The sequence below is a fragment of the Marmota marmota genome, unplaced genomic scaffold (genome assembly GCF_001458135.2).
Source record: "Marmota marmota marmota unplaced genomic scaffold, marMar, whole genome shotgun sequence".
Lineage (NCBI taxonomy): Eukaryota > Metazoa > Chordata > Mammalia > Rodentia > Sciuridae > Marmota > Marmota marmota.
The window spans coordinates 7269231-7339782 of NW_026000108.1; the positions used below are offsets into that span (position 1 = coordinate 7269231).

At 43.5% G+C, this 70552-nt stretch overlaps 1 protein-coding gene across 2 annotated transcripts; it reads right to left on the minus strand.

Moving 5' to 3' along the window:
- Positions 1–30528: 30528 nt before the first annotated feature.
- Positions 30529–60536, minus strand: Hs3st1 (heparan sulfate-glucosamine 3-sulfotransferase 1). Of its 2 annotated transcripts, none has more exons than XM_015481964.2 (2): positions 60335–60536; positions 30529–31901 (listed from the first exon to the last, which is right to left on the minus strand). In XM_015481964.2, exon 2 carries the CDS (start codon positions 31791–31793, stop codon positions 30858–30860), a length of 936 nt encoding a protein of 311 aa, XP_015337450.1. In that variant the 5' UTR covers positions 31794–31901; positions 60335–60536; the 3' UTR covers positions 30529–30857. The 2 variants fall into 2 exon arrangements, with proteins under 2 accessions (XP_015337450.1, XP_048640153.1); XM_048784196.1 differs by lacking the exon at positions 60335–60536 and adding an exon at positions 59779–60310.
- Between the last annotated feature and the right edge of the window lie 10016 nt (positions 60537–70552).

Here is a 70552-nt window from a genome sequence, read left to right on the forward strand (position 1 = left end):
TGCTTCCCTTCTCTCTTTCCTTTCACAGTTCCCTTCCTCTACTCTACTGTTTCCCATCTGTTTTCATGAGGGCTTTTTTTCCAAGTTTATCCCCAACTTTCATATATGAAATAAAACATAGGACCCTAAACTTTCTAAGTTCAAATTATTTTATGTAACATAATAGTCTCCAGATCCATCCATTTCCTTGTAAATGACATAATTTTATTCTTCTTTATGACTAAGTAAACTCCATTGGGGATCTATATGATCTTTATTCATTCATCCACTGACAGACACCTAGGCTTCTTCTAAAATCTGGCTATTTGTGAATTGTGCTGTTATAAACATGGGTATGCATGTATCTCTATGGTATGATGACTTCAATTATTTTGGATAAATACCAAGGAGTGATATAGCTGGGTCATATGGTTGTTCCATTTATAGTCTTTTGAGGAAACTCCATATTGATTTTCATAGTTATTGTACTAATTTACCATCCCACTACAGTTCAAAGTGATCCTTTTTTCCCACACCCTTACCAGTGTTTATTATTATTTGCCTCATGATTGTCATTCTAACTGGAGTAAGATGAAATATGTATAGTTTTGATTCGTGTTTCCCCGATTGCTAAAGATGTTGACAATATATATACATATATATATATATATATATATATATGTATATATATATATTGTTGACTNTGATCTCCCCTCTATTTTCATCGGATATATATATATATATATATATATATATATATATATATATATTTGTTGGCCACTTTTTTTATGTCTGTGTGGTTTATTGCCCATTTATTAATTAGGTTATTTGTTGTTTTTGATGTTAAGCCTTTTGAGTTCTTTATATGCTGGGTATTAATCAAAGGTAAGGTCTTAATTACCTAAAATCATGCTCAGGGAACCACTTCATTGTAGCACAGCATCCCCCAAGACATCATGAAAATGAAAGTGATTTTCTAAATGCCCTGTCTTAGAACACAGGAAAATGTGCTTTGTCATTATGAAAAGAATTCCAGCAAGTATATTTGTAATTCAAAATATAAAGATTTTTTTAATGAGCCAACTTGTACCAATTACCAAAAATGTAGTCACTCTAGAAAATGTAATTTGCTGAGACTCAGGGAGCTAACTTGTCTGAGTGAATCCTAACAAGTTCTCTCCTATGCTGTTACACCAGGCACAGCCACTAGAGAATGGGGAAGAGGACACAAGTCACAGGGATTTAAGCAGTGCCCCAGATAGGTCTCATCCTCCCAGGTCTTTGGATCCCAGAAAGGTATCTGATTCCGTCCACCCTCCTGCTGGGAACTGATGTGGTTATATATCCTGTAATCATCTTTTATATACCTGTCCTACTTGATGAGTCTTCAGGAACCACAGTCAATGACAATTAAGACAGTGAAGTCTGCGCTAAACATTTTCCCAGAGTTGATTCTCAATATTGATTTAGGGTGCAGAGTGACCTCTTTTATGCCTTGTTCAGTAAAGGCATCATTTGAAGTGTGACCTAGGTGGGATCAGTAGGTATTTCAGTGAGTTTCTGGAAAATGTCTAGTTCTGGTCTGAGCTTCATAAGGTCAGATCCATTCTACATCTATTTATGAAGAGTTTGCTTCAGGGCCGTCGCAGGGCTGGGCGACTGTCAGGTGGAGGTGGAAGACAAGGAGGACAGTGGGACGAAGCTGGTGTTCTGCAGCAGAGGAGAAAGAGATGAGGTAGAACAGTATGGGTGGCCTCTGACAAGACCCCAGCAAGCTGAGTGGCTGAAGCAGCAGAAGTGTGTCCTCCAACAGTTCTGCAGTTGGAAGTCCAAGGTGAAGGGTGGAGTGCAGTTGGTTCATTCTGAGGGCATTGAGGGAGTGGCTGTGCCAGGTCTCTCTCCTTGGCCTGTAAATAGATGACCCTCCCAGTGTCTCTCCACACTGTCTTCCCTTCATATGTGTCCCTGTGTCAAAGTCCCCTTTTATAAGAAATCATACGGGGTCATGACCCACCCTGATAACCTCATTTTAACTTGGGTATCTGTATAGACCTTGTCCCCAAATAAGTTCACACTCTAAGGCACTGGGAGTGAAAGCTTTAAACATTTATTTGGGGGAGACATGATTCAACTCATAACACTTTCATTTCAGCCTAAATACTGTTATTTTTTTTCTTGAGCTATGCCAGTCGCCAATAGAAATCATAAGAGTCAGTTTTCTCACTTCTGAGGAAGAGAGAGGAGCACATATGTGACGTGCCCAGCTCTGAATGTCTGAGCCTGGGTCCTCTACCTCCCTTAAATGTGCACATTCTTTCTCTTCAAGAAAATGAACTTGACTGATTCCAGCTGGTGTTAAGGAAAACGGCCTCGGGGCTTCCCTTAAATTTAACTGAAAGGCATTCCAGTGTGATAAAGCCCTGTTCTTAATCAGTGCTTTGCTGAGGGCGATGAACAGTAGTTTTGCTTGTGAAATGAGGACAGTAAACTTGCTGAGAACGACACCACGACACCACCTGGAGCAGGTTGGGCAGCAAGTGTGTAAACTTAGCCAGCACGGAAGGAAGAATTTGTCTTTAAAACTCAGTTATCATCTAGCAGTTGCCATTGTTACCCAGGTTGACATTGCTGCTGGCCAGGGTGCAAGGGAACAAAACAGAATTATGAATGAGACAATCTTTCGTCCATCAAGTTCCTGCTCTGAGATCAAACTGTGGTAAGCAACCTGCTGAAGCCCAAGAAACCTCTCTGAAATGCCCTGGGGTCACCTGTACAATAAGCTAATGATCACTACTTTTTTTTTATGGTAGTGATGCAGGCACATCAATGTTTATAGCAGCTTAATTCACAGTAGCTAAACTATGGAACCAATCTAGGTGCCCTTCAACAAATGAATGGATAAAAATTTTATTGAGTACATTTTGTAGCTTTGTATGCTAACTCCTTTAATCCCCATAATAATTCAATGAATGAGTAATGTTATCACCAACATTTAATAAAATACTGAAGTCCTCAGTGATCCCCAAATTCAGATGTTGTGGCAGGAATTTCTATCCATCAGTTTAAAAAAAAGAAAAAAATAAGAAAAAAAAAAAAAAGAACAGAGGTGGGGCTGCCCGCCTGAGGCCTGTCTTTAAAGGAAACCGTCCTCTGACCTCAAAACAGAACCAGAAGAACCCACAACGAATTGTAAACTACAAAACAAAACAAAAGCAATGTTAGAGAAAGAACTGCTAGTCAGCCTTTTGTTTCTGTGAACAAATTACCCAACAAGAACAAGGAGAAGAAGTTTATTTTGGCTCATGGTCCCAGTCCGTGCTTGGCTGCCTCCATTGCTCTGGGCTGGGGTGAGGCAGAACACTACAGCAGAAGGGGATGGTGGAGGAGGAAAGCTGCTAAGTTATGTCAGCCATGGAGCAGGGAGAGACAGGAAGGGGTAAGGTAGATGTAAGCCCAAAGGCCACAACCCCAGTGGCCTACATCTCCTAACTACACCCCCACCTGCCAATAGTTTTCATCACCTCCCAGGAAGGATACTCAAATTACTAATCCATCAAGTGGATTAATCCATTGGTGAGGTCAGAACCCACATAATGATCCAACTATTTCATCCCTGAACATTACAGAATTGCCTACTACATGAACTTTTAGGGGAACGTTTCAGCTCGAAGCCAAAAGGAGAATGAAAGTTGTGTATTTTGAATGAATACACTTACAATGAATGTAAGTTGACTGCTAAAGGAATGAAGGGACGAGCATCAGCAGGTGGACACAATGTTGGGATTCTTAACTGAGCAGGCTCCGTGTGCTGTGTTTCAAAACGTTTTTGTTTATGTCCTCAGTTTTGTATACATTTTGGTAGATGCTCAGAGATTTTATTAAATATATACTATAGATTAACTCATGTCTTCCTTTCAACACCCCTAATGATGCTCGGATCCTCCTTTTACAGATAGGAGAAGAAGGCTGCAAATGAAATAAGTTTCTGTAGCCACTGAGAAGTTGTGGGGCTATAGCAGGAACATGTGCAGCCTGACCAGGATCTGTTGGAAAGCTCAGTGTGACATTAGGAGCAGCCTTGAGCCAAAGCAGTGAGCTTCTACTCAGGAATCATAATAGATTAGAGTTATGGAGGGCTTGCTAGGCATGGGCACTAGGTATGAGACTCTAGTTAGTCCCCACAAAAGACTATCAAGTCGATTCCATGAACCTTATTTTAAGGATGAGGAAGCACAGACCTACAAGTCATCTTAGTTTTTTCTGGCTCCTATAACAAAATGCCATAGACTGGGTAGCTTATACAACAGAAATGTATTCTTGTTGTTCTGGAGGATGGGAAGTTCAAGATCAAGGTGTCAGCAGGTGTCTGGGGAGAGCTTGCATTCATCCAGAGAGAACTGCTGCCTTCTTGTGTCCTCACATGGCAAAAGGGGTGAGGCAGCTCTCTGGGGTCTCCTTTATGAAAAACACTAACCACCATCAGGAGGGCTCCACCCTCATGACCTAATCGCCTCCCTCCCATTCCAGACCCACCGCACTGAGGATTACTTTTCAGCATGAATTTGGGGAGGAAACCTCTGTAGTAGAGTTAAGTAACTTGCCCAAATTCAGAGGGTCACAAGTGAGGAGCAGGAATTTTGATCACTTGCGCTTGGCTGCCCTCCCCCTGGGGTTGCTGCTGAGGCTTCAGACGTGGTCCCTGCTCTGGGCAGAATCAGCTCCACCACGAGGCCATGTCTTATTCTAAAGAGGACACTCTGAGGTCCAATCAGAGTGTGGTGTCAGAATGTCACAGGTTCTGGATTCTTCTCAGGATCCTAAATTTAATGTCTGATTAATGTTTTAGTTTATTTTTCAGTGAAGACACATATGGAAAGGCAACATAAAATGGCATATGATAACACGTAGACAAGCCACAGTCACGGACTTGTGGTTCATCAATTGCAACAGCAAGGGGCCAACTCAACGTTGACACAGTCACCTCATCCAGGGCCACACAAACCTGGAAGCTTAACATTATGAAGGAATCATGGTCCATTATATTCCTTATATGTCAGCATCAGGACTTGTAATTCCCAGAGACATATTAAGAAATGATCTGGAGAAAAAAAACGAAGAAAGACTTTTTAGAAATGAATTAATACTCAATAAAAACCACTTCAAGAAGGCAACTAAATAAGACTCATTGTTCTTAACAGAATGGAATAGTTCTTCCAGAACTTAGAGCAACTGCAAATGCCACCTGCTGCATATTCCTCAAAATTCAGGTATTACCCAATGAACAATTCAATGGGACTGTCCACATGTACAGTATAGTCCAAGAAGGCCATTTAAATACCAGATAGGCAATAAAAAATTCCTGGCCAAAGGAGTATTATATGTGGCCTGAAATTTTATTTTTACAAAAGGTATATTTGATGTAGAAAATTAAAACACTCCAGTTAAAACAAAACCAAAGAGAAAACAAAGCAAAACAAAATATTAATCGTGAGTGGGACGGCCAAACCCCAGCAGGCCATCCTACACATTCTTGGAAATAAATAATGGGAGTTCTCTTCTAGAAGATTTTGAAAACCCTGAAGAGCCTTGAAGACTTATCATTTGTAGGAGAGTAAAGGTGTTGTGAGTACCAACTTAATTAAAATATCAGGCTTATATATGTACAATATCAGTGCTGATTTATTTAGGTAATTATGCACATCAGCATTTAATTCTCAAAAGAAATCCTGAGATAGATAAAATAATTCTCATTTTCCTACTGCAGAGATTAAACACAAAGATGTTAAAAACCATCTAGGTAACAGCTCATTAGCAGCAGATCCACATTAATACCCATTTTAACCTAATGCCATTATCCTTTGAATATAGCACCCCATATCTAGCACTACTGGAGAGATGGTTACACACACACACACACACACACTTCAACTTTCTAAGATGAAAACCCTTTCAAAGCAGGAGAAAGCAGCACGTTTCATTGAAGACCACATTTTAGTGAGAAAGAATGACCTCCCCTATTTCTTTCCCCTTAGAAAAAGCAGCTTTTGACATAGGCTGTGACAATAACTCAGTCTATTCAGTACTTGATGATGGAGTTCATGAGACATTCTGGGAATGAAATAACCAGGCTAGAAAACAAATATGTTTTCTCCTGGTCCATAGGAACATATGGGGAAATGTCAAAGCCAGGCAAAGTTTCTGAATGGAATTTTCCAAAATCTGTCCATTGGATATGGCACAGTAGACATGGGCAGAGGAGTAAAGGCCATGATCACAAGGGAGAATACTTTGTTGACTTCTGAGCAACAGATTTATGACTAACCAGTTCAAATACATCAGAAGATCATCCAACCAGGGATGGCATGTGTTATTTGTGTATCTTTATGTAGCAGCTGACGGCCTTAGTTTATAAATATTAGCTCAATTTGTCCTCTAAGTGACCCAGGAGTCAGGAATGGATATTCTCACTTTTTCACATAATTCAGCGAGTACTCACGGCAGTCAATGTGTCTGAAGCCTCATAGCTAGTTAACGCTGGAACCCATTTACTTTCATTCTGTATAACTTACCAGTCCAAGAGAGTAATAATAACACTAACAATAATAATAATAATAATAATAATAATAATAATAATAATAACAACAGCAACAAAAATATGAGATGTTTTTTGCTGCAATAGAGAAGTTTTCAAAACAACAAAAAGGCAGCCAAACAAGATAGTAGCAAACATTTTTTGGTTAAAGGAGGATAGCAATGTGCTCCAGATCATGTTTATAGCAAGCTAAGCTGCTCAGAAATGCAGGAGGTCATGCATACAGCTCTGTGGGCAAGCAAGGAGACTCCTGTGCCTGACTGCCTGGCTTTGCCCCCGAGCCTTGGTCCTCCCTAGGTCCACAAACTTAAGGAGCCCCCAGAACTTCTGATGCCACTAGTTTGGGCCCACTGAGAACCTGTGCTAAGATGGGGTCAGACGTGTGAGATGATTACTGGGTGGTGTGTTAGTCAACTCAGGCAGATGTAACAATATCCCTAGACAGGTTGGCTTAAATAACAGCTATTTACTTTCTCACAGTTCTGGAGTCTGGGCAATCCAAGATCAAGATCCCATTCAATTCAGTAGACAGTAAGGACTCTTCTGGGCTTACAGTGCCTTCTCACTGTGTCCTCTTGTGGAAGGAAGAGAGGCAGATCTTTCATACACACGCGCGCGCACACACACACACACACACACACACACGTCCTGTTATATAAGGTCACAGTACTATAGGATCAAAACCTTATTCTTATGACCTAGTTTAATTACCTCCTGGTCTTAGTTCTGTTGCTCTAACAAAACACTTGAGATGGAGTAATTTATGAAGAACAGAAGTTAATTTAGCTCATGGTTCTGGAGGCTATCGCATAGTGAGGCAGAGCAAGTGTGCTGGCTCTGATGGATCTTCCTCTTCTTATTCAGGTATCAATGCCATCACGGTGGCCCCACCTCATGACCTCACTTAGCCCCTAATTACCTTCTCGAGCCCCTATCTCCGAATATGAATTGGGAATTGATTTTATAACAAAGGAACTTTGAATTACACCTCCAAGCTCTAGAACTGCTTAAGACTCTACCTCCAGACATTTTCACAAGGGGGATGAATCTGGTGAACAGGGGACACCATTCAGTCTATAGCAAGGAGTGGGCAGGAGAAGATGGGAGAGCTATGAAAGACACGAGGGTTGAGGATTAGGAAGGATTTTTGCAGTACAATTTCAAGAGAGTTCTGGGCAGGCCTACAGGTGTTCTTGAGCCAGTGTCACCCCTTAGAGGACTCGTGTTTCTCACTGGCATGGAGTGGAGGGCCCTGCTGCCGTCAGTCATTGAGCAGGGTGGGCAGCTCTTGGGAATGCAGTGTCAGTAAGCAGGGGTATGGATTCAGAGGGCCCGAGCTAGAATCAGGGACCAATTATGATTTCTGCAGCAGAAACCTGAGCAGCACAGCTCCCTCTCTCTGTCCCCTTCACAGAGAAGTAGGACGTGGCTACAAAGGGCAAGGTTCACACTGCTCCTGGAAGGATTAAAGGAGTTAGATCAAAGTGACAGCTCAGTGCCTGGCCCAGGTGGGGAACATAATATGGGTCGGCTCTCATTGTTAAAATGAGCCTCTCCTACACACGCATCTCCAGGGGACAGAAGAAAATCGCGCTCATTCTATATTCATCCCAGACTGTGCTTGTTGGTCGTCAACACTCATACCTCAATTAAATATACCATTGGTTTTATTGCTCTGTAAAAGTCTTCCAGAGATGATCAGTGTGGGTGCCAGAAAATGTTACTGCTGAATTAAAGGGACAAAGAGTTCTGTTTCCCGACTTGAAGGAGGTGACCATAAAGCACAGCCGTTATTTGTTTCTCTGTAATTCAGGTGAGGTTCCTTGGAGCCATAAGGCCTCAGGATTAAATGGAAGATTCCAAGTCATCTGCTTGAACACCGTTCCTTCTTAGCTTTCCCATGGTCCTCAGCCTCTCTACATCAACACCAAGCATGAAAAGAACACTGTTTGATACGGTTGACTCTTCTGCTTGTGAACTGTGTTTAGGCTGTCCTCTGTCTGTCCCTCTGAGTCCAATATTTTTTCCAGTGACCGGATTGCTATGGACTCCATTCTCACTTCTGGTTGGATGGACCAATGGATTTAAGCAGCATCCAGTAGGCCACTGACATCTGGGAGGAGAGCCATCGGTTACTTATTTCCATGGGTCCCAGGTGGATCAGAGATTGAAGTCACTCTCCTCTGCAGCCAAAGGTGGCTGGTAACTGTCTTTCCCACCTTCTTCCTCTTATTAGGAAGGTTTTCCCATTAACTTCTGTGGTTCCCCCTACAGCCCTCTCAACCTTTTATAATTAACCCCATTGATAAACTTATCTCAGATTATCTCAATTTTTTCTTATGGACATCTTCATTGCCACAGGTTATTTGAAACTAATAATTAGTTTTTCCTCAGAGAAGTGACAGAGACCCTTGAAATCAAACAGAATCTGTCTCAGCCATCTGCACAAAGAAAAGTTCCAAGTTCACAAGGCTTAATTTAATAGAAACCTTAAAATCTGGACACTGCCACTATTAAGTCTAACAATCTGTGACAGATTTTGAGAAGCATTTTATTTAAAAAAAATGAATTCAAAAGCTAGGTATAAAATGTGTTTTCCCTAAATATTCCACTAAGCCCCCAAATATTTTGTAAATCTTCCATTTAAAAATGTTCTCAAGTCTTTTAATAATTGACTTAAACATCAGTCCTCAGCATCTCTTAGGAGAACACCTCCCTGTGATGGTGGTGGATATTCCCTGTGACTTAGTTGAATAAAGTGTGGATAAAACACTGATAACCCTTACTTTGTCCTCAACTGATGGCTTGTTTCCTCTGAAGAAGCACTGTGCATCTTAATGTTACTATGTTTTCATTTTAAATGACTGACAAAAAGTTGTAGGGGGAAAAGGAGAAAGCAAGAGGAAGAAAGGAAGAAAAGGAGGGAGAGAGAGAGAGAATGATGACCAGTCCACAGTCGCACCACACAAACCCACCTTGTTTTCTGAGTCAATTTTTGTCTTCTTCCTGTAGAGACGAATATGTTTGTATATTAAAAGGCTCTGCTCATTTTTAACTTGCATTTCCATGTAACATTATAAACATTTTCCTTCATTTTCATGTAACCTTCTAAAAATTGTGACATAAAGACTCCATAATACACCACTGTGTTTCCAGGCTGCAAATAACTTAACCTTGTCTTACCGTTTGACATGTAGGTTTTGCTACTTGATTTGTTTATAAGCTGTCATGATTATAAATGTTCTAATGGATGTCTTTGGAAGTAAGGCTTCCTGTTGTTCCTCTTTGTTTTTATTTTTCTCCTCTAGGCACAGTTCTCAGAATTAACCCTAGGTGCCAAATCATGAGATTAACAGCCTCTAACACCATGAAATGCAAGACAATGGATATGAAATGACAAGAAATATATAAGATGTTGTCACCAATACAAGCCTTGTTAATGTTACACTTCCAATCTTTCTGGCATTGTCTGGCCAATGCTCAATCAGTCACATGAATGATTGAGGAAGTTATATTCCAGAGACTCAGAATATTAACCCTAGACATTATGTCAGATGGGCCTGGTGCATATAAGATATTCAAGCAAGCTGTGTCTCTCATATAGATATATGAGTGATATTGAAAGCAGATGATGTGTCTATTAAAAACACATATGTATACATATATACCATTATATATGTGTATATGTATCAGTTTTACAACTCTATCACGATTACAGTATCACTTATGAAGACTTTGTTCATGTGTCTTTACTTTAGATATTGTTATTTCTTTATAAGATGTTTCCTGAAGCACAATTAATCACACTTGTTGTTAAGTTGCTACACATGCCCAGTTGCTTTCTGGAATGCTTTTGACATCTGAGCTTGAGATTGTTGTAGTAACATGTTTTAATTAGTAGTACTTTATCAATGTTTAATGTTACATATTTATAAATTATTTATATATATCTAACATTTTGATAGTTGGGACATATTTACTTTTATTACAATTGCCTTTAAAATATTGTTGGAATGTTTGATCAATTTTCTCTGTTTCTGCTTATTTTACCATTGGAAAGTGCACATTTTCCCCTCTGATCCTCACACAACAGGCCTGAGGGGAAGTCTGCTCACTCTCCTCATACATTTCTTAAAGAGACTAGATAGCTTCTTGGTTTTCCACTTTCCAAACTGAAAAGAGTAAACAGCATAAGAGACACTGGAGAGATAGCAGCTTGCTGCTGCTTATCAAATTATATTCCAGAGACTCAGAATGGTGGTTATTAAAGTGCATTCCACCAGCTTTCCAAATCCACCTCTCTGGCTTGGCTTGGGCTGAATTAGTTACACAAATGACCAGTGACCCAGAGGCTCAGTGTAGCAATGGCTGTGAAGCGTAGTTCATGTGTCAGACATGCAGATAGGCTTGATGCTTGCAAAATATCAAACAAACTAGCATGTAATCTATTGGGGTCCTTGTAATCTATTAGTGCCTACATAAATGGGACTGTATATTTTGAAAGACAGAAGCATCTAGAGAGAAAGTGAGTTGCAAAAAGGAAAAAGAGATCCTCCTTTTGAAAACCTCTACTAAGAACCTCTTCATTAGGCTTGTCCACCTCAATTTCTTTTCTCTATGTGAAAAGTCTCCACACCTTCAGCATGTTGAAAGAAGGGTAAGCCATATTAATAGCTTAGGCACTGCCATTGAATAGCTGTGTGACCCCAAGTAAGTAATTCAGCCTTTCTGAGATTCAGTTGCTTTATTTGTTGAATTAATGTGCTGGATGAGATGAGCCATGTATGAGTCAGCTCTCCATTGCTATAATGAAATAGCTGAGGCAAGCTAACTTTATAAACAACTTTATTTAGCATACAGTTTTGGATCTTCAAGGGTATAGAACTGGCATTGGCTCAGCTCTGGTAGAATGACCTTCTTGGTAGGACAGTCCTAAATGAGACATCAGACACAGAGCTTACACACATATAAGACGCCCCTGTCTGATATTGCTCCCGCTTCTTACAGAGCCACCAGGATTCAATACAGGGGCTCCACCTGGATGGAATTTACTAATCTCTTTCCAAAGTCCCCACCTCCACACACCATTATTGGATTAAATTGTTAGCCCCTTAATACCATTAACATATGACAGGGGAGACTAACTCCTTCCTCAGTTCAGAGACACAAAATGTATTCTGATCATTGCAGACAACTCCGGGGGGACTCAATACAGAAGAGGGAGAAGGAAAGGGAGTGAAGCCACGTCCACGCACAGCTGGATGGTGTGATGGGGAGCGAGAGATGAGGGCGGAGAGGGAGACGCTGAGGCTCTGTTCAAATGTGCAGTGCTGCCACCTTGAGAGTCAGCCATGGAGCGATGGCTTGGGGACAGAGCACGCTCTGTGTCTTTGCCAACCTCTGCCCTGTGTCTGGATATCAAATCTGGAGTGTGTGCAGAGCACAGCTGTCCTGAAGAGATAGGCCTGTGCGTGCAATTGAAAAGACGGCCGAAGCGGAGGCTGGTGACCCTCACTGGGCACATCACATGGCTGTCCTCCTGCATCTTCCCACCTCGGGCTTCACCCACGCCCTCTCTCTGCTGAGCACCTTCCTGCTTTGCCTGTCTTTGACTTCTCATTATGGGGACCTCAGATCACCTTATTATGCCAACTTGTCACTGTCACTACACCCATGTGAAGGCCTCCCTCCTCCATCATGATGGGGAAACCATCCTGTGACGTGTGTGTGTGAATGTTGTGTGCACATATTCATCGCATTTTTCCATCTCTCCCAAGTAGATCTGAGCTCCAAGATCTCGGGATGATCCTGTTAGTCACTGGATATAACGCCTGTATTAGTTACTCTATGAATAGTTGTCAAACACGTGAAGGTACATGAACCCTAGGAGAGAGCACAATAAAAACAGGGCACTGGATAGAACTCTGCAACAGGCAGGAAATCCTGACCCATCCTGACCCTGAGCGTGGCCTGTCAAGGAGGGGTGAAAAGCAAGAATGGCCGGAGGGAGGGCGTATCTCCTCACTGGCATTGTTTGGAATTGCTAGTGCACGGTAGTAACAGGAAATAGGCCTACTTTAAATTGTGTTCATTGCTCATTTTAAACTCTATACAGACAATTATGTCCTTCGTTGCCTGCACCCAAGGCTGCCTGTTCCTACTGCCCTGACCGATGCTAATACTCTTCTCAATGTGGAGAGAGGAAGTCATTAATTAAGGGAGGTAAAGGGGCTTCTGTAGCTTTTTATCAACTATTTAAATATTATTCCAGAATTTTTATTGAATATCTACTATGAGACAGTACCACATGATCTGCACAGGAGACACGGTAACAAAGGCAAGCTCTGGGCCTTGGGCCTGGTTGGGGACACAGGTCTGTGTTGAATTAGGTCTTGGGGGAGCATTTCACTGAATGCCAATCTTTTTTTTTTTTTTTTTTGGAGGGGTTGCCACAGAGGTGCTGAGTCCTTTTACCCATGAACACTGGGTAAGTTACTTCCAAGAGCTAATGAGTCAGCGGGACTCTGAAAGTCACAGAGGCCACTGCCAGGTGGAAATGGGAAGAAGATGTTTTGAGAAGGCATGGAGACATGGAAACACATGGCCTGTCTGGAAATTCAGGCTATCATGTCTGGTGCTTTTGTGGCTTAAACAGTCACGCACATCAAGTAGCAGAGAAAGAAGATTGAAAGGTGAAGTCGGGCCAGGACTTGACCTTGAATGCTATGTTGTAGGAGGAAAAATGAAACAAAATCATCTTCTTTTGATGGGCAGCCATCAAGGTGTCTGGGTGGAAAAAGGCAGCATTTGTCCCATGATTTCAAAAACCTCCCCTGCTTCCCTTGAACGTCACAGCCAGCCCCCGTGGCCAACCTTGACTTTATAAATGTCGGCCAGGAGAGGACGGGGGCTCCCCACACTGTGCACCTGCTTTCTTCATCCATGTTCTCATCCCTTTATTTACTGCCATTTCCCTGAACCTCAAAAATCCATTCATGTTTATTAATGACTATCTATAGCACATTGCAAGTGTGAAATTTAAAAACTTGAAGTTGTTTGAATTAGGAGATTGCCAAGGAAACAAAAATCCCTCCACATTTGAAACCCTTTTAATCGTACCAGCTTCCACAGCTGTGGAACAAGAGCTCACGGGGGTTCAAACTCCAAAGTATTTGTCACAGGAAGGGGAGCCAATCACAAAGTATTTCAAACATTAGTTTTTTGTTGTTTTTTTCTCAGCTTATGAATATGTCAAGGACTTTAGTAGGAAAAGTCCATTGTCTCTAGTGCAATGATAATAAAATAAAATATGCGCCATGGTGTGAGAATACCTAGGTGACAGTGACACTCGTGCAAGCAGAGAGCAGAGCAGAGAAAAGGCAGTGTGGGGTCCGTGTTGCCTGTGGGGCTGAACTCGACTTTGGTTTGAGACAGTCAGGCGGAAGCCACCCCAGCTTCCTGTCCTAAGGAGTCATTGTCAAGGGCCAAGGTGGTAAAACACACAAAAGACGTTCACTGTCTCTCCAAGCAAGTTCACGTTTACAGTTATCCCCAAGGGGATGCCACTGAATCCTCCCAGCTCCTCCCATTCCATGTCTTCCCATGTTTTCTTCCAGCCCCAAAGCAGTGCAGATGCACCCACAGCGAGGGGGTCATTCTAGTCCTGTGGGCGGTACTAGTCTGCTTAAGCTTTGTTTGCCTTACAGTAGCAGCACCCCTAAATCTCACAGAGTTTATACTCTAAAGCATATTTCTAGCTCACTTTAAGTCCACTGAGAGTCCAGGTGGCTTCAGCACAGTTGTCCCCTCTGCCATTTGTTCCTGTTGACTGTGTGGCTCAGGAGGAAAGGGATTGGGATGCGAGTGTTACTTTCTTACTGGACCCCAATGAAGTCATTCTCTGGAATGGCACAATATCTTAGAGAAAGCAGCTTCTTCAGTCCCTCATCTTTGTACTCTCTCCTGTATGCCGAGAAACACCCTCCAGAACCCACTTCTATCTGTGTAATGATAAGATGTCATTATCTTAGTTTGCAGAGCACTCCAAGTCAGTGTCCTTTCTCCTGTCTTTGCCAGGTCCCAGCTCTAGACAATATGGACCTGCTGACCTAACCGCTCCTTCCCCAGAAAGAGCTGGCCAGCAAAACTGGAGACCGGGAAAATAGGTGCACACATCCAAGTCCACAGCCAGACCCCGTATCTAAAAGATCAGGATGCAAGAGGTGACTTTCCAAGAAATGGGGATTGTGTGTTGATAATTCTTAGAATAAAGGAAAAGATGGCTGCAAGGGAGTCCTCAAATCCATCTAAGGAACACAACAAAATATTTACAGCTCTAATAAATTATTTACTGACTTCTTAGTGGTACAGTTTNGGGGGGGGGGGGGAGAGAGAGAGAGACTGCCTAAGAAGAAAGGAGGAAGAGAAGGAAGTAAAACCAGATGAAAGAAAAAAATCGCCCTCTTTTTCTTACCTAGGAGAATTTACAACATTTTAGGACGTGCAAAGACCTTCTAAGTTATCTAGTTCAATGTCACTTTTTACAGAAGAAAATCTGAGGCTCAGAGAGGTAAAGAGCCTCTTCTAAAATCACAGAGCTAGTGAACAGATGAACTGAATCTTCCTGCAGCACTTTCTCCAGCCCACTGTCCTATCATCTACACACACACATGAACAGCAGCTCTGAGGACTGGGGGACCTCCCTGGGCAACCCCCTCTGTGTCTGGAGAATCCAGTCCTGTGTTGGCACACAGGCACTTGTCTCTGTGCTGGGAGGGCAGGGCTTGATTGAGCCCCTGGTCCCTGGCCAGAGCAGCAGAGCTGGGGAAGTATCCAGGAGACAGCCCTGAATAGGAGGGAGGCTTCTGGCTGGGAGGGGCCTCCTGGCTCTCCACTGAAGACTGTGTAGGAATGCTTTACAAGAAGATTGGGAAATCTCTCCAGGACAGTAAACAACTTCCACTGTTCAGTGGGTGGCCAAGGATAAACTACTCATGCAAATAAAATCTGATTAAATGTCTCCCTGCTACTTTCCCCCCTTCTCTCCTCCTCCTCTTTTTTTTTTTTTTTCATAAACCACTAAGGTGATTTATTTTTTTCACATATCCAAACCTTGGCTATTTAGAAACCCTGCACATCTATTTCAGATGGAGTTAGTGGTGACATCCAGGCATGATGATGTCCTCAAGTACCTGCAATCTTTGCAGATCCACCACTATTTCCTGCCACTGAGCAGCAAGTCCATGCACTTCTGCACACACAACAGTGGGTAGAGTATGGAGCTATGGTGGATTCAAATTCTCTGTCCCTCTCTAGCTGTATGTCCATGAGGAAATTACTTGATGTTGCTGAGCCTCACCTTCCACAGTGAGAAGAGATTTTGGCACATGAAATCATGAGGCAAATTCTGAGATGCATTCTATCACACAGATCTGTCTGGTGACAATGTCTGTATCAGATAAAAATCATTTATTCATTCATTTACCATGCATTGACTTTATGGTTGAGGCACTGTTCTAGGTTCTGAGGGTCCAAGAGGAAACTGAAAATATAAATTCCCTATCCTTATGGAGACAGGCTTCTTCTAGGGAAGCTGCATGGTGCCTGGCACATAATAAGCACTCAGTTAATACGTAGAGAATGATGGCATAAGAAAAGTGAAACAGGGAGAAAATTTCCAATATTATTCAATATATAACATATCTAATAATCAGTTTGATGAAGAAACATAAATGGCAATTTTAAATAAGTCGTTACAAGTTACATGGTGGTAAGTGGTATTCCACAAACTTTACTAATGGAGGTGATATTTGAGTTGAGAGTTAAATACATGTGAGATAGCAATCAGTGGATATTTATTAATCATTTATCCACCAAGAGCATATTTAGATTATTTAGATCTCATACAAGCAGCAAAGAGGTCCCATTACTATCAAACAAGCAAGTTACATGGAAAAGGGGCCCATGTCCCCACCCCCACTGCACTCCCTTCTCCCCCTGACCCATACCTGTGGCCTGCTGGGAGGTCCTCTGTGATCAAACCGCAGAAGAGAAGAATCAGGCCTGGTTTCCAGATGGTCATGAAGAAGGTGCAGGCAACACAAGGAAGTGGTCAGCTGAGCACCGCAGCCCCATTCCAGCACATTCCTGGGGACAGTGGAAAAGGCATATCCTCCCAGAGGCAAGAACCTGGCTGTGCACTTTGACTGGCAGGAGAAATGGCCACACTGTAATTACATGCCAATCCACAGGTCAGAGAGCCGACGGTTCAGCAGGGTGGTCAGGAACACAGAAGGAAGTTCAGTTTGTGTCCACGTTCCCACCTCCTCTACCAGGCCGTGGGCTCCTCCAAGGCAAGGACTGTCCGTCAGCCACTTTTCATTCATTTGGATCTTGGAGTGCAAACAGACACCCAAACCATGGAAAGCAAAGACAGGACAGGGTAATCTGGGCAAGAAAAAAACACCTATCTGTTTGGCTTACAATTCTAGAGGACGTGGAGTTCAAGAAGGGACCCTGGCATCGGGCAAGGGCAAGGGTCTTTGCAGCATCTTGTCACGGTGGGAGGCAGCACATGGAGAAAGTGGGCTTGGTGGCTCCAGCCTCCTTCACTTCTTATACAGCCTCTAATGCCATCATGGGGCCTCACCTCAGGGCTTCATCTAGTCCAAATTACCCACAAAGATCCCACCTCTAAATACCATCATCATATTAATTTGGGGATAAAGTTTCCAGCAAACGAACATTTTGGAGACACATTAAAACCAGAGTAGGCATCAATCTCTCTCTAATACTAAGTTTATTGTAAACTTTGTATCTAGGTATGGAGTTCAGTAGAGCCAGTCCTATTTCAATAGTGTAATGTCTTTTCCCCTTAGTGTCTAGGAAGAAGCTACATATGCAACACAGTAAAACCTAGTCAGTTAGTCTATGTGACAGACAGGTATGAAAGAACAGACAGGAGAGATTTTAAGATGCCCCTTCTTGTTATTCTACTCTGTTTTTTTTTTTTTTCACTTTTCATAGAGATCAAGTATATGATCTGCTTTTACCCATTACAAACTTCATTGTTTTGGTAATTATTTTAAGCAGTGTTCTCAGCTATGCTCAAGTCAGGATCAAATATTTTGGGGGGGCCTGGGGTCACGGTTCAGTGGTAGAGTGCTCACCTAGTTCCTGAAAGGCACTGGGTTTGATCATCAGCACCACATAAAAGTAAATAAAATAAAGATATTGTGTCTAACTACAACTAAAAAATATATTTTACAAATAAATTTATGGAACTGACAAGGTTATGGGTTCATTTCCATCCTGGGAAGGACTGGCCGATCACGCATTTACCTTGAAGTTGTGATTTTTGGATATTTTACAGGTAGACTGGGAACAACGTGACTTAGATAGGAAAGATGCACTTCTTGGCATGGGTGAAATTAAAAACTCTGTGTGCAGTGGTTTAAATTTTAAGTGTAAATGACTTATTTGGTTTGAAGTGAAGTCACAAGTTAGGCACATGAAAGTGGATCTAATGAGGTTTGCTTCACATTAGGCATCATGTCTATTTCCTTTCTACAAGCTGATAAATAATGCATCAATTGTAAACTGAAATTGTCATGCAAAAATGACCCTGGATTCAGAGCTCTTATGGAAGTCTTTTTGCATATTCTGCAAAAGGAATCAAGAACAAAGTCGACTTGCTTGGAATTAAATACAAAGTTAATGAACAGACTGAGATTGGACATTTCTCCTTTTTGAGTACACACACAGACACACACACATACATATGCACACATATACACATACACATATGTATATATAATATGAAAATGTGCACTGTACATACATATATATGCATATACATGTGCACATATATATAGTATATAGATATAAAATTATGGTAAAATACATATGCTGTGTCATGTTAATTATTTCAAATACATGATTCAGAGGCATTAATTATAATCAACATATTGTGCATGCTTCATCAATATTTTCAAAACATGTCATTACCCAAAACAGAAACTTTGTACTTATTAACCAGTAGCTCCTTGTCACTCCCTCCCCTCTCCCCTGGAAACCTATAATCAACTTTCTCCCTCGGTGAATTTGCCATTCTAAGTATTTTACATAAGTGGAATCATAAAATATTTGTTATTTTGTGCTATTCATGCTGTACCATATATCAAAACTTATTAGTTTTCATACCTGAACAATATTCCATTGTATGGATAGATCATGTTTTGTTTATCTGGACAACTGTTATGGATACTTGAGTTGCTTTTACCTCTTGATAATTATAAAAGGTGAGACTGACTTTTAACATATAAATAGAAATAGCTAGGATACCCCTTGAATTTTAAATTTTTTTCTGGTAGTCATGTATTGTGGCACACAACTGTAATTCCAGTGACTTTGGAGGCTGAAGCAGGAGGATGACAATTTCAAGATCAGCCTCAGAAATTTAATGAAGACCTAAGCAATTTATCAAGATCCTGTCTCAAAATTTAAAAATAAACCAAAAGTATGCTGGGATATGGCTCAGTGGTTAAGTGCCCTTGTGTTTAACTCTGGGTACAAAACAAAACAAAAAAATCTTTAAGGGTTCTTTTTTCAAAGTTGTTATTCCCTCTCCTCAGAACGAAGAAAAAAATAAACTATACATTTTGGGAGAGGAGAAATTGAATTTTAAAGGACTGGTACAAATTGAAAAAAATGACAGCTAATAGAAAAAAAATACATAGTCTTTTTATGTTTTTGGAAAATAGTTAATAGACTTCTCTACTTGAAAAGGTAAATTCCCAAACTATTTAGTAGAAGCAGTTTTCTTTTAAAATTATCTTTCATCTGTATCTCCCTATGTATGAGAAGAAGGAACAGAGATAACACTCAACCTTTCCTTTTCCATTATTTGAATATTTCAGGAAAATAAAATGACCTTTATTGTCTCAAAAACTGCATTTTTTTTTTTTGTAGTTCAGAAAAAGCAAACTATTTCTCTTTACTCAACTCACCCTCTGGTCACCAAATATGTGGGTCTTTCCCAACTCCAAGCAGTTCTCCTCAGGAGATACCAACCAACTGGGTGTCCTCCAATTTATTTGAGTTTCCTAAGGTAACATCAGATTCTGTAGAGTAGGGTCTTGGTCCCATGATTAACCCCACTTCAGAAGCCACTTGCAGGTCAAGGCTGCCACCTGTGTTTCTGGCCCACCAGCTACAAATTAAGTTCCTTGCAAACTCTCCCTCTGGGTCAGTAAAAGCTACCACAACTCACAGAACTCAGAAAACAGCTTACGTACTCGATTCCTGGTTTACGACTAAAGGATACACTCAGAAACTGCCAAGTGAGAGAGTATGTAGCTCACAGTACAGGGGAGGGGTCAAGAAGCTTCCCTGTCCTCTCCAAGCACGCTGCCCTCCCAGGAACTACACATGTTCTCCAACTTCTATGGCTTGTGTATGAGATGTCCCCCCAAAGCTCCTGTGTTAATGCAGCAATGTTCAGAGGTGAGACCATTGGGTGGTGAGAGGTGTGTGACCTAATCAGTGGATCCTAGTGGGGATAGATTGATTGGGTGATAACTGTAGGAGGCGTGGCTGGAGGAGGTGGGTCACTGGGGACATGCCCTGGTTCACTTTTCGCCTGTCCAATGTCTTTCCTCTGTCTCTGATTCCTTGTCACCAGGAACAGAGCAGTGCCCCTCTACCACACTCTTCCACATTGATGTTCTGCCTCCCTTGGGCCTAGAGCAATGGAGTGGTCAGACCATGCATGAAATCTCTGAAACTGTGAGCCAAACAGACTTTCCCTTTTCTGCATTGTTATTGTTGGGTGTTTTGGTCACAGCCTTGCAGAATTGCCTGGCAGTTCCACCAGAAGCTCTTGACTATGCCCTTCTGGGTTTTAGTGGATGCTTGGTTCAGGAGGATTGCTTGATAAAAACCAATGGACGTTGGACAACAACACTTCCTTCTACACTGGCTGATTAAATAGCTGGTCACTGTTCACCAACTTTACTCTCTGTACATCTCTCTGTCCCCAGGACATCAGCAGAGGGAGAGTGGAAAAGAGGCGAAGGAAAACTTAGATCCTTAGGACAAGGGGGTTCCCAGGGCAGCCAGCTCCCACCCTATGGTTGTTCAGAAGCTTTGCAAAGGTCTCTCCCTTCAGGTAATCTCAGGTGTGGCTTGTTATAAATTACCCCAAATTCTCTTATCACATTTATGGCTCTTAACATGTAGAAAAATCCTAGGGTTTTAGGAGCTCTGAACCAGGAATAGTGATAAAGGTCCAAATAGAGTATATACCTCTGACTATATCACTTCCCATTTGCCCATGGCTCTGATTTAGGTTTAGAGGCATAAATTTGGTTTCAGATGTACTAGCCCTAATGTTCAGGGCAACGCAATGATATCTGAAGAAATGTTCAGTCGTTGGCAGTGGATTCCTACGTATAGACCCTTTGCATGGGTGCACACAAAGTATGTTAAAAGAGAAATGATTGGAACAAATATACATACATTAAGGCTGTTCCCACAACCATTCCTTCAATAAAATGTTATTTCCATTTAGCACACCAGCAAACTGACCTTCTGAAAGGGTTAATCAGAGTTGCCTAATATTACCCGGATTTTAAGTGAAGATGCCAACATTTAAAACCCAGTTTTCTTACTGAGTAGAAAATAAACAGATAAATAGAGAAAAGAAATGTAAATCACAGCTGAATTGGATACTTGAAGTGCAAATCAGAACTAGGTACAGTCTTTAATTGTGTGGAAAATGTAAATTGCTACTAAAGATAGAACTTCCAAATTAAAGAAAGTGGAAATAGAATCTGCCATGCATTCTCTTTTGAATTCTGTATACAGCTTTTAATATCCAGTGTTAAATGCTTCATTTCATCACCATCACATATAATCAAAAGATGGGATTGCAAAAAATTTATCACCTTAGGTCAAAGTAGGCCCAAGGAATTATGGTAATAATGTCTTATATTTGCATAATGAACCTTCATATTATGAAAGCTTATACCTATATTAATCTCCCATTTTAAATATGACCAAAGATCTATTAAAGAGGTGTTATGTCCATTTTCCTGGGTTGGCATTGTTGAAGCAATATAATATGAAAATTGTTTCCCTAAAAGCTGGGAATGGAGCCACCATTTGACCCAGCTATTCCCCTTCTTGGTCTATTNAGAGGTGGGGAGGGGGGAGGGTGGAGGATGGGAAAGGCAGCGGAGCACAACAGACACTAGTATGGCAATTTGTAAATCAATGGATGTGTAACTGATGTGATTCTGCAATCTATGTATGGGGTGAAGGCGGGAGTTCATAACCCACTTGAATCAAAGTGTGGAATATGATATGTCAAGAAATTTGTAATGTTTTGAACAACCCACAATAAAAAATTTAAAAAAAAATTGTTTCCCTAAGCAACACTTTACACTTTTGCTTGGGCCTTTTAGAACACTCTGGCCCCAGCCAGCTACCATATAAACCACAAGTCTGCCACACTGTGATGTTGGCCACAACTTCAAGTTGGCTACATAGCAAGAGAGAGGGAGAGAGAGAGAATGATGCCTAGTCTCTACCCAGGCATTGCAGTCATCTCAATGTGGGCACCAAATGGGATTAAAGAAGATACCTTGGGCATCTTCCCAGTTCAACCTTCTGATGACTTCCACCTTAGCCACCATCTGACCATAACTGGATGAACCCCAAGTATTCCTGCCATCTGCGCCTACTAATTCTCAGAAACTTAGGAGATAATAAATTCTTTCTTTAAACCATCATTCTTTGGAATGGTTTGGTACACAGGCATATGTAACTGGTACAACAGGTCTGCTAAAGTTTTATTGGTTTTCCTCCCACACCCAAAACACTGCTAAATAGGGAGCATAAGTGTAGCCAGCAACTCCTATCTGAGTACCTGAGTAGGCAGAGAACCATGTGAGGCATGGGTTTGCACAGTCAGCACGGGTCTTTCCTTGGGAAGCCAGTGAATAGACCACAAATACATAGCTATACAGTGTGGTCATGTGATTTCCAAGTTGGAAAAATCTAGAAGTATATAAGACAAAATATTGACAATTGTTATCCCTGAATAATCTTAAGGGAAGACTGGTTATTATACAATGGAAATGTATTCCTGGGTAACAAAAGCCTTTAATTCTATTCTTTTTGAAGTAAGATTTATAGACTCTGAGTATCAGCCAAGAGGGATGGGCTAGTAAATAGACTTAAGTCTCTGTATTACTAGCATATTTTCTAAACAAATTACATCAAATTTAACAGTTTAAACTAGCATGCATCTATCTCCTCAGTTTTCATGGATTGGGGGTCCAGGTATGCCCCAGCTCTGTTTTTCATTTCTCCAAGGACCAATCAAGGCTTCAGCCAAATTATTCCTCATCAGGAACTCTGGGTTCTGTCCATGCTCGCAGGTTGTTGGAAAAATTCAGTCCTTTGCCATGTCACCCTCTCCCAGGCCTCTTTCACACGGCAAGTGATACCTCCAAAGCCAGTAGGGCATCCCTCTCTCTAATCTGCTAACATGAAGTCTGTTAACACATTAACGTAGCCACATCCCATTACCTTTCCCATATTAAATCCTAACCAAGAGAGTAGCTATCCCACCTTCATCTCATATGCCTCCACATTCAAGGGGAGGATGCTCGACAAGATGTATATAACAGGAGGCAGGTATTTTGGGGACCATCCTCGAATTCTGCCTACCACAGTCTTTGGCTGATACTTAGCCTGGGTTGCTGATTTCCATCTTTACCTCTTTGTGTTCTTACTCTTTCCATGGATAGATATGTTGAAAAAGAGTTTCTCTTCTTCATTGAAAGGCAGGGCAGCCTGGAGGTTAAGTATGCTAGCTACCAAGAGACTACTCGGGGAACATTTCTAGCTCTGTCATTTACTAGCTATGACTCTGGACATAGGTTTGTGCTTTGGTTTTCTCATCCATACAAGAAGGCTAAGGTAGTAATTGTCTCAGTGGTGAATGTGAGATTGCATGAGCTGGTGGTATCCACCTCACTCATCTGCCTCCTAGTCAGTATTCAGCTCTTTACCCCTTTACCCTCTGTAAAAAATGACACATGAAGAAGAGCTTACCAGGAACCACAGAGAGTTACAGCCCAGCAGAAGAGAGTTTATAAAATGATGATCTCTTATACTTGAACCTTGTCCATGATCCATATTTGGACTCAAAGGATTTTTGAATAAAAGGAGTTATTACTCCAGTTTTCCAGAAAGGTACTAAAAGTTCAGAGAAGTTCATAAACTGTCCAAGTTCATGTGGCCATGAAAAAGGTTGAACTCCATTCCAGTCAGCTTTTCCACTGCTGTGACTAAAACACCCAACTAGGTCAATTGTAGAGGAGGAAAAGTTTATTCAGGGGCCCAGTTTCAGAGGTCACAGTCTATAGATAGCTGGCCCCATTCCTTGCGGCTGGAGGTGAGGCAGAACAACGTGGCAGAAAAATGTGGTGGCGGGAGACAGCTTGCATGATGATCAGAAGCAGAGAGACTCCACTCTCCAGACATTAAAATATACACCCCAAATCCAGGATCCCAGCTCCCACTTTCTCCAGCCTCACCCTACCCACCTTCAGTTACTACTCAGTTAATCCAGTCAGTGGGATTATTTCAAGGACTGGGCAAAGACTCATAATTCAATCATTTCTCCTCTAAACCTTCTTGCATTTTCTCACCCAGAGCTTATGGGGGACACTTCACATCCAAACCATAACAAGCTAAACTTCTAAATCCAGGTCTTCCTAATCCAAGGTCAGTGAGAAACTAACATGAGAAAGTGATAAAAGATATATTTCTCATGACAACAGGTTGTAGAGCTGAGATCCATGGAAGGAAGTGAGGGGGATGCAGGCTTCGGTACAGGAAGTCTGAATTTCAGTAGCCCACTTTGGTGATAAATGGGTTGTCTTAGAAAACACTGAACTATCCATTAGCTATATATTTAAGAGGAGACTGCAAAGTATGGCACGGTGGAAAGAAATTGGTCATTTGGATGATTTACTTAGTTAATAAATATTTGTAACTCTATGCCAAGTATTGCACTATTTGCTAGCAGTATGATAAGCAACCATATGGAATTTGGATGGATTATTTCCCCAGGAGTTTTGTGAGTACTGAATAAGAGAGCGTGTTGTAAAGCACCTACAAGTACCTGGGTCAGAAAAAGTATTCCCAGGAAGAGGCAAGGTCCTGAGACTGGGAGGGGGTGGGCAGGATTTTCACATTAGATTGACAGCTAGACTAAAGTTATCATTCAATCCACAAATACGTTCTTTCTACTAACTCTTGAAGCTACTTTCCATCTGGCCAGACACTATGCGAGGTGCCAGGAGGTAGCGATCCAAGGAAGACAAGTCCATGTGCTAGTTCCAGGTGAGTACATAGCCAGCAGAGAGAGATGCCATACCCTATATTACAAGATGGAGCAAGGCATCTGTTTTTGTGGGATCAGAAATATTTCATGAAGTTGAAGTCTATATTCGACATTGATGCATTGATACTATTTCAATAGTCAGCTTATTGGTTAACAATTTCCTCTACTATTATATTTAATACTTCTATATGCCAGCCAATAAAACAGCCTTATTTTATGCTGTCTCATTGAATTGAAAGGGTTGTAATCCTCAGCACAGGTTTTTCTGTGCAGAAGCAAGAAGATTAGACTGTTCACGCACCAACCGCACTCCCCACACTCCCAGTTAGACCCTACTCTCAAACCACCCCCAGAAGAGGGGTCATCATTTTCCAGATATCTCCTGGTAAGGCTGCTCCTACTAAAGGACATCCTTACAAAAATAGCTTGGGATGAGCCATTAGTAGCCAAATCTGTTACACATAGGGTAGGAGCACTACCCTGCAAGTTGGATCTGAATGGGGCAGGATCAGCTATAGTCATAGAGTGAAGTGTGAGGGAGGGCACAAAAGCAAAAGGGATCTCTGCTGACTTGTTCATAACCATCTTTTTTGGGGGGGAGGGTACCAGGGGTTGAACTCAGGGCACTCGTTCACTGAGCTACATCCCCAGCCTGATTTTATATTTTATTTAGAGACAGGATCTCACAGACTTGCTTCCCCTTCCTCGCTTTTGCTGAGACTAGCTTTGAATTCGCCATTCTCCTGCCTCAGCCTCCAAAGCCACCAGGATTATAGGCGTGCACCACCACACCCAGCTTCAAAATTAGTTTTGATCTGCCTCCCAAAGTCCCTAAATTCTCTTAACCACTCAGGCACATCACATATGTGGCAAGGGTGCGGTTTATCAGATCTTTTTCTCATTGAATTTTTCCCCAAACAGAATGAAATATCAACCCATTTTTACAAAAATGGAAATTAAGGCTCTGAGAATTAGCTTAAGGCCACAGGACCAAGACCTGGCTTTTTGGCTCTGACTATTTTTCTCTTCCTTTGTCAAACTAGGAATTGGGGGAAATGGAGCAAAGACCTTGATATCTGAGGAGCCCAGGCTACTTTGTTTATTAAACTACTCAGTCAAGCAACTCAACTGAATGACATCTGAAGTCTGACTCCTGTCTCCTGTGGCTCACTGGGGAGCCTGCTCTGGCCTTTGGCTCAAACTCAGGTCTCCTAAGTGAACTTCTGCTAGCGGAACATGTTCTACCACCTCCTTGTGGCATTGAATCACAGCCACTATTTGCTCAAAGGGAACCTTGGCACCCCCATCTGTCCGTCTCACATCCCAGATTCCCATAGTTCCCTTGACAACCCTGCCCTGCGGACAGACCCAGGACCCTGGAGAAGATTCCAGAGGTAACAAGAAAGGACCCTGTCATCACCTGCAAACCCTTCTGTTATGGGCCAGGCTACATGGGCCTAGATTTGGTCATTACCAAACAGACTCCATCTAACCCTGAGACCCCACATCACGTAAAACTGCTTCTTCCCTGGGAAAGCCCTGCCTCTCTGCCCATCAACAGTCGCTTAGCTTAGCATGTTTGGCAACACAAAATGGCAATTCTTATACAATGTAAAATAGTTCTCTCTTTGGTTCTCATTTTTCTTGGACAATGTACCCTGTCAGAGATTGGTTTGTCTAGATGTTGATGTTGGTCACCATTCTTTAACTTGTGCTCAACTAGGGACGTTTTGACCCACTCGCTCTTCTGCTTATGATTTTAGATCTCATGACATTTGTTTATGGTTTTGAATCATAGCAACAGCCACTTATGATTAATATGGTTTGGGACTACAAAAGGTATACTCAGACCCCAGGAGGGGGTCAAAGGGTGTAGACTTGGCCTGTCAGTTGGTGGATCCGGACCACCAGCTGGTGAATAAGTTTCGCTCTCCTGCTCTAAGATCGACTTAGTGATTTATTGCAATCTCGCCATAACACTTCCATGTCTGAATTTGACGTTTCTCCTCTGTAAAATTAGTGCACCATATCCTACTCATCAGAGGTGTTATGGGAGTTAGGAGCAACACATTTAAAATACCAAGTACATAGCAGGTGTGTAATAAATGATAGTTATTTTTATGCAACACACCTGCACTGGAGCCAAAGATACACGGGTGCATGATAAGTAATCTTCCAACACCTCAGCCTTTGGAAAGCAGCTGTTGAGGCCACAAGTGCCTGATAGGTAGTGGCTGCTCAGAGGATATAACCTATTCCCACTTGGCATGCCCACTGGACAAGCCTCTCCCTGCACCCTCCCACCCTTCCCTCTCCCCACTGTTGATTCCTCAAGCTGTCCTTATCCCCGTATCCAGTTCAGATGACAATATTGCTTTCCATCTTTCTGACTCCACAGACATTCCTCCCCAAAGCCTTCCTATAAAAGGGCAGGGGCTCCGAGGCCCATGAGTAACTATAGGTCATAGCTCTACCATGTGCCCTTTGGGGACATTCTTCATTTCTTACTATTTCTGAGAAGCACTGGTGGAGCAGTACCTGCCATGTCTCACCTCTGTGATCCTCCACACCCACATGTCCTATCACTGGACCCGTCCTTCCTTGGAGCAGGCAATATTCCTTTCCTTCTAGAAACATGATTTGCAGGCAGGACCATTTCTTATTGCTCTGCTTACTCCCCTGTTTTAATGGGGCTCGTTGATTCCTTCCAGGGATGTGGCTGAATTATCATGCGCGCATTGCACTGCCCTGTCTGTACACAGCTCAGTGACATTTTTCTTGCCCTCCTGGCTTCCTTTTCGTCTTAATAAAACCCAAAATAGTTAGTGACAATTAATTCTGTTATGCTTCTTTTTTATATCCAAGCTTGGTTCATATTAGGGGCTCAAAAGAAAAATACAATTTCAATGAGTGGTGGTGACCTCTGACCCCACCCCAGAGGCAACAGGCCTGTGCTGCCCTCACCTCCTTTCAGCGGACAACAGTCTACAGGATAGGGGAGGCAGCTGTGTGCAATGCCACATCTCTTTTCCCCAAACTAGCCAATTTGCAGCCTGAGAGCGGTGCTAACAGAATTGCAGCACTCTCTGATTCCTGGAGGAAGGATGGGGCAAGCACTGTCCTGAGCCAGGAGCACAAGTGCCATATATCTTTCCAATCCCTAGCTGAGCCTTTGTTCAGCTGGTCTCTGGAAGGAGCCTTCATGAAAGCCTCCAGACTGCCCATGGACTTTGGTAGAGGCAGGAACCTCACTCCCTCCAGTTGGCAACTGGCTCTGTTGTCAGAATTGATATTAGGCAGGCTCAGGAGGAAACAAATGTCATTTGGCTTCTGAGACTTTGCATTTTGGACCTACCAGAATAGGCCTGGATCTACTGTGGTATCCTCTGAATGTGACAGTGCTCATACGAGATCGAAACACCTGGGGTCTGAAGTTTGGGTTTCTTATTCCTGTTCCTTCCCCAAGATTAGCAGGTTGAATCAAAAGTGGATAGAGCTGCTACTGGGAACCTCGACCCCTTGTTCATGATAGACATGCATGAACATTCTCTTAGTTAAGACTCTATGTCCAGGCCAGAAGTTTCACCACTTTACACTGGGTCACTCCTACTTTCTACTACGCCAGGTCTAGCAGCTTGTTCATGTCCCTAGTTCTGGTTCTGTCTTCTTCTATTCCTGGCTGTGACAGTCCAGGCTTCAATCACACCATCCTCCCGAGGAAATGGGTATCTGTGGGTGGTGTGCAAAGACCATCCTCTTCAGAATCAGAGATTCTCATGGGAGAGTTTTCTCCCAGTCACTACTATCCTGGATAGCCTTGGGAGCTTGATTACACCTTTTTTGGCCCACTCATTTCTTTAGTTCTTAAATGAATGTGATCAAAGCAAAATCCATCAATGTGTTACAGAGGAAAGTACTCGGGGTATTGCCTCATACAAGTCCATGGGAAGTCGGCTACAAATATTCCTATTACTCCCTCTGGGGAGATGGTATGTTAATGGCAGCCTTAATGGGTTCTGAAGAGGAAGGCTCTCTTTCTGCAGCCTGTGCACGGCCTGGGGTGGAGCATGGGCCATGCTAAGGTCAGGTCAGGCAGGAGCTGCTGAAACACAACCAGGATGACTCACTTCCCCGATAAGGCTGCTGAGAAAAATGCAGGCTCCTTCTTGCCCTTCCTCTAGCAGGGGCACACCTCTCAGGGCGGAAGGCTTTTGGCACCAGAAAAAAAAATGTCAGGTCAAGTCAGGAAGAACTAACCATCTCTGAATCTGAGCTTTTCCTCTTGAGCTTATAAACAGTAGGTATTAATAAATACATACATAAATAAACAACCTATACTTTAGCTGTAACTGAACTCCAAGCCCTGGCTTATAATCAATGTGACCCGGCCACATTCCTCATGTTCTTGAGACTATTCCCTCCTTTTTGAACTTGCCATAATAATTCCCTCATCTTGAAGGTACTTTGGGAAGATTCTGTGAGTTTTGGGTTTAGTGATTGATTAATAATGCCTATTTTTCTTCTTTTCCTTAAGAATAAACCATGTCCCAGAAAGGGATTTATTTTGCTTGTCTTTTCTCTCTTCATCTAATGAATATGTTTCCAAATTCATAAGAAAAAATTATTCAACCTATTTAATTGTAAAAATCTGGCTGATTGAGGAGGGCATGAGAAATCTAAGGGTCTGAGCAGGCTCCCCACCCCAGCAGAACGCCTATTCAGGGGACAGAAGTGAAACTCACTCTGGAAGCAGGTGCAGGGGCTTCCTCATGTCTGTCCCCCAAAATGTACTCTTTCACTTCTCAACTTCAACCCTTGGTGGTTTAAAATTTCTTTCACATCCAGAACTCCATATCTGGAGGTGATTTTAGAACATACCCATATTTAGGTCTCAGTGAGTGTGGGATACATGTTCATAACTGCAAATTGATATTTTAGGAAATAGATAAATGCCCAGACTAAGGCAAAGGCTAGACCTTTAGTCAGATTTTCACAGAATCTACAGAATGGAGACAGACACAGATTTGACAATTTTGTTTTCTATTCCAAGTAGCTTTCTGGAGGTCAGTTGTCACCCGGGGCCAAGTACACAGCCCCAAGACCATTTTGAAAGCCAAGGATTAATCCTGTTTATTGTAGGTTTTGCCCAATGATGAAATCAGAAATATGTGCAAACACCCTTTGAGGCAAAGCTGGATGATAGGGATCTTCTTGCCAGTTATTCCCTGCTTCTCCATCCTTAATATCACCTTATCCACTTTGACTGTACATAGGGTTAAAATTCACATTCAGGCTGATATTGGGAGTGGGTGAAAGTGCCAACTCCAAAAACAATAGGGAATCTCAGTGAAGATACATCTTACAATGCAAGTAGGAAAAAAAAATAAAGCTGATGACCACAATGAAACATTAAAAATTAAAAGAACCAAACAGAAAGGAGAGGAGGAGAGAGGACCATAATCGCCATGAAGACATTTTTTTTTCCCCAAGTAACAGAAGAATATAGATTCTGCAATGAATGCAACACAGATAACTGTTCTGAGTTGGGGGCAAGTTAATTATATTCAAGAAAAGACATCATTTCCAGAAAAATCTATTTTTTTTCAGTGAAATAGTTTAGTTCCTTCATATAGAGACATATTACACAATGTTAACAACCATGAAAAACAATACAAAATGCCCTCCATTTAACAAGTAGAAAAATATAACTAGTATATATGGCAATTGTGAATCTAATACTGTACAGAAGTAATTTATGGATTTTTACAAATAAATTATAGCTTAAATGCCCTTTTAAAATTCTTTTTCCCTCTAGATGTACAACCAGAAGTTACAACTGGAAAGGCTCTGAGCCTAGCTTACTGCAAATCAGTGCCAGTCAAATGTCCTGCCCACCAGCTCGAAGAATTTCTTGTTTGGCTCGTGGAAATATTCGTGCAGTTTGTTGAGTAGTTTGGGGTCGACCTGGGGGTGAGCCCGGCCTTTGGACTCATGTAAGCAGCGGTCCCGGCCACTGTCCCTCAAACAGTAAAAGCCCTTGGTTTTGTTAAAGTAGAAGTTCGAGGCGTTGATCTGGGGCGACAGCTTCAGGAACCTCTCAACCTTCTGGATCTCGGGGAAGGGGTTCCTGATGAGGCGGTCGCCGTCCACGATGTGGATGTGGCGCAGCGGGAAGAAGCGCAGCCAGTTCTGCATGTGCACGTGGTACAGGCTGCGGTTGAGCGCCTTGTAGTCCACGTTGAGCCGGCCGTCCCGCAGCAGGAACTCCTCGATGGATGGGTAGGGCTTGCGCTTCTGCATGTGGTTGTAGAACACTTGGGTGTAGTCTGACAGCACGCGCTCCGATGGGTCTCGCAGGATAAGCAGCAGCCGGATGGAGGGGTTCATGCTGTGGACCCTCTCAGGCACTTTGGGCGACGTGAAGTAGGCGGGGGTCTTTTCCACCGTGAGCTGGTACGGGAAGGAGAAGGGCATCTGGCTGAGGTACCAGCCCAGGCCGTGGCTGTAATGCTCCTCCCAGTCGAAGAAGTGCACCTCGTTTTCTGCGGCTGCCACGTCCGGGTGCAGGCTGAGCATCTCCAGCAGTGCGCGGGTGCCGCCCTTGCGCACTCCGATGATGATGGTCTGCGGCAGCTGCTGGGCAGAGCCGTTGGTGGCCCCGCTGTCTTGCATGTCATCCCCGAGGGTGCCTGCTTTCCGCAGGAGCTCCTGCTGATTGGGCTCCATCCCGGAGGCCGCAGGGCGGGAAGGCACCAGCTGGGGCTGTGTCACCAGCAGCACCGCGCCCAGTAGTAGCGCGGCCATGCTGGACACCACGGTGGCTTCACTGGGCCCCGCACCGCTGGGTCATGAAGCTCTCAGCAGGGAATGCCTCCTAGTCAGTGGTGCATGAGTGTCCCAGGCTGCCAATTACTAAAGAGGAAAGGGAAAATATTAACCCCCAATAAACACAGGAATAATCCAGGTGACAACTGTAGACCTGGGTGCTATATCCACCTCCCCAGGACTCTCTTTCTTTCTGTATCCTGTAAAGCAGGGGGTGGCAGACATTCTCAGTAAAAGCCTAGAGTGTAAATATTTTCGGCTCTGGGGGACATATGGTCTCTAAGGCAACTCCAGTTCCAACTATGCTGTTACCCATCTAAAGCAACAAAAGAATAGACAAAGGAATGGGTGTGGATGGACTCCAACCAAACTTTCTCCATGGATGCTGAAATTCCAATATTAAATCTTATTCATATTACTATTATTCTCTTTTATTTGTTTTCTTTTTGCAACTACTTACATGTTTGGCTTGCTAGCCCCACCCAAACAGGACCAGACTTGCCCCCACCAGCCATAATTTGCCAACCTCTGCTATAAAGAAAAGAGTTGGAAAAATCCTTTGGACTTCAGCAAATGTCAGTGAAATATCTAGCACCTGGCAGCCCCTCCTGGCACAGGGGCAGATGGTGCAGAAGCAGTCTTTGTTTCTGCATCCCACCTCCCCAGTTAGGGGCTCCTAATTTAATAGGGCAGATGAACCCATGTCCAAGACTGAGTCCCAGCTCTTCCCCCAGCACCCCGTCCTTGCCATGGCCTCTTTGTGGAGCATGGTGCTTCTCAGCAACGTGATTCTGGCTCGGACCATGGTACCATGTGAACAGACATGACAACATCCAGACCAAACCCTTCCTCAAGAGCTGTGCACTCCCGCATTTGTGCCGTCAACATGAGAAGAAAGTGATCTGGCCAACTGCTGATCTCAGGGGAAGGTGAGAGATTCATGCAGCAGAGTGGCCCCGCAAGTCCACTGTGTACAGCACAACTGTCCTGGCTCCTGAGAGAGAATATGTGATTGTGGTTTTGAATCACGGAGTCTGGGCTGGTTTGCTTTGCGGATGAATCTGTCAAATGATAACAGGTGCAACCTGACTCCAGGCAGCAGGGTGCTGTATGTTATGATGGGAGTTCAGTGGGGTTCTGTGAGGACACCTGTTCTTTCATTTGCCTGAAACAACAGGGAAAGTCTGCAGAGAAAAGGAAATGTTTGAAGTAGGCCCAGAGGGATTAAAAAGGTGAGGCTACCAGAAAGAGCAAACGGCCTTCTTGTGTACCAGCCTTTACAATACATAAAGTGGCTCACGGTTGTCTCAGATGATTGTCATCACAACACTCCAGAGTAAGATAGGAAACCAGGATAACTGTCACCATCACTGTGTAGATACAAGGCCTAAGGACACAAATATTTCATGTTTTTCAAAATTCAGAGCCTAAATTCAAAACTCTAATGCAGGGTTCTCTTTCCACCAACTGCCTCTCCTCTACCAAATGTCTCCTATGTCTGGGATTTATCACATTCAGATGATAAAGTCCCTTAAGGTCACAGAGATTGTGGGGCTAGAAGCTAAGGGTTCCCAAATGTGGACAAGTCAGGGTTGATGCTTTCTACACAACAACCTGTGTGTGACACTCTCTCCAAAGGGAGATTGGAAGCTTTCATATAAGTTATTCCTGTTTAAACATGCTAAGGGAAGAGTTGGAGGCAGGCCCAGCAAGGGGACTGTAGGGTTTAGAAAGCCAGTAAAACTCTTCTGCACCAAGAGGATCCCTCAGGTTTAAAACTCACTTCATTGGTTTAAAACATTATTAGACTGTATAAACAAAGAACAAATCCAGGGCTTCCATTTGGATGATCAAGCCAGTTGATGTATCTGCCTCAGGTACAGGGTTATAGGCTTTGGAAAACATATTGAAAGTGAGCAACTAATGTTGGACACAGAGAACCACACACAGAACATGGGAGAAGGGACCATCAGCCACAAAACTCTTTAGGGGAAACAGTCTCTAGGGAGACAAAGCAGCAGGTGTTTCTAGTTTGGTTCAGCTACTGGGATGAGCTGCATGCAACAGGTCCTTTGCTTTACTCAGCTCAAAGTCTCAGACTGTTTCAAATTTCACTTCCTTCTCAGTGCTCATGTGGGTCAACCAAACGGACCAGTTGTGTTTGCTTTTTTCATGTTTGGGGGTGTGTACGTATGCTTGTGTGTGTGGGCATGTGTGTGTGTGTGTGTGTGTGTGTGCGCACGCACTGGCAATTGGTGGGAGAGGGCGACGTGAGGGAGGCAGTAGCTCCTATGCGCTAGAGAGCAGCCTCTGTGCAGTGGGCCCTCTGGCCCCTCTGGCCCCTCTCTTAGTTCTGCGTCCAGACTCAGGAAGCAATGGGATGCAAATTATTCAACACCTATGTGATAGAGGCAGTGGTCAGAGCTGAAATTTATATTATCTGACTCTTTATATCGGTGCTCTTTCCACGCTAACACCAGGCATTCTGGTCAGCAGAGTGTGCATCTGGGATTTCTCCCTAAAGGGGAATTGCCAGCAGACAGCAGAGAAGAAACTAAATATAGTTTGTCCTTTATTAAAACAAAAAAAAAACTGCGCAGTTAGTAGTTTAAAATCTCCTGGTTTCTGCTTTAACACTTTCCAAAAATGAATTTACTTATGTCTAGTTGTTTTTCATTCCAAAAATATTTGAGGTGTGTGGGAAAAAATTCAGCTAATGTCTTATATATGTACATGAAATAGATGTAAACATGTACACACACATATACAGGGCTCTCGACACAGCTATAGATACATGTTTAGTAAGTCTTTGATGTGTGTATAAAACTATATGTATATGCACATCTAAATATAACATATATTCATTAACACATATAACATATTAACATATGTAATGTAGTAAATATGCATAAACAGTAGCCACTGGGAGTTAATTTCTTGTCGTGGTTTGATAGTTGGACTTCCTAGTGACACACACAGAATTTCCGGGCCTTTTCATGACATTCTCAGGCAAGGAAAGATCTTCAAGTTCAGGTGAGCCGATCAGCCCTTATCTGGGCCACTTTGACTTTGACATGGGATTTCAAACCTCAAAGCGGAAAACAGTCCTTAGTCCTTGCTTTTCATTTCATTGTTGAGGAGGCCCTGAGGTGACATGCCCACAGACATGGAAACTCTCTGGGCCTAGAACTTTTGGGTCCTGAACTCTAATCCTATAGTTTGGAGGCCACTGTCTCCCAAGAAAATGGTCTTAAGGTAAAATGATGACAGCGTTTTGGGGGTCCCAAAGAAGAAAAGCCCAACAACTTACCCAGCAGTGACAATGCCTCAGCCACCAACACACTGGGTATATGCATCAGGTGTTGAACACATCCATTTGTTCTTTTCAGTAGAGGGGTCTGAGAGAAGCACACAGGCTGTGGAGTCAGAGTCCTGGCTCTAGTTTTGATTTTAGTGAAAGCAACTTAGCCTCTCTCAGTTTCTTCATCTTTTAAATGATAACATTTCCACCACCCTCCAATTATTACTCTATCTAAGATTGAAATAAGATAAAATGTACCAGGGCTGTCCAACAAAAATATAGTGTGAGCTACATCTGCACTTTTAAATTTTCAAAGAGCCACATCAAAAACCAACTAATGTATTTTTGGTAACCCAATATATCCAAATGCCATTGCTCTGACATATAAGCTCTATAAACAATGAAGAAGTTGTTATGCATCCTTTGGTACTAAGCCTTGAACACCAAGTGTGTGTACCTTTCCCCTCACTGCTCACCCCAGGTCCACGTGACATGCAGCAACTGAGGTGCAGGGCACAGAGGGCAGTGGGCACAGCTGTGCTCTTCATCTGAAAGCTCTCTTATCATAGTGACATGCTCTCCCCTCTCACAGAGGAGGAGCTCTTGAGCAGAATAAGGACCAAGAAAGTGAGTGTGCACTTGCAAAGAGCAGAGATACATGTACTATTCCCCCACAAGGAATGAGCCAGGTAATACTGAACACCAGCCACTTCCTGAAATTTGGGAGGCCATAGCTGCTAAGGGCTTGGAGACAGAGTGCTCCCCAGCACCTGGAGTAGGGGCCTAGTCCCTTGGCAACAGCAAGGACCACATCTCCCATCTGAGGCATTTGCATTAGGCTGGCCCTGGGCTGGCAGCTCAGCACACCACTATCTTCCTGCTCACCTCACCATGATCCCTCAAGGAAACAATCTTAGGGTCAAAACCAAGGCTCAGAGGAATGAAGTGGTCTGTGGAAGAAGCAAGAGGCAGAACTAGGGATCAAACTCAGCATGAGAAGGCACAGTGGGGCCTTGCTCCTTGGCAAGGCCTGGGGTTAGTCACCCCTGGGTTTGATTCTCCACCAAGAATCAGGGCATCTGCTTTCTGGTCACTGGGCCTCTTGGTTTTTCTTCAGTCCTCTTGAAAATCCGCACCTGGCACCAATTCTTGGCTGAAGGGCAGGGTTTCTTTGAAGAGCCAGCCTGGCTAGCATGGGCAAAGGGAACCCTCCTTCCTTTTGCAGAGGGACAATAAGTCCCAAAGGGAGGTCTGGCCACCTCTCTGTTTACTTCCCTCATCAGGGAGGTTGTTTTCTGGGTGTTGCAGTGACAAGCCAGTCCCTGAGTTTCAAGACTTCAAAAGACCCAAGTCCTCTCCATGAGCAGCACAAGAAGATCTTGACTGTGAAGATATTGACCACACACCAGGCAGAGGACCACAGTGGGCAGTACACAGCAGTTTCCAGATGGAGGCTTCCCTTGTCCTTGGAATTCGTTCCAATTTCTTTCCTAGGTTGGAGACTGCTAAAATCGGACTGGACTGCCCCACAGGCCTCACTGTGGTCCTACAGCCAAGCTCCAGCCCAGCGTACCTTTCTGTCCCTATGAGCCCACCAACTGTGGCCATGGAATTTTCTGCTCCCTTGGCTTTCTGAGGCTGGCTCTTTCTTGTCATTTGGATTTTATTTCAAACACCAGCTTTCCTTGCAGCATGAGCCCACCTCTCTCTTTTAATCACTTCCTGTCACATCATCCCATATTCTAGTCCTCATATACACATTGCTTGGGGACTGCCTGCACTTAGCACCGCACACTGTCACTCTGTTGGTGTTTCGTCTGCCTCTGCTGCGTGGCCCAGGGTCTGGTGTGATTTCTAGTACTTAGTACATGCCAGAGGCCCTACTTGCTGCATGAAGTCTTCCAATGCCGTGGACACTTCGGCCAATGACTAGAAGTTACTAGGGAAGGGTTTTAATTTAGCAGAAAGAGAAACTTGACAGTTTATGCAAACTACTTCATCAAGTATTAGCAAGTCTTCCCTCCCTAGAGAGTCAAGTGGAAACCAGATGTTGAAAGGAGGACTCCCCACTCCTACTGGTGATTGGACTCAATCACCTGAGAGTCTAGAAAACATTTTAATTAAAAAGGAGGGAAAGCTATGAAATAACCCTTCGAAAATATTTTAATTTTCTCCTTAAGTCTCCTTATTACATAATTCACATCATGACCTAGATTTCAAATGTAATTAACTATAATATATTCTCTTAGTCCCACCACTGGAAAAGATTCATGGATCAAATGAAGTATGTAGAATATTTCATGAGAGGTAAATTGAATGCATTAGGAACAGAGACACCTGCATCCCCCGTCTGCAGGCCAGCTTCTCAGACCCTGACAGGAAGGTGACTTGGCTGGCATGGGCGAAGAACCGTCTATGGTACACAGTGATCAAAACACTCAGCCCAAATAGTTCATGGGATTTAGCAAGAGGTGGAAAGGGAATGATCACTTGCTGAGCATCTCTGTGTGCCTGGAGGTAAGGTGATCATTTGCATATAAATTCTCTCTTCTAAGACTTGCCACACTAAGGAGAGGTGGCTGTTTTCACTTTATTGAAAGTGGTGAAAAGATGGTGAGGAGTAGGGAAAAACAAGAAAGATCAGGTAAGTGTCCTTTCTCTGGGGACCTCAGTGTGCCCCACTATAGAAGGGACTTACGCCTACTTCATCAGGGTGTCATCATGATGAAATAAGGCTACTCATGCCCAGTAGGTAGCTTAGGCCTGGCACATAGTAGGCATTCAACAAACGTCAATAGCCTGCCTGGAACCCTGGTAGACAGGGAAGCATGCTACTAAGGTTGAATGACCTCCTCAAGGTCACAGAATCAGGGAGGGTCAAAAACAGTTTCCATGAGCCATCTCCAAAGGCCTTGCCATGCTTGCCCACCCCCCTCAGTGGGGTTGCATCCCTGTGGGCAGTGGGGAATGCATTCCACATGGAACTTACACATAAGCATAAGATAGCAGAAATTAGGGGACCTAAAGTACTGCCGTGAAAAGCTGCTTCCTCCAAGCATCCCGTGGTGTCGAGTGATTTAATTTCTGGAATGTACTGAAACCTGAGTAAAGAGCTTCAACAACAGAGCTGTCATTTTTTTATGCAACTAAACTTCCAGGCAATCAAAAGTGTAAGGTTGTTTGTTCATCTTGAAGAGTCAAAAATGTCTTCACTGTCATCTTTTGTACAATTACTTAATAGCCTGTTGCCATGGTGTCAAATTTTCATCCTTGGCAGGTCATTTTGGAAACTTAGAGACAGGGAAGAGTTGAGCGTGTGCCTGTCAGTCTGCGAAAGGACACTGATATTTCGAGACCTGCATAAATATTTATTGTCTTGAAACTGCCTATACATGACACTCGTCAACAGATGTTGACATTGACTGTGGTTTGGACTTACGGTAATCGCTGTGTGGTGGGGTGGAATGCAAAGAGTTCAGGGTAGGAGAGCAAAGACCCACCACACCTGTTAATCCATTTCCTTGGACCACATTTAATACCTGGGGGAAAATGAAGTGTAATTGACCCCACTTTCCCCTTGAGAAAGATTGAGCCTCTTAGGATGCAACACTTCCAGGCATTCTATGCCCCCATGAGTCCTGGGTAATGCTGGGGGTTCCACATTTGCAAAAGGTTAACTGGATAATGAACATAACTTTCTAGCATGCAAGGATGGAGATGCCTTGGAGACCCCCAAGGGAGGTAGCATGGTATCCTTCCAGAATCAGGGATTTGGAGGCAAAGATTTAATCTCAATGTTGTCTGGGAGCCTCTGAATGCTCCATGGTAAATGGTAAGTACAATATGCTCCACAGTGTGACCTGATGTCACCTCACAAACATTATAGTTCACTTTAGAGAAGACTAGAGCCCCAGGGTTGGGATGAACGGTGCAGAGGGAGGTGACCACAGCTCTGCATGCAGGATGCAATAACCTGGCACAGATCTTTCCAAACAGCAGGAGGCACAGAGCAACTTGGAGGTCCATGTAAAAAGGCAGATTTTATTCCAGAAGGGCTGGGGAGAGGTTTGAGACTCTGCATTCCTAAGACCTTCACAGGGTAGCTGGAACCCCTAGAAGAGGCTTGGAAAGTGGGTGCTTGTAGAAGGGTGTTCTCTGCCTTCTCTAGATTTCTTACTGTGATTGAGATGGTTTTTTTTTTAAATTCTAGGATTAAAAACCACTGTGGTAGACAACACACAGAGGGACCTGGCTGATTACAGAGGTAGTATCATGGGGGGACTGGGTTACAGTGGGGTTTGCTGGAATTAGCAGAGGATTTAGAGCCCCAAACCCCAGGCTTGAATCTCAGTCCCATAATTTAAAATCCCCAAGAAAGCCCTGGAACTAGAAGCCTGAGATCAAACACATTGGTATTATATATTTATGGTGAGGATTAAAATAAACAGTATATACAAGGTACTTCAGATATTGCCATATTGCCTGGCCCGTGGCAAGCCTTCACATGATGGTAGCTATTTTTGTCTCTAAAAAGAAAAATGCTGCATGGTCTAAATGGGATTCAGGGATGATAATTAGTCAAACGCATTTGTTCACGATCCAAAGTACTGCAGTGACTCAACCAGACAGAGGCTCAAGGAAGAAAGGACAGCGACAATAGAAATTATCCAGGCTCCCTGCTTGTGGAAGGGCACGAAGCAGGTCCTTTATAAATGCCTCCCGAATGAATGCCGCCGGCCAGGTGTGTGCAGTGGCAGGCCCCGACGGAGGAGGAGGAGGCTCGCTCTCTCAGAGTGCTTCATCTGCATTGCTGGGTAGAGAAGGCAGCAGTGACCTAAATAAATCCTTCATCAGACGCAGAAACACACTGGCACAGGCAGTGCGTGGCAGAGCTCTGTGACAGGAGGGCGGACAGGGCCTCTCCTATTACTCAGTGCAGCTGAGTGGAAACAGGGCCCTGTGAGCAGAGGGGAGGCTGGGCTGCCTCGGCTCACTCTGGAATGGGTGGCTTCAGCGCTGCCCAGGTAGGGTTCACCCTGCACCCTCTGCCAGGTGCCATCTCGGCTGCGGAAGCCCCCCTGCGTCACTCATCACTCCATAGGTGGTGAGCACCCACAAACCCCGTGTGTTTCTCCAGAAAGTGACATAAAAAGATCCTAGTGGCATGGGAGGCCAAAGGGTCACGTGCCTTCAACTTGTTCTGTCTTATGATTTTGCAGAAAAGGAAACTGAGTTTGGCAAAGAATAGGAACCCCAAAGTCGGGCCTGTGGGGGCTGAGCTGAAGGAAACCAAGGTCTCCTTCTTCCCTCGCCATTGAACTCCAGACACACGGGGATCTGCTCTTCCTGTGAGCTGGCCCGGGGAAGATGAGAATCAGATATGTCAAAACCAAAGTGAATTCTTTCTCTGGGATGGTCAAAGGCACAGTGAGGATTTGTTTCATTTCTTCAGTCTATTACAGACTGAAGGCTTGGGTCCTGCCAATCCTCATGCATTAAAAGCTTGACCCCCCCCCCCGCCCTGTGTGGAGTTTGAAGGGGAGAACTTTGGGAGATGGTTAGGTTGACACGAGGTCATGAAGGTGGGGCCCTGGAAAGGAAAGGACAGGACCATAGTTCTCTTTCCCTACTGGTGAAGACAGGGAGAAGGTGGCCATGTGCAAACCAAGAAGGGGACCTGCAGGAACTGAGTATGCCAATACCTTGATCTTGGGCTTCCAACACCCAGAGTGAGAGGAATAAATGACAGCTGTTGAACCAATCTGTCCTGTTGGCTGACAGTGGCCCCAGCCGACTGACACATTACCAGCACACAAACAGCAGGGGAGGAAGGAGTTTGTGTGGGTCCCCTTCAGCTGTGTAAACACAGAACTACAGAACTGCCTCCTGGATTCAGGCAGGTGACATCCATGTGTGGAGCCAGTTGGCAGGTGGGGACTATGGCAAGGAGCTGCTGCCAACTCTGGCAGAACTTGCTGGAGACCAGAGGCCAGGGTGGTCTGATCTCTGGATTTTTCAAGATTCAACTAGGGATATCTATGCAACATGACCTGGTTTTTATTAATGTAATAAATAGAAAAACAAAGACATAAGACTAAGCTACTCCTCATCACACATAGGGGGATCACTCATTGTTACCAGGCATATACATGGTTTCGAAGGCTGTCTCGAGTTCCTGGAGACACAGAGGTTGTCCATTCACTGTCCTCAATGAGAGCCCCGTAACTGGAAGACACACCTGGAAGGAGCTAAGCCCTAGGTTTCAGAGTAGACACAGATGGAGCTAGGCCAACCAGAGCCCAAGGGGAGAGACGGAGCTAGAGGAGCAGGCAGCGCCTGGTAGGAGGCCACAGGAAAGGTGGTGTGTGGACATGGTCTTGAAGGAGACCTGGAGTTTACTCTGCAGAAAGTCCCACAAGTAGGGGGACTGGGGCTGTGGCCCAGAGGTAGAGTGCTTGCCTAGCATGCTTGAGGCACTGGGTTCGATCCTTAGCACCACATAAAAGTAAAATAAAGGAAAGTCCCACAAGTAGAGTGGAACAGTGATGTGCCAGCCTGGGTACAAGGAGGTCTATACCAGGGTTTGCTGTGGGCACTCAGGTTAAGGCAGGGGATGGTGGACACAAGGCAGTAGGAACCTTCAGCGGCTGCAGTGTCTCCTGAGGAACTTAGAAACACAGTAGAGGAACGAGAAATGGGTCCTGAGCACAAATTCCAGCAATGCCACTTCTGCACAGACAGGTTCTGACTTGGGGACAGTTAATGGAAATTTTTGAAAACTTTTACTCGGGATATTTTGGCACATGCATGCTTGGTTTATCACAATCATTTAAAAACAAATATTGAAGTAGGTACTGAGTGCACATGCTCCTTGACCCATAATGGGTTATGTCCTGATCACACACCATGGGGTTATGTCCCCCATAAGCTGAAAATATCATTAAGTCGAAAATGCATTGAGCATTTGTGACCCACTGAACAGCCCAGCCTAGCTGCATGGCACAGTGGAGTATCCGTTGTTCCCCTGGTCACCCCTTGGGTAACTGGGAGCCACCTCTCACTGCTGCTGTGGAGCATGGAAGGACAGGATTGTACCAGGTATCACTAGCCTAGGAACAGCTCAAAATTCAAAATTCAAAATATGCCTTTCTCTTTCACACCATCCTAAAGTTGAGATACTGAAAGTTGAACCATTATAAGTCAGGGACCATTTGTATTGCCAGGCACCACAAAATGAGCCACAGAGAGACGGATGACTGTGGTATCAGCCAGCCTGCACGGAGCTCCAGGAAACTGGAATGGGAACAAAGAAAGAGGGGCCAGGAAGCATGTTTTGAATTTATGTTGGCCATATTTTTTTCTTTTTTAAAATAAATCTGCTGCTGTCAATGTGATAGCACTGAGTAAAGCAATGTGCCTAGTTCCTCCTCCGCCCCCCACTGCTGTGACTTCCATTTGTCCCTTACTTGAAAAACAAGTAAAACGCTATTCAAGTTCTATTCCCTTTATTCTGATGCTTTGGGTTCCACAAAATGAATTATTGCCTCGTGTGCCTCTCATTCAAGCTGAATTTATCCACAATGATTTACTTTAAACAGGGCATACCTGTTTTATTATCTTGTTCATCTTAAAATATTTAAATGTCATGTAATCTACCCCAACTTACAATACCACCCAGATCTTGCCCTCGACACAACCCTCTCTGCAATCTCTTGTCATCTTTTATTGTAATTCCAATATCTCCAGCTCACACGCAATGGCACAAGTCATCACGGGCCTTGTCATTCATTGCTTCTGAATGTTGACACAAAATGATTGATTTATAATTTATGCTTTTAAAATATTATTTGTTATCACTTAATAAAGCATTTGAGACAAGGAAGGGGGAGAAGAGATTCTGGAATCATCTGGAAAAATTATTGGAGCTCAGAATGGGATGCAGGTGGTTAAAATGTGGATTTGAATCTTGATCCTGCTTGGGCTCCCTCTACGTGACCAAGAGGCTGCCATGTGCCATGTGACTCATGTGCCTCATTTTTTTTTTTCTTCTCTTCTTCTTCTTTTTCTAATTGTACAAGGGATTGAATCAAGGGGCAGTTAACCACTAAGCCACATCCCCAGTCCTTTTTATATTTTATTTAGACAGGGTCTCACTAAGTTGCTGAGGCTGATTTGAACTTATAATCCTCCTGTCTGAGCCTCTCGAGATGCTAGGATTATCTTTGTGAGCCAGAGAGCCCAGCATGCACCTCATTTCCTCATCTGACATATGGGCCTGGCAACAGTACCAGATTCATGGGACATCAAGAGCATCGAACAAGATATTACTGCAGGAAGGGTTAAAGAAAGAGCCCAGCAAATGAAAACACCAGGAGAAATGTCAGTCACCGTCGCTATCAGACTCTCTCTCCAATTGTGGTGGCTAATAGGGTTCTATCAAGGCAATCAATGTCACTAACTCAGATAATATTGTGAAATTCATCTCCACAAAGTTCTTGACTTGGAGGGGTCAATGCTCGAGAGTGGTTGGGGTGCTGAGCTGGAGGTGAGGAGCTGGGGTTTACACCTGAATCTGCCCATGTTCCATGTGACCTTGAGCAAGACATGAAATACTCCAGGCCCTCATTGACAAAGGGAAACAACTGGGGCACCAATTCAAAAATCTTTTCATATCCACCTTAAAATGGAATTAAAAAAACATCTGCTTTTCTTAACAATTATCCTAAATTCCAAACGAAATGGTCACTGCTAAAAGTTAACCACAAAGTCTTGTCACTTCCACCAGGCTTGTCACTTATCAAACACTACACAGGAAAGGGTAGCCACATGCATTCCATTTCTAAGCTGCTAAGGTCTCATTGATAAAGGCAGTTAAACCACCTTTGGTAGGAAAGAAGACCCTCCTGGGGGAAGGTCTCTCAAATCGCGGCTCATTGTGATCAGATCCGACTTAGCACACATTCAGTGGATAAGAACGGAAACTAGGACCTGATGGAGAGGTAGATAGTGAGATGGGGCAAGCTATAAAAATGTTCAGTCATTATGGGGACAGAAACAGATGAAGAGAAAAATACTGTCTGGTTATGAACCTGCTTTTGTTTGAATATGTCCTCCAAAATGCATGAACTGGAGACTTAATTCCAGATGCAGTAGTCTTAGTAGGCAGGGCCTAATGGGAGGTGCTTAGACCATGATGGCTCCACACACATGGTTGGATTATAAAGGGACTCGAGGCTACAATTTCTTGCTTGAGAACCTCTCTTGTCCTTCCATCCTCTATCATGGAATGATGCAGCATGACAGCCCACACCTGATGCCAGCTTCCATGCTTTCAGATACAGAAACCATAAATCAAATATATTTCTCTTTATGCAAATTACCTAGCCTCAGGTATTCTATTATAGCAGCAGAAAATGGACAATGATGGAGTTGAATGTTTGTGCAGCTCCAAAATTCATATGTTGAAATATACTTCCCATTGTAATGATTTTGGAGGCGAGGGCTTCTAGGAAGTGATTAGCCCTTGTTGATGTGATTGTTGTGAAATGAAAAGGTCCCCGAGCTAGTTCAAGCTCTTTCCACCATGTGGAATATGATGGGAATGTGACAGTTTGCAACTTATAAGAGCATCTCACCAGAACTCTCTTCTATGATGGCACTCTGATTTCTGACTTTCCAGCCTCCAGAACTGTGAGAAATAAATTTCCTGTCTATAAGCAACCCATGGGTTCAATCCCTAGCACCACAAAAGGAAAAAATAAAATTCCAATTTATGTTGTCATAGTAGGATATAGTGGTCTGAACAAAACAAGAGAAGTATTGTATAAAAAGTTTCTCAGTGACAATAGAATATACCATTGGAAAAAGTTCTTCTGCCTGAGGCAAGGGCAAAGGAACTTCGCTTGTAGTGGAAAAATATTTCCATTCTTCTGGCTCCAAGGGGGTCACTTAATGACCTTCTGGGCTGGAGAAGACAGGTTTACTCCAGGGAATTTGCCTGCTTACAAGAGTTATGTCAGCTTGGGAGTGAGTGTTGGGGTTTAGCTCAGAGGCAGAGCATGCGCTTAGCATGCATGAGGTCAGGGATTGAGTTCCCAGCTTCTCACTCCATATACACAACATTCAGGAGTACACAGAATTCTTTGGTACAGTAGGGGGCCTGAGAACTGTCCCAGATGTCCAGCATCCTAGTTCTTGCCACATACAGCACTCAACATCTTCCTACGTAAACAGGGTAGCAAAATGGGAAGGATGACAGGATATGTGCCCAAATCACCAGGCCATGGCAGCTATAATTTAGTCGAGACTTGAATAGGCATGCTGTGTATCAGAGAGGAGTGAATTGGAGACAAAGTCAACATCCCTGCCATCTCTTCCCCCAGTTAGCTCAGGCCCATGGAGGGTATAGGAAAAAAAATAATGGAGATGACATTAGGGTTGGGTTGGGAGAGGAACAGGGACAGACTGCAGTTAGCAATGCTCAGGAGTTTATAGCAGACTCTCTCACCCATAGAAACCAGTTTTGCCCTTATAAATGTGTTACGAAATAAGAAAACAATATTTAAGATTACATTTAGAAATGGTTTGTTCTGTGTTATAAATCACAAAATGAGGGTGCAGAAATGAATCATCACCTCTTAACAGCTGTATTCTCCCACCTCCTCTTCATGAACAAGAAGGGAAAGCAAAGAGGCTGGGAATAAGGGAGGCAGAAAAGGGCCCTGCCTACCACCGGCTCCGAGACACTGCTTTTGTGATGTCCACGGGTCTGACAGGCTATTGTAAGGGTTCACTCAGGAAGCACCCAATTCTAAAGGTTCCCAGAGGAACCTGCCATAATAATCCACGGTGCGGGTGTGAACACTAACCACCAACGAGCTAGGGCTTCAAGACTCCTGCCACCCTCTAAGGCCATCCACACATATAACACATAACTCAAAGCCCTGCAACTCTTCAACCCTAACACTGATCCTATGAGAACAAGTTTTCATAGGTGTCTGCAGAATACAACTGACCTCCATCACCTTGGTCCCCCAGTCACATTGCAGTTCAGCTGTGACAACTACATTTGTGTCCCCAGAAGCTGGTATGATCCTCAGGTTTGGCTTTGTTTTCTAGATTGGTACTACACCAGCGGATTCATTAGTGTCCAACACTCCTCAGAAAATGAATCGCTTCTATCTTTGGTTAAGTGTCCCCTAAGGCTTGTCTGTGAAAGGCTTGATCCCCAGCCTGTGGGGCCTCATGGGAGATTACAGTCACTGGGGATAGGCCTTCACAGGGGATGGTGGGATGCCAGTCTCTTCCGCTCTGTTCGGGCTTTCCATTGTCATAGCTTGCTCTGTCATGTGCTGTCACCATGATGTAATGTCCTGCCACAGGCAGAAAAATAACAGAGCGACTGAACATGGACTGAAACCTACAAAATGTGAACCCAAATAACCTTTTCATCTTTTTAAATTGACTGTCACTGATATATTGTTGCAGTGATGAAAAGCTAACTAAATGTACTAGTTTGTCCAAAATACAATGATTCAAGCTACATGAGGCTGTGACCATTGTGCTGAGCTTCCTGGATTGGCTTTCCACATTTTTCTTTCAAGAATCTCTTTTTGTACAAAGAGACTACTAATATTGTGCATCACCAAGTTGGATTCTAAGATATCTTATGACAATTACTATCCTCCTACCTCCCTTACTATACTGTAGAAGTAGCACATTCATCACAGCCTGGGGATAGCTGACGTTTGCTCAAGAAGCAGACTCCCCTGATCAGTTTCTACTGGGCCCAGTCCAAGAATATAGGATGAAAATGGGGCCCCACCCCAAGAAGCCCAGGTGTAAGAAGAAAACTTGGTGTGGAAAAATCATGTCCAATGCAAATATAAAACAGACTATGGAATAGATGTGATATTGGCAACTCAAAGGCGTCTAGGAAGAATAAGTGTGGAGAGATGATTTGTGGAGAAGACACCTGAGAGACATGCAGAGGTCAGGCAAGGGCAAGAACAAGGTTCAACACTTTCAAACAAAGTCCAAGCTGAAGTGCATAACTAAAGAAGCCAATAAATAAAGTGGTGTGGGTTTAATCTTCTTGGGGTTAAATCCAAGTGCCATTGGAAATGCTACTTTTCTGTCTGAGCCTCAGTTTTCCTCAAGAAGGGGAACACTGCCGACCGTCATGGGCAGCCATGAGAACTAAAAGGGCTATTACATACAGCATGCTAGCTAGTGCACCCACACGAGGTAGACTTCCCATAGGGAGGAGCTCAGGGATTATATGCTCCATCCATCACAGCTGGGTGATACTACATTGAGGAGAAAAATGAAAGGACAACAATGGGAATAATTCAGGTTTGATAACAACTAGTTTTTCTCTGCTTAAATAATTGTTAGGAAAAAAAAATAAAAGGAACTACAACATTCCAAGAACTGAAATGTTCTTTGAAAAAATATTCAGGGAAAGTGCAGAACTGTTGCCGAGCTGATAGCTACACAGAGCCAAGCACAGAGAAAGAGCAGAATCCCAAGCACAATGCGGCTCTTAATCTACTGTCTTTAAAGAATGTCATTATGACACAATTAGTGCTTATCAGGGAATCTTATAGAACTGTTCAAGACAGAAAAGGCTGCCGGAGGACAATTTTCAACACAGGATGGTGGACAGGAGTGGGGCCTGGTAGCCCAGGTCAGCAGAATCTACTGAATGGCCGATGGCCACACAGAGTCTCTCTGCAGTTTCTGTTGGAATTTGTGCAGCTAAGGAACCACGGCTAGTGACCAGGACGGGACGGGGCAGGCTGCTCCTCCAAGACTGGAAAGAGTAGAGATGCCCCTGAAGCAGGTGGCTTCAGGCCAGGGAGAGGACGGTGCATAGGATGATGCAGATAAGAGCAAGGTCAGGAAAGGACAGTGCAAGTGGCACTGCCCTCAGCCAGAAGACGTTTTCCTGGGTCACCTTAAATTCCTCATGAGGCAACAGAAGGCAGCTGCCCATCTGAACTGAAACATCAGCCTCCCCTCAAAAAAAGAGGTAGAAGGAGACCCTCAGGGTTATACAGTGGAGGAGGTAGAGNAAAAAAAAAAAAAAAAAAAAAAAAAAAAAAAAAAAAAAAAAAAGATATTTCTATTTATAATGGTGGTACTTTCAGTTTCTAACTGTGGTAGTCTCACTTCCCAACTCTGAGGGCTGCAGGCCCTTCCTTTCACCCCTCAGCTCCTCAGTCCCCAGTTCACCGGTGACTGTGTTCCAACACCCAGACAGGCACCGGGCAAGCAGCAGGCGCAGGGTGTTCCCAGCTCTCCAGAAGCCATTTCCTGAGGGAAGTAACCAAGTCAACAGCAAATATAACCATGTCACCTGCAAAACTAGTGGCATACCAGTGGCACTGCACAGGTGGGCCTCACTCAGGAAAGACTGGTTTAGCCTAAAAGAAGCATCCCCACCTCAGCGTGTGCACGTGCACACACACACACACACACACACACACCACACGTTGAGCTGTTTGTCCCATGCAGGTGGGTGCTGGCTTCTGCTCACTCAAGTCTCTCAGGGACCCGACAGACATAGCAATTGGTGCCTTGTGCAGGACCAGTCCCAAGCCTAGAGCTGGGAGGGCATACAGCTGTGCTCCAGGCATCAGCTGGATCCTAAAGGTCAGGCCAGATGACATACCTGTCTATCTGTCCTCTACAAGGCCATGCTGAACTTCAACTAAGAAAAATAATACAGTCCTATCATGTGCCTGGAAGAGAGATCCGTGGTGACGATCACACCTACTATGACTTCCATTGAATGGTGTGGCAGTGAGTAGGGAGACCATCCAACAGACCTTACAGAATGATGCAGTCTGAGTCTGATGAGAAAAGGGAGAAGATGCATGGGATGGTGTCCAAATAGAGAAAACAGTAGGTTCAGGGTGTGGAGATGTCCACATTTCTGACTTCTCTAGGGGATCAACGGGGACATCATGGTCAGATTCTGAGGTGTACGTGTGAAAGACAGAATGGTGTGGGGTGAGGCCTGAGGATTAGAATGTGAGTGCCACAGTCACAACCTGCAGTCCAGACAGACTCTGACTCTACAAACAACACAGCCAAAGGAGCTGGCTGGTATGCACCCACTATGTGCATGGAACACTCTGAGTGAATGAAATGCATCATGATTAAACTCCTCATTAAAGGCACTCGTGCATTTAACCATGATGACTCAGTGAAAATGGAAGGCATTAGGGTTTCTGGTTTTTCACTGGGTGCCAATCGTCTGCCAGGCATTGGTTCAAGTTGGATCCAGGTTTAGGGACTCTAGAAAAATTCCCCACCCTCCTACAATTTAAGCTCCTAGAACAGATTAAACAGTAAATAAATGAGTATATGATGAATATTTAATTAAAAACTACAAAAGAATACCTGAGGTTTAGAGAGTTATTAACTCATCCAAGGTGACACTACAATTCAGCCACGTAAAAGGGATGAGATCTCTTCTTGTGTCTAAGTGCCCTGCACTTCACCATTAAAGTATAATTCCATTTGCACATTCCCATTCCAGATAATGGGAATCCAGGTAACATTCTGTATCAGAGGTCAGGGCAGAGACCTGATTATCTTTGGGGTTTGCAAAGATTGCTCAGGTCATAGTGGAGAAATATGGCAGTTTGCAAACCCTTGCAGAAGTTACAGAGCTGGGGAGAGCAGAAAAACAGAAGATTTGTATTTGAGCTGAAGATAGCAATATAAAAGAAGTTATGAAGCTAAGCAGGATCAATCGCCAACTGAAATGTACAAACTTAAGTGCAACCATTGCTCAAAGGCAAGAGCGATCAATTCAGGGTTACCAGGTTTGATTAATTAACCTCTAACTGTTTCAAATGTCTTGGTGCCTCAGTTTCCTATTCTTTATTATATATATAAATCTGTGGACATGTGTCCTAGTTTTTAGCTAATACAATATAAGGGAGAAATCTTCTGGAGGGTTTTGAGAAAGATTGCCTTCCCGGGTTAACAGAAGAGAGGCCTGAACCTTTTTCTTTTCCTTTTTTAGAGCCGAGTGATGAGATCAGCTACTTGGAGACACTGTGGCCTTTCACCACCTGGTGGGAAGGATTTGCCAAAAAGAGGAGGTGAGTAGGATGGCAATGAGCAGTCAGACCCATGATGACATTCTCAATCTGGTTTCCAATCAAAATCAAGCTTTCCAGCAAGAACCATTAATCATCGTGTTGAAGTGCTGCAGTATAGACATTTACTAAGTATCACTCCCTAACGGGTGCTTTAAATGCATTACAAAATATGATTCTCACAGCAAAAGTCCACAATAAAGTATAATTCCATTTTGCACATTAGGCAACCAAGATTCACAGAAGCAAAATCACTTCCCCAATGTCAAATGCATCGAATAAAATACTTCACATTATCTTGTGCCCAGAGTCATGGTGAACTACAAACTGCTCAGGGAACAGGGTTCTGTCTGCAAAGATGGTCCTGCCTTACAGAATGATTGACAGGTATGAATTTCACTCCAGAAGTGATAGTCCTCATGGGGTGTTCAGAGATAGCTTAGAGAGGCATAAACCAGGGTGCTCCCGGCAAAGCATCTCACAGGGAGGAGTCCAGAGAGTGGAGATGTCACCCTGAAAGAACTGAGGCTTATCTAATGGAAATTTAAAACCAAGCTGAATACAGCCCCCACACAGTCCTAGGACCACTATGATATGGTGGTCAGTCCTTCCACAAGATGGCACTCAGTTCCCTTGTCTTTTGCTTTTATTTGTGATTTTATGCTGTCACAGAACGGGAGGAAAGAGCACAGCACGTGTCCCTGTTTATTATCATTCGTCATCTTTCCAGTTTGACAATTGTGACTTTTGTGCCTTTCCATCAAGATCACAGGCACTATGTGGGGTCCTGAGAAGCTCTGGGACTTACCTAAGTGTGTGCAGGGGGGATTCAACCAGGATGGCTGAGAACTGCTTTGTCACAAATGTCCCTGGATGCCCTTCATGTCCTTTTGTCTGCTTTTAATGGGTTTCTGTCGTCTCTCTCCTCTCCTCTCTTCTCTTCTCTTATTCTCTCTCTCTCCCTTCTTGCTCCCTCCTTCCCTCCTTCTCCCTATACATGTGTCTTCTCACATTCCTTCCGTGCTCTCTCTGCATTGCTGCTTCTAGTCTGTTGGCCCCTAAAATAAATGTATATTGAATTATATGAATTGAGACTAAGGAAACAAGGTGAAAGACTGAGACACGCTCCTGTAACTGTGATGCACGAGATGCAGCTGGCGGTCCCTGGACATGATGTAGAGTTTGCTATCCAGAGGCTGGCCTTGCTTTCTCTTATTACCTAGTCCTAGCAGCAATCTTCCCCGCCCCTCTTTAACGCTGCCTATATAGAGGTCAGTCACTGTGTATATACTTGATATCATTTACTTGGATAATTGAACATTAAACAACCCTCTCATATGATTTTAATTATGCCCGTTTCCCAGATGTGGTAACTTGAGGCTCAACTCACCTCCTGGGGCGTGGCTAAGAAGAGGTGAAGTGTATTCTAACCTGATCCCTCTGGTTGGATATACCTCCTGCTAACCAAATGCTGTTGTGCCTTTTTTTTAATTTTTCTGGTCTATATTCCATATAAACGCACTGCTAGGAAGCAGCTCAGGGTAAATGAGGAGTTATTAATATTATATGCAACAGAAACTGGTTGTTTTGGCGCAAGCGATAACTCACTATTGAAGAAACCATAAAACTCTTGCTTTGGAAACTACACATGCAACAAAATTCTTGTTAATTCCCTGCCAGGTTATTACCTGAAATGGAAACACAATATTTTCACAGTCATCCTCAGAACATGCTCCAGCAGTCGTAGGAAGACCACAGATCATTTATAACCTGAGGTCATCCACTGGGGGGAGTGGCTCTGAAAGGCCCTCTAACAGTTTTATTAGCTCTGGATTCCTCTGATGCCGGAGCAATTTCAGGTGTGAGTTTTCAAAGCACAAAATATCCCTTCAGTGTCCTCAGCGGAGCTCTTGTGTGAGCCCAGCTTTTCCAATTCCAGGTCTCGGTAACGAGCTTGGAGCAATATTGGTATTTAATAAGGCCCTGCCTTCGTGGACCCAACACTACCCCTGTGGCCTCAGGCCTTGAAATACCTTCCTCCCAAAAAGCGTTGAGAATAATCTGGCTGGTGATTTCCTAGCCCGGGAGAGAGTGTGACTCACATATTAAATGCACAGTGAGTCCTGTTTTGCTCTTTTAGCAAATAAATAAGCTCTCCTTGGTTTGATTATTCTGTTGCTTAGCTCACCAGGGAAAACAACCCTTCTCTTTCATCTTGGACCATTCCCCGCAGGCTCGCTCACTTTACCTTTGAGATTACAGTGCTACCTTTGCTGTAACTTGCTAGGGTTCTAGAATTTTCAGAAAACTAATCTCTCAGAACAGTTATGAGAAGAACAAGGATAGTAAAAAGCAGGATGCCCAGTTAAACTTAAGTTACAGATAAATAATTGGGAACGGAGGGTGCTGAGCATTGAACACAGGGTGCTCTTCCATGCTAAGCAAGCCTTCTACCCCTGAGCTACAGCCCAGCCAACAGGAAATAATTTCATAGTATTTAGCATCTGGGATCTAACCAGATTATCTATTGTTTATCTGAAATTTGAATTCAATTGGATGTCTTATATTTTTATTTGCTAAGTTTAGTAACTTTATACAAGAAGATCCCTTTTATAAAGCAGTGAGCTCTGCTCTTTCATATTTGCAATCTCTTTTACACTCATTAGAATGCTAAGAAAACTAAGGCCCAGAAAAACCATCCATCTATTAAGGTGACACAACCAGGAGGAATAGGCCAAAAATTCAAACAGAAGAGGAATGCAGAGGAATACTCTTCCTATGATAAGAGTAATTCCAAAGTCCAATCTCAGAAATCTGTAATTGACACCTTGTCTCTCTTTTCTATCCAGGATGTTGGGGAAGATCTGGGTTGAGAAGTAATTGGAGTTAAGCACAAGCCAGTATTTCAGAGGAAACTCCCAGCCTACCCTCACTCCGTGCCACTGAAGTATTTATTTTTCTGAGCACAGCCAGGCAAGGATGTCTTTTCATTTCACTTGCATCTACAAACACCTTTCTCTCACTGTATTTTAACTGCTGATCTAGGACTTTGATTTACTCTCCTAAAAAAATGAAGATATTTACATAAAACAACCTACTGCTGGATGTACAGGCACCTAATCTGCAGGAATTCTCAGGGAAGTTCGACAAGACTTAAAATGCTGAAATGGAAGTTCTTGATGGCTATAAAAGGAGATAGGGATGTTTTAAATCTAAACACATTTCTTCACTTATAGGAAATGTGAGCTTCTTAGTCCCTCCAGGAATTCAAAAATCTCTACCTTGAACCATCTGCTCAACACAGGTAGAGGATCCTGGGTGCAGATTCAGAGCCCGCCACCTTCCCTCTGGGCATGCAAGAAAAGTTGTTTCATTTTGAGACTCAATTTCCTTAAATATAAAATAGAGATGCTAAGAACTCCTCTAGTCCCTGGCAGGACTGGGTATGAGAGAGCGGGGATGGGGTTATCACATTATATGAAAGTGAGGCATTATCATGGCTACATTCTCTTCATGCCAGAGCACTTTGCAAGGTTGAGATCTGTTGTGCAAAGGGTTCCTGTGAAAGTGCCATTACTCAGCAGGAGTCACCATTTTGGAGATCCAAAAAATAGTTTAGTGAGTTCTCAAGAAGAATTTGGGGGAATACGGACTTCAGCTATGTTGGATCTTTTTTTTTTTTTTGGCTATTCTTCCCACGCCTCTCTTTTTTCTTAAATATTTCTTTCCCCATGAAGTCCTCCCTAATTCCTCCAGACAGAAAAATGCCTTTTTTGAGCAACTACTGGGAAGTGGACGTACTGTTCTAGAAACTGAAGCAAACATCCACCTCCAGTTCTCTGCTCTCATGGAGCATGTATTCTGGGGAAGAGTGAGACATAGTACGCAAGTGAGTTGATCAAGTAACAAGATGACTAGAGATAAACACACTAGCTGCACAATTAGGATAAGAAAGTATGGTTATCAAAGAAAGAAACAGGACCACAGGAGGGGCATATTGGGATGGCCTAGGAATGTACATGATGCATTTTTCATCTCTTACGGGAAAGTTTGCCAGTTTATCTGACTTTGCACTAAACTGCAATTTTAAGAACACCAACTATTTCTTAATCTCCTGGACAGCTCTCCTGCCAGCAATAGGCAACACCCAAGGCTGGACTGGATTTGGAAGAAGGTGTATCAGAGTTTCCCAGGGCACATGTAGGTTTCACACTTGGAAGGCATTTTCTAAACACTTGGCTTGTTTTTATAGGATAAAATGAAATGCTGCAATTAAAAAAAAAAAAAAAAACACAAATTTTTAAAAAATGCCAATAAAAGCTTCAAAAAAATCACTGATAACGGAGCACAGATATAAAGCAAGTGAGAGACACTGAGGGGAACTAACCCTGTCACATAATAAGGCTCCGTGAAAACAAGGCCGAGCGTGGAGTTTTGAACTGGGGCACTCCATGGTTCAGATGTCCTCAGTGAGCTCCTCAGTCATTACAGTTAGCTAACTACCTGGGATCATGCATGAGTGCCTTTCACGCTGGTCTGAGATTTCCTTGAGGACTGGCCCTCGGTGTTTTCTTCCCAGTAATGTACTCTAACTTTACACAGCCTGACAATAGATGTGCTCCAGAGTCACTTTTGTGAAAATGGGGAGCAGAGGCCACTATGTGGGATTAACTCACAACTGCAACTCCCAGAAAACTATAAAGGCTCCAGACTCCCTGTTCATGTTGGGCTGTGACCTGGAATTTGGTTCCATGGAGCCACAGACCAGACTGCAGTCTCACTGGCTACCTGCCACAGGTCTCCCATCCAGCACCCCTGGCATTTCACATCGCCTTCCCTGATTTATTTTGAATCCTTAGCATATCACTATCTCACTCGGAGAGATTTTATTTATCTCTCTTGCTTTTTGTCTGTTTCCTCCGCCTCGCACAAGGGTGAGGATTTCCATCTGCTTTATTCCTTACTGTGTCACTAGTAAGCCAAACAATACTTGGCACAAGGCGGTAATTCAATAAACACGTGGTCAAGGAATAAGTATGATCTCTCTAAATGCTTACTGGGACAGTGACAAGATGCACCCCAAGTGAGTTAAAACAAAAACTGTGTAAACGTGAATCATAGGTGATTCCAACACTGTGTACCCCATAACCCTGACACTCCATCCAGAATATTCTAGATAACTAATTCTCCTGAATCCCCCTTTCCAGACAAATTTCCTTCCTATCCCAGGAACTGGAGGCCATAAAATGAAGGCTTTGAGGCAGACATGAGGTCTAATTACAGAAATATTCTATTGGATCCACATAGTGCTATTTAGAAATACTGAATCTGTCACTACCCAGAAATCAGTAGATTGCCCATAAAAGTACGAACTTAGGGAAGTCTACCTTGAAAATTAAATAAATACAATGCACCACAGCTAGGCCTGAGGCCCACTGGCAGCCCTGTTTTGGGTCTGAGCATAAGGCCTCATGCCTAGGCATGGCCTGATCTGTCAGGGCTGATTCTTGCTTGGTTGCTGAAAGCATCTTAGCTTGCGACCCCTGCTGGAAAACTAACAAAAAGCGTGCAATATGGAGAAAAAAAAAATTAAAGAAAAGATGCCCACTGGGATCCATTTCCATTATGTTCAAGCTATTCCTGGGAACAATGATGTATTCATTTTTCTGGACCTCATGTGGTAGCACATAACTATTGATAAACTATGGCCCAGTAAATATTATTCTAATGGCCTGAAACAGCTAGGGGCTTAATTCCCTGTGGGTTAGAGGAAGCTCAGAATGCCTCCTGTTGGAGGCAGGCCTGGAGAGGAATTGCAGAGGCTATGTGCATCCGTGGGTTACCATGTCTCCCGACTTGGAAAAGGAGTCTGCTTGGAGATTGTGGATGGCCTCTAGAAACTGGTGAGAAGCCAAAAAGCCAGGATTGGAAACTGAAAAGATATGAAGGGAACCAAGCTCTAAGGATCATGTCAAGATGGTGCCAAAGGAATGGTTCCACTGGGACCACATCTTGGTACATTGATGCTGCTGCTGACGCCAGCCGCTTGATCCATGACCCACAGTGCTAAATAAACACTCCTTTGTCCTTGTGTCCTTTAACTACTCCTGCAAGATTCCAAGCCCCAGGTGGGGTCATTTAACTGAGTTCAGAGCTAGGAGATATGGACAAGGAGAAAGAGCCTCACCTTGTCCACCAAAACCATCTCCCTAGAACAAGAGTGTAGTGCCCCCTAAATAAGAAGACCTTCGGTGGCTGGGTATCTTCTAAACACTTTGTAGGAGTTCAAGTAGAGATGGAGGGAAAGGGCAAGACAAGCAGTATCTTGGAGTGAAATAAGAACAGACAGATCTGCGTTCCAATCTGGAATCTTTTGTACTTTTAGAAAATTAATGAAGTTTCCTAATCTGCCGATTCCCAATCTTTAAATAGAAATAATGCCATCTGCTCTCTAGGGTTGTTGTGAAAATTCAATTCAATCATTCATTCACTTTTGCAAACACATTTATCAAACATCTAGTAAGTACCAGGATAATTTGGGGGACAAAAATATGAAAAACACCTAGAACAGCCAGAGCTCTGTTCTGAGAACAGATTTAGACAAGAGAGACTCACGTAATCCCATGAAAGTAGTGATGTTTAATTGACTCCCCTATCTGCAACTTACATTTTTAGATTATTCAATGTCAAGTCCCTGCCTATAAATAGATTTTCTTAAGATATATGTTATCTAAAAGGTAAAAAAACAGAATAAACAAACAAACAAAAAGAAATACTCTAAAAATTAACTACAATACTAAAACAAAACAATCATAATTCTGAGAAGCATCCAAGCCTTGTGCTGGTAGAATTCACATAGAGTGATCAGAAGAAGAAAATGTCAAATTATATGAAATCCTCACTCTCATTTAATATTTAGCATACGTAACCCAGAGATACCCAAACTACAATTAACCTGAAAATTAAAATAGACATAAAATAAAAATGGTGGGAGGACAATTTAGTTAAGAGTTTCATAAGGGTTTTATGATTGTCAAAATGCTGTTCATATATTTTTTCCTTATTTCTCCCAAATATTCCATTAGTCTCTATTTTGCAGAAAAGAAAAAGAAAAAAACAAAACAAAACAAAAAACCTGAGCTCCAGGAGGGAAAAACATTTAGCCAAGGTCATGGGGCAAGAAGTCGGCTCTACAGTGCCTGGAGGTCTCTCTCTTTCCCCTACCAGAAAAAGGCAGTCTCAATAGAAAGCACTAGATCATGTAACCAGGTTGAAGGAAGACAATTACCCCCAGTAGATAAGGAACTACCCTGGTTTTTCCAACTCAGCTGGGAAGTTCCTGCCTTCTATAATGACTGGAAAGTTACTGGATTTCCTGCTGAGCAGCCAGAAAACTACTATTCTCCTGCCACAAGTGTCTCACATGGGGACCTTGGTTTAAGTGCTGGCCCAATACCCAATGCTTGAGCACAACCTTGGCATAGGCTCCATTTAGACATCCACTTATCTGTCCCTCCTTCCAAACCCTAGCCTCCACAGAGAGAACAGGACTCCTTCCACAGGGTGGTTATGTGTCACCAAGTAAAGATGCCACAGTCCCAGAAAGACAGTGTGCACTATCAAGCGATTTCTACAGCCAGTGCACCTTCTGGCCTCTTTCTAGTCACCACCAAATTTCAATTCAAAATAAGAAAAGCTTCCACATGGCTTGTCCTTTCAGAGAATGCCTGGGATTTTTTTTTTTTTTCCAATAAGAAAGTTCCTTCTTTTGACAATAAAAGTAAAAGCCCCAACTATATTGTGGAATCCCAGTAATGCAAATCCCTCTCCTTTAACAAGGTTACAAAGTGGATGCACTGTGCTAAGGACTGTAGGCTCCATGCTGATCCTATCATCAGCAGAGTCAAGGCCCCCCTGGCCTGTGGAAACTCCTATTTGCTAGTTCAAGGCATCACTTTGTCATCAGCTTCCCCAGTAAATACTTTCCATCTTCAAGCTAGAGTGCATCTTATTATAGCAGCAGCTTCATAGTGGACCTGCAGCCCAGAAACAGCTCAACAAGCTTCGCTCTATGCTGCTGTCCTAATTAACTGCTGATTTAGGAGTGCTTAGTCATGAAGTTGTCCATCCCTGTCAAAGTCTGCTGGAAGAGTTAGATAGGTAGCTGAAGCCTGGAAAGTCTCCGTTTAGAATGGATCTTTTCCTGACTAGGGCAGGAGAAAATCTTATATAACATAATGGTCCATTTCAATATTGTATTTTCTGCAATCCTGTGGTGGGGCTATCTAAGCACTGGAAATACAAAGGGAAGGCTAGTGCAGGGATTTGCAGCTGAAACATTCATCTCCTGGAATTTCAGTAGGTCAGGCTTATTCTAACTGCACCGACTTTTGCTGGGAAAGCAGAAAGCAAAAATAATTCTGAAAACCAAAGAGAGCGCTTTGAAATGCAGGGAGGCAAAAGTTGGGTTATATCCTCTCCTTAAAAAAAAAAAATATAAAATTCCTGCAATTAATCTTCGAGTGGAATCTGGTAATTGTATCTTAACAAAATGAGGTGATATTTGATTGCAAAGCGAGAACGAACAGCTAAAACTGAAGGAATTTGTCTGTATTCTGGCTGTAGCCGGGGCAGCAGCTGGCCAAACACTGAGTGCCGGAGCTCCTTGGAACTCAGCTAAGGACCGATTCCCTGCCCTCCCTGCTGGACCAGTGTCTGGAGGAGCAATCCAGCCCTGGAGCGGTGCAGGAGGAGAGCTTGGTTTGCTAAAGAAGGAGCGGAGCCCTGCACTCCCTCCTTCTCCCACTGGCCGCTCTCCCTGATACTCTTTGGGCTACACTAGGTAGCAAGAAATTGCTTCTGGGAGCGCAGTCTGAAGACAGCGCATTTGGAGTTGCGTCCCCAGGATCCCCCAAAAAGCATCTTGGCTCAAGTTGCGGATAAAAATAGCCTGGGATAACGCTGAGGGAAGGGGAGGAGCGAGTCTCGCACAAGGCAAGGCAAGTCAAGGATACGACTGGTTCTGCAAAGAGCGGGTTAGGGAGGGAGGGGTGCAACTCTTGGCCCAAGAGAAGGCCCTGGGCGTGCAAGGAGGCTCTCATGCCATCTTGGTGGAAGTAGTAAGAGTAAGACCTATAGCGCTGGAAAATAACTGCTGAACCCAGCACAGCCCTTTGACTATGGTGCCCGTATCATGGCTTTGGCTCCAGCTTCTCCATCTCACCATCCTCCTGCGCTCCAGGTTCGGCCCTTGAAGCCGGCCCTCGGGTTCCTGAACAGCCTGTGCCAGAAGGGGGAGCAGCACCAGGTCAGTCGCCCAGCTGGGAAAGCACACCTGGAGAAGTCAGGCTGGGCCAGTAAGTCCCTGGTTCTCGAGGAGTGGGCTCAGCGCTTCCACAGCGGGTTCGCTCCCCTTATCCCCCTGCCCCCAACCTCCTCCACTATCCATGGTACCCGAAATAGAAACCGAGGCGGAAAAAAAAAGTAAAAAGTAAGCTGAAATATCAAGATCCAGTTATAATTGGTTTCCGTATGATAGGCTACTTACAGTCCGGGCTGTCGCTTCAATCTCTTTCCTCGCGAGCACCCCATCCCTTGGGAGATGCCCCATCGCCTCCTCACTCCAACCGACCGCAAAGGTCAGCCGGACTAAATCGTCCCCACCCAGGATGCCGGGTCGGCTGAGTGACTTGCCCACTGTCAGCCCGCTAGTTCTCCGCCCCAGGTGGTACCCAGGCTTGGCTGAGCGCTGTGCTCCAGCCGCCGCACAGGGTCCTAATGGGAAGCCGCCGGCGCGTAGCGGCGGACTGGAGAGAACCTCCGAATCTGCTAGAGGGGGAAAAATCCAATTCGTTAAGAGTCAGAAACTCCAATTTCTGCTCTTGTAGACCAGTCCTCGAGACTTCCAGAGCTGAGGTGCTAGAGAAGGAGGTGAGGACGATGAGAAGACCCTGTCTCTCCTTGTCTCCTCCCTTTCCACTCCACCTGCTTCAGCCTCGACTCATCTTGGGTTCTGCACTTGCCCCGAGTCCGGGCGCCAGGCGAGGGCACCTGGGTGCCGCTTCCCATATTGGAGGCCCCCGCCCCACGAGCGCTGCACTCACCTGAGCCGCGGTGTGGTCCAGCCCGTCGGGCTCCCTAAATCGGCTCCAAGGCTGGGCCATGTGCAGCACCGCCGAGCACCCGCGGCGAGTGGAGTGAATTCCGGGACGCCCAAACGAGGGCGGGGAAGGGGCTCCGACACCCACAGAGAACCGGCGGTGGCGGCGGCTCAAGGCTGCCAGCCCGCGGAGGACCGTGCAGGCGGGCGTTTTGGTGCTCTGTCCTGAAGAGGGGAGGAGCAGGAGGAGGAGCAGGAGCAGGAGGAGGGACGAAGGAGGCCGAGCCCTGAGGGAGAGCGCGTTGGGCAGAGGAGGATCGCGAGCGCCCACTGCTGCCCGGCCGGTTCCGGTGCGGCCCCGAGTCAAGCTCGCTGGATGCCAGGAGCCACTCAGCGCTGGGCAGCTCAGCAGGACCCTACCTGGCAGAAGCGTCAGCCGCGTGTCCTGGAGTAGTTGGTCCCGCCTACCCTGTGTTGCGGCTCCTCGGGTTTCTATCCAAGGTGAGGGACCAGCGCTTACAGGAGGGTGGGGCGAGTGGACTGGCAGACTTCGCTGTCGCTGCAAACTTGGAATGTCCTGTCTACTCTCTGACCCCGAGCTTGGAACCCATCTGTTCCCCCACTTCCCAGCTCTGCACGGTCCCCCAAACATGCGCTCCTCCCACTGTGTTCGCACCACGTGTTTCCCTACAGGCAGGTGACCCACCTTAGGCACGGGTGATTGCTGCGCCGCCCGGGAAGCAGGGGGAGCCATTCTCTCCAATTCGCACTGCAGCGGAGCTGGGACAGCAGCGACCGCCTGGGCCAGGAACCGCTCGAGGAACCCACTTCAGAGTGCACCGTGTAGCCACTGAACACACCCTCCCTTTGGTTTCGCGTCAGAACATAGATGCGGACTTGTGAAGAGGGAATGGAGAATTCCGTTCTGCTTTTGCTAGTGTGCTAGGATGGCAAATGTCAGCGCTGAAATTAAGCAAGGTCCCCTCCGCCACCCCCTAGTTCGGAAGCTGAGAGGTTTTGTGTGAGAACCGACCCGCACACAGTAGTTCAATTTAAGATTTGGAGAGCATGGGTTTGGAATCTTGGAGAAACTGGGCTGCCTGGCTACCTAAGCCTAAGCAAGTCATTCTCAAAGGCGGCTCAGCAAAAGTGGTAATTTTTTTTTTAATCAAATGCACATCAAAACAATCTTCTTTGCATGAGATTTCAATACCTCTTCCATATCTTAAATACTCCTCGAAGATAAATATTTGGAAGGATTCAAACTTGCCATTTACTTTTTTTTTTCTTTCTTAATTGATAGTCTTCCAACTAAGGGAAAGTTTTTGTAGGGAATGTCTACAGGGAATAAACCCCTTAATTTCTATAAAGATTAGTCTCTGCCATTTTAGAAGGCAAAGCTACATCCAGCGCAGTATTTTCTGGTTGGTAAGACCAGATGTGTCCAAAAGGACTGAAACAAGACTTCCTTTTGAAAAAGAAATTTTTAGGAATTTTAATGACCCTGGCTATGTGAACTTTTAAAAAGTCACTTTAAGGCTGCACTTTGAAAAACCTTAGCATTTAAATTTAACTTAGATGTAGGGGACTGCTTTTATCCTCCACTCTATGAAGCTGTGTAAAGTCATGTATAAGGTTTTTCTGGTCAAATGCCAGTCTAAGATAAAGCCCTGTCAATCGTGGTATCCTTGTGTTTCTACCTGCAGCCAAGCACAGTGCAAATCATGAGTTCTCCAAAAGAAGCAGAGGTTTTGATAGTCAAAATTGTCATGATGCCTTTTTCTAAAGGTTTCAAAGTGTTATGCCACCCATAATATGAATTTCACAACTCATTTGTGAGACACAAAGAGGGATAACAATGCTTCTATTTACACCGTAGAAGCCAAAGGTAGATTAACTGATCTACTTCATTATCTATCCCAAAAACTTGAAAGAAACTAGAATCCCAGGCTCCAGTTCTGTGTCTGTTAGTTGTTTCCATTTGCAAAAGTGACTCCAGGCCCATCTGACAAGTGACAAGAATTTGAGAACAGGCACTTTAGATATTCTTGTTTAAAAAAAAAAATAGCACACATTCATTAATCAATAATGTTCTTATGTTTAGATAAGTGAAAATACAAATGCATTATTTTGTTCTTATTTAGCATCATGTCTCTGTGCAGACATTTACCACCTCCCCTAATTAGTCTTCTCTGAAGGCTCTGGAGGAGAATTACACTTCCTACCCAGGAAGCTAAGCACAACGGCCTACCTCTGCTGTAACAACACCAACATTCTGTGGAAAATATCTGTCTAGGGGCTGGTGCTCCCCAGAAGATGAGAAGTGCCTTCAGCATGGGCACCATGACATCATTCTGTCCCCCCCAGACCCTTGTATGATGTCTGAAACATACCTTGCTCTAAAGAAAAAAAAAAGTCTATAGATTTAATTTCCTTTATGGTGTGATGACTTAGGGTAGATATTTCCCACTCCACAGCCATGATGTGAGAATGGATATCCATGGAAGATCAACGGTCCTTCTTAGTTATGTGACCCAAGACAGTGTCATCAACTGAAAAATGGGGGAGTGTGATTATTGATCTCTGCATTGCTTTCGTTTAAGCTATTAAAATGTTGATTGAGGAACTAGGATTGTGACTCAGTGGTAAAGCACCTGCCTGGCACATGTGAGGCACTGGGTTGGATCCTTAGCACCACATACAAATAAATAAACAAAATAAAGGTATTGTATCCATCTACAACTAAAAAAAAAATTAAAAAATACTGACTGAGCACATAGTATGTATCCAACACTACTGCAGGTACTGGGAGGGAAATGGAAAGCTGAGATGCTACCACTGCCCTAAGGGAGAATAATAAAATCTTGTTAGAAACAAAGACAATGTAGACTCACAGGCCATCTTTGCAAAAACCCCTTGACATTGCTTAAGTTGAAAGCTGCATTAGCAGAAGGGAAGTTTCAAGAGTGAAGTAGAAACCAAAGGAAGTGACCTATGAGTTTGGTCCATCATGGACAGTACCAGCAACTAAGATACAACCAGGGCTCATGTGCAGGGAACTGGGGAAAATGTGTTATGTAAGCTGCACCTCATGTTCTTAAAGCAGCCTTGTTAGAGAGAACTAGGATGTATCCATTTGACAAATGGAAACTGAGGTTGACAGAAGTGAAGCAATTGATTCAGCATGACACAGCAAGAAAGGGTCTCCCTTAACCAATCTTAAAGAACATTAGTCCAGACTTCCCCAATTTTGTAACTAAGAGCGTCCTTATCTTCCTTCCACTAAAAAATAGACTCCCAATCCAGTGCTCCTTATAATTGAGTGGTTTGCTGTTGTTGGTTTTGTTATGTGGTGTTTTTCCTCTCCTGTGCAATGACTGGTGAGGTCAAGAGAAGGAGAGGCAGGGGGAGAAGAAAAGAGTGAGCTTACTTCTCCTGAAGCTGTCTATATAGGACCCACTTCACTCCACCTGCCCAGACTCAGGGGGATTTTACCTGCAAGCCCTGTCTACTGAGTTGCCCTATATACTTATCCTCTCATAATGGCCGTTGGAATCTTTCAGGTTAATAGCATGAATATCGAGGAGTCCAATGGGATTCTTTACAAGCAGAGGAAATTGGGATCAGGTTAAAAATCCAATTTTAATAAACTTTCCAAGTCTTGATTTAGCTGGTTGTGCTAATGGCTCTTACTGCTGAATCACCTTAAAAGTCAAATGTATTTTTAAAAGGTCCTTCTTGTATGTATGGGAAGCTTGATGGATATTGCTTAATTGCACATTGTGCATTCCTGTCTTCATTGAAAAAGATCATCTGTAAAACTGAAGAGAGCTGATAGGAAATGCAGCTATCCATAGAACTGGTTGGGTAGAAGGGAAGGCATTGGGTTTGCAAGATAATTTCCACACGTTTTGACCAAAACAAAGAGAACATGATTATGCTGTGTGAAAATGGTATCCTCAAATAACTCCACTAATTTGATTGTGCTGAGGTCTAGAATTGTTTCTATTTCTTTTGATTTGCTAATTAGCCAGAGCAGTCTGCCTGTGAGAGAGGAAATGAGGGTCAGAGCCATAAAACATGGAGGATTGTCTGTCCTTCCAATTCAGCTCACCCTTCACATTTCCCCCAAAGCAATCATCCCAGATCCCAGTTTACCTACAAACAGTCCCCATATCTATCATCAATGGATTATTTGGTGTTTTTCTTTTTTGAAACATGGTTTCTGTTCTTTGTACCATAGCAGGTTTCCTGTTGTTGTGTGTGGTTACAGGGTTGAGTTTTGACTTGTAGCACTTACACCTCTGTGGGTCGCATCTTTACATAATGCTACAAATTAGATATGGTTTGAATGTCCCCCAAGGGCCCATTTGTCAACCACTCAATTCTCAGGGTAGCAGTAGTGGGAGTTGGTGGAACCTTTAGGAAGTAGGCTTAGTGGGATGTCCTTGGATCATAGGAAGCATGCCCAACAGGGGGTGTATGTGGTTCTCTGTGAACCCTTGGTAAATCTCCAGAAAGGATGGCTGTGAAAGGTGCAAGCTTAGCCTACCTCCCGCTTTGCTTCCTGGTTCTAGATGTGATGGCTTGCTCCTGATTGCCATCCTGACACTGCCATCCACCTTGGGGAGATGCTGCTTAGGCAGAGATCTTGCCAGAACCTGCATTCAGAAAGCCTCTTTACCTATACATTGGCCTGCCTCTAGTATTTTGTTATACTAACAAAAAACTGAGTAACACACATACATACACAAATAAACATTACATTTAATAATCATATTGGCATAAAGATGAATTTTTGTTTAAATGTTTTAGTTAACTTCAAATATTACTTTTTTCTTCTGATTTTAAATGAAATTATAATATTTTTAGAGGGCCTGAAAGCACTGTGGGCCCGAGGCACTGAGCCTGTGACTTTTAATGGCAAGCTTGGCTCCGTATAGATAATGACATTGCAGAGCAGGAATGCTTAGTTGATTCAGGTAGAGGCAGTCTGTTAAATACAATTTCATATAAATAGCTTATAGTCCATTTGTTGTGTTGGATAAACAACTACAGACAACATATTGCTTTTATTTCTGATCTTCTGTCAAACTTCGCCTGGAATTACACACATTAGTGCAATAAAAACGGCAATATTGCAGGCCTGAAGTTCTTCCCTTTGTAAAATTATTAGATCCTGTTGAGTGCTGGAATGCCTTCAGGGCAGTGGACAATTGTGGCACTCTTTTAGATTTTGGTTTCCTGGGACCAAAGCTGGCTGATCTTCTGATGAGCAAGTCTTGATTTTCTTTTAGACCTTATTCGAAGACACTCACTCTCTACAGGGAAACAAAAACAAAAACAAAAATCTTTTCCTCTCCTTGCAGCCCCATCAGTTCATTGAACCAACATTTACCTGGTACCAGCTCCATAGCAGCACCTGGGCTGGGTACCTGGGTGATTTGAGGGGAAGAAGGGAAAACAGTTCCCCCTTAAGGAGCTCACAGATAAACATGGACTGAAAAATAACAAATCATCTGTGTCTCTGTATGCTAGGAAGGCTGAAGGAGTCTTTGGCATGTGGGTCTCTGAGCTTGCATCTTTTTTTTTTTTTTTTTCACTGTAAGTTAAACCTTTATTCTTAGCAATGTTAACATATTTCTTACATGTTAAGGTGCCAATATTGGAGACTTGAAAAAAATATATATATATTATAAAGCTAAATAATACAGAAACTACAGCATAGATGTGCTTTTTAGGGGACTTTTCTGCATTGAGCTTGCATCTTACCCTGAACACTTCTAGCATCTCTCTCCAGCCTGGAGTCCCCAGAGATGTCCTCTAGATGTGGCCCTATTGTCCTGATACAGTGACAACGTTACTTGCTCCCTGCATGGCTTCGTTTGAATTCCAGTTTCTAAATAGAACCAAAGCCATGCAAACTAGAATTGTCTTTTCGCAGACTGTCGGAAACCTTTTGAAATAATCACATTGACACTTAGAAGATCTAGTACTTACATTTTCCTCTTTGTAGTAGTAATAACTATTTCATAGCAAGCTTTGAGGTTTAAGCAATTAGTTCATAATTGGAAAAAATTTCATAAAGTGATCAAATTAGCATCTCACAATACATGTATAATAGAGTTTTTTGGAAACTAATAAATATGACTGTCTTGTACAAATCAGGAGAGTCCATGTGAAATAAGACAGAGATATATAGACATATTACAAATCATGGCATTAACTGAGCCACTGAGTGTTAAGATCTGGATGTATTCTCAACTTACCCCATCTTATATACAAACATGAGAAATTCAAGTTGAAGGTTGTATGTTCCAGCGTGCACTTAGCAGGTCTGGACTTAGAAGTAGGTCGAAGTCTAATGCTTATACCCTTTCTTACCTTCACCTGTGCACACCATAAAAAATAGAGGAATACACAATATATTATTAGTTCTTTAAGTGAAGGAGAAGGGATTTGAGCCCTGTATTTACATTCTAGGAATGTAACTATCCTTAAGGTATTTAAATATGATATTCATGATATTGTTATAATTGTATTGCATAAAATAATTGCCAAAAGAAAATGCTAGGCTTAAAAGCTCAGTTCTCAGTATAATTGGCTCTCCACATTATGATCAGCCTTTAACTATGAAAGCTGTCAGGACGGCTGTTCCTGACACAATTATTCTCAAGCGGGGGTCCTCGACTTCACAGGTGCTTCAGAACTCAGCTGTGCCCTTGGTCACTCCTTTCTCCCCGCTCTCCAGCTCTGCCCAGGACTGGGGTAGACCCTGGAGATAAGTAAGATAGTGAGAACACCCCTCTCCACATGGAGCTAAGTGTCAGAGAGATTTTGGTGGATTCTCTGGAGGGCAGGATACCCGTCACCAGCTCTTGTAATCCAGTACAAGAGCTGGCACTGATACAAGGAATGCTTACCTCTTGATTGCCTTAGTGTTTGCTGCATCAGCCAGGGAGAGGGTGCCATTTACTGAGGTTGCTTGAAACCCACAAACTGACAAGCTCCTTCATTCCTGTCTTCCTGGCTCCTCTTGGCTACCCCCATCCCCACAGTCAGCACTCACAGGCGCTGGCCTGGTCTCGAATTCTGACCATGGCGTTTGCTCTTTCCTGGCATTTGCAAGAGTTCCCTGTGCTCACGGCCTATGTCATTCAGGCTCTAGTTATACTTAGAAAGAGGATGGGAGTTGAGCTCCCCCAATATAGACAGTCAACAGATACCACGAACCCCAAGATGCAGGCTCTACCACGAGGTGGCTGGGGGTCAGATCCCAGCTCTGCACTGTTAGCCCTCTGATTTCACTCACATCACATAATCTCAGTTCTTTATAAAATGAGAAAACAACATTAAGGGTAGATTTCTTATGTTATTACCCAGTAAGTGCCTGGCACACGGTATACAGGAAATAAATGTGCATTGTTGTTATAACAAGTAATTAAATGAGATGATCCTTTCTTCCTTAGGTAGATAAAGTCTAAGGAGCTTTGTGGTACATACAGATCCTCTGGGGGACCATTTCTGTGAACAGACAGTAACTGCTCTGGACATGGTTAATGGTTGGAAATCACAGGGTGCAAAGAAAATTCTTAAAGAGCAGGACTTCGGAGTCCTAAGTTTGAATTTCTGTCCTCCAAATCCATTACAGATTCTCTTTGAACCTCACTTCTTATTTTATAAAATGGATACAGGGGTATTTACGTATAATACCATATTTTTAGATTCAGTTTAGATGGTTCATCAGAACAGTGCATAGCCTACAGTTGGTGTATATACTTTGAATGACTGGATATAGGGAGAATTCCTTCTGCCACTGAGGTTGAATAGTGCCATTCACCAGAATTAACTTGTGAGTTTGCCTGGGTTCACCTCCAAAGCAAGTGACTCTGAAAAGGCAGAGCAGGGAGAAGGGACCCTCGATGGAAAAACACAGGCAACCAGCCCATTTCCATGGGAAAAATATTACAGAGAGCCGTTCTAGTGCAGAGAACATCATTTTCTTCTAAGTTTGCCATCTCTCTCAGTGGCAACACACAACTCACACTGGAGTGCAAGAAAATCTGTGATATGGGCATAGTGGTGGCCACTGAAGATGTGCACATCCTAATGCCCAGAATCTATGAGTATGTCACTTGGCCTGGTATTATAGCTTGAACTATATGTTTCCCAAATTCATTTGATGTAAGAACCCCAGGACCATAGAATGTGATTGGGAGATGGAGGCTTGGCAGAAGTAGTCAAGGTAGGTAAGGACATTAGAGTTGGCCCTAACCACACAGATCCCTGTAAAACGGGGAACTTTGGGCATGATGACAAGGACAGAGAGATGACAACCTGAAGACACAGGGAAAAATTGGCAATCTTTAAGTCAAGGAAAAGGGCATAGAGCAGATTGTCCCTAATGGACCTTGGAAAAATTCAACTGGGATAATCTTTGATCTTGTACTTTAGGCCTCCAGAATGGAAATGATAAATTTCTGTTGTTTTAAGTCACCTAGTCTGTGGTATTGTGTTTCAGCAATCCTGGCAAACTTCTACAACCCCATAAAGAACTTGGTTCTTGCTTAGTAAAATAATATAGAATTTCTGATCATTCCTACAACTAAGCATATTGACTTCATAAACTGTATTTTTGCCCCAGTGCTTCATTTTTGCTCTTTTTTTCCTACAGAAAAAAAAACTTTTCATTCTAATGTCAAATCTAATGTATTTTAAAGATCTTACAAATGGCAATTCCAGTTAGTACATGTCCTCAAATCATGTAAATATTTCAGTTGAAGTGAAGTCAGTGTGAATGTATCAGTTACCTATTGCTGCATAACAAAGGACCCAAAAGTTCATGCTTAAAGCAACACACATTTTTTTTTTTTTTTTTAATTACAGTTGCTACGGGTCAGGAATTTGGTTTGGTTGTGTCTTCCAACTTAAGCTGTGTTCAAGGTGTTAACCAGGACTGCAAACCCTGGATAGGGAAGGATCTGCTTCCAAGTTCACTCATGTGGCTGCTGAGAGGATGAACTTGGGTGAAAGTGGTTGGACTGGGAGCCAGAGTTCCTGGCTGTCTATCCCAGCAAACCACCTCAACTTGTCCTGAAGTGTCTTCTTTGTAGAGCATACCACAACATGGCAATTTGCTTCATTGAGTAAGCAGGTGATAGCAAAAGAGGGTATCCAAGACAAATACAATAGCATTTTTGGAAACTAGACATCAGAAGTGATGTCTTGTCACATTTACCATTTTACAGTTCTTGAAAGCAAGTCACTAGGTCCAACCAAAGAGCATGAATATTAGGAGCTGAGGTCACTTGTGGCTAGTCCAGAGGCTCCTGGCCACTAGATAACTATGCTATATCCAGGAAGGAGCAGGCAGTGAGACCAGCACTGTGATGCCGTCAATCACAAGATATTCCCAATTTTATAAACATTAAAATGAAAAAAAAAGAAATCTTAAGGTCAATGAGATGCAATATGTTATTTCTCAAAATCTTTGAAACCACACTCCAAAATCATATTTTATGACATTTTTTCCTTTGGACTTTAACACTAGATTTTGTATTACACAAGAGGGAATGGCATTATAATAGCAAAAGCAAGAAACAGCAAACCTAAATCAAATGTTGGGGCATTTATCAATCAGTAAATCATCTAATCAGTCAAGAGATGGATATTATTGTTTTCTAGGAATGATTAACAACCCTTAAAATGTTGGTCATACTGAAAGAAATAAGATGGCTTTAGTGCAAAGGCTTGGGAGCTCACCTTCCAGCTGGATGGACAGGCAATGGGATCCTCACGGAGGAGGCCAGACTATAGCAGCCAGGGAACGTGGCCTGAGTTCCAGTGGAGCAACTTCAAATGGCAGAATTCTCCACTGATCCCGAAGAAGGGCTGCACATGTTTTGAAGAGTTAAGCTGAATTTTTAAAGTTTACTTTTGCATTCATTCTATTGAGAAGTACTAATTATTTATTGCAGCTAATTGGGAAAGTTACAGAAAATTAGAAAGAAGAAAAATAATACTAATAATTTCACTACCTAAAGGCAATTCAAAGATTGAGACTGAGTAAATAACAAGTTAAAATGAAAAAGGAAAACAAAATTATTAGTTTGTTGTACTGTGTACTTGTAAGTCTTTAACATTTAAAGTTGTTTATGCATATCTTTATTAAATGAAGCATTTATTATATATTTAAACTCCTAATTTCTCTCTCCCTCCCTCC

Excerpts from the sequence above, each read along its gene's own strand:
- Hs3st1 (XM_015481964.2), bottom strand. The coding sequence starts at position 31,793 with ATGGCCGCGCTACTACTGGGCGCGGTGCTGCTGGTGACACAGCCCCAG.